Source organism: Gastrolobium bilobum, unplaced genomic scaffold (assembly GCF_033153095.1).
Source record: "Gastrolobium bilobum isolate Gb01-03AN ecotype WA unplaced genomic scaffold, APGP_CSIRO_Gbil_v1 utg2926, whole genome shotgun sequence".
Classification (NCBI taxonomy): domain Eukaryota; kingdom Viridiplantae; phylum Streptophyta; class Magnoliopsida; order Fabales; family Fabaceae; genus Gastrolobium; species Gastrolobium bilobum.
In genome coordinates this window covers 1-72,089 of record NW_026898807.1, presented here as the reverse complement: position 1 = coordinate 72,089, position 72,089 = coordinate 1, and the positions used below count along the sequence as shown (strand labels likewise).

Here is a 72,089-nt window from a genome sequence, read left to right as displayed (position 1 = left end):
GCAGAGTATAGAAGTCTTGCACTTGCTACTGCTGAGATACTTTGGTTAAAATCCATACTTACAGAACTGCATATTCAATTTGGTTCTCCTCTCATCTACTGTGACAATCTCAGCACCGTGGCTCTCTCTCACAATCCGGTCTTGCATGCTCATACAAAGCATATGGAACTCGATATCTTCTTTGTCAGGGACAAGGTAATTGCTAAAGAACTCCAAGTTCTTCATGTGCCAGACGTGGATCAAATTGCTGATACGCTCACTAAGCCTCTTGGAGCTCCACGCTTTATCTCTCTTCGTGACAAACTCAGAGTTGTTGATTATTCGTCTTTCACTCACAGCCTCTGAGTTTGAGGGGGTGTATTAGCATTGTTGTTGTATCCCAGCTTATGAGTTGTTTGTAATTAGTTTTTAGTCTTCCTTTACAGCTGTGAAATGGTTAGCCAGCTGTCAAGTGGTTAGTTTTTCTGTTAGACTTTTAGTTACAGGTGTCACTCATATGGTTGCTGAGTTGCTGAGTCACTCACTTCCTAGTCTGTATATAAAAGCACAACTCATTGTATCACTTGATCATTATCGATTCATAACATGCAAATTCAATCTCTCTCTGCTTTCTTCTCCTTCCTCCCTCACTCTCTTTCTCTCTTTCTTTGAAAATGCAACGTATCATAACCTTTGAACTTTTTTTTTGAGTTTTTGCAACAAGTATTAGAGTGTCGGGAAGTGTCGAACACGACACGTCAGAATTTTTGAAGTGTCGGTGCTTATGGCGGACAAGAACTTATACTACTACAAAACCACTTTTCAGCTTTGGGAATTTGGTCTAAAAAGTTCCAAACTTTCTTTCATGCCCACATCTCAAATCCATCGGCGTATCCATACTAGGGCAACTCTCTGCAAAGTGCAGACATAAACTTTTTGAGGAATTTTTTTTTTTACAGGTGCGCTGAAATGAAAACAACGTCGTCAGGTAATCAAATTTTTTAAGATGATGCAGGCACCACATCAATTCATCAAAATGGGAGTGGCAGACACCACATACAACTCTTATTTTTATTATTTATTTATTTTATTTTACCTTTTTTGAAATATAAGTAATATAATTATTTATTTATTGCCAACATGCTTTTTAAAAATTTATTTAGGTCTGATAGGATTTTTTATAAATAACAGATATCTTTCATGGGAGGCAATTATGTTTGAAGGTGAGATCTCTCTCTCCCCGACTCTCTCCCTCTTTCTCTTTATTTAGTTTTAATTAGAGTTTTAATTTATAAAATTAGGGCTTTCGAACTTCTTCTTCCTCTTTTAAGAACTAGAAGGATTGGATGATTGGTGGCAGACTGCAGAGGCGGATTCGAATTTGTTAAGGATAAGTTACGCAATCAGATAAGTGATTATTTGTTTAATGCATGCATGCTAACTTATGTTGAACGTGATATATTTGATAAGATTGATGATGAAGATATAATGAAATATTTTCAAGGAAAGGAGAATCCAATAATGCTTTTGTAATCGTTTTATTGTAATAGCTTAATTGACCTTGATTACTTTTTTTTATGTTAAGTTGAAGTTTTCTTTTCTTTTCTTTTTATATTATTTTATTTTTAATGCATTTAAAACTTTCTTTAAAAAACAATTTTCGAGGACGTTGCCCCCGAATTTTCGCCACTAATTGTGCAAATATAAATAAAAATTTCTTGGGTATGCCACTACTCAGATCCAATATTCAATCACAAAGTTAAGCTCTTTTAATAGATTCCTCTCACACCCATTTGAGTTCTCCGCAAAACCCAGACACCAAATCGTTAGAGAGGCATCTGATGCCAATCCCGAGAGAGAAAGTGTAGCTCCCAGTAAATTTCAAAACAAAAAATCGTATCATTACAAAAAGCATACCAAACAATGCTAAAAGCATAGAACAATGCCTAAAATGAGCATCATCATTGCGCATACAAACCATTACATACAAGTAGAGAGATAAGAAAGTGTGACAAAAATGAGGAAATGAAATACAGAGATATGAGTTCTAGGTTTTGGGTTTTGGATTGATAGAATAATAAAGCGACCTTTCATATAGTGAGAGAGAGGGGGAGGAGGTGAGTCACGTACAGGGAAGGGCTATAGTGGGAAAAATAAAAAAATAATTTTGATTATACTATCATATGTTATTGAAGACAGTGGGTGATATTATATCACTAAGAGGTTTGAACCCATGTATAGAACAGAAGAGATAATATCAGAAATATCATACACAGTGTGATTATGAAAATTAGAACAGACTTACTTGTTGACAGTATAAAGGAACAGATAGATAATGTATACAATATGAAGAATTAAATCTGAGCCCACAGAACATGTCTCCTTAAGACAATTTGCCCCATCACTGATGCCAAAGGTTGATGGACAAGAGTCTCCCAGGATAGAGCAGATTTTGTCTGAAGAGTGGTGGTACTACCAGTTAACAGCCCAAACAAGCACAACAATTGCCAGAGAAAGTACACCGGAGGATGAACAGAAATATGCAAATCGGAAGGAAGAAAAATTCCGGCAGAGTTTTAGTGCAGAAAATTGGATAAAATTTTTGAGGGGTCATTGTCTATTTATAGATATTGACCGGTCACGATGAACCGTCGTGACTGACGGCCGCGAATGGGCACGATTGGTGACCAGTTCGGTGAACAGATGCAACCGATGACCGGTTCGCGAAAGGTAAGAATCGGTTCGGTTCAAAACGCTCAAAAAACCGGTGGGTAGAGACGTTTAGTTTTGAAAAAATTGGAGGGAAGCAACAGATAGTCATAGGACATTTTGGACAAAAAATTAAAAAAATATTTATATTTAACACACACGTCCGATCCGATCCGGGACGGACGGACGGCGGCGGCCTAAGCCCACCTAGCTCCTCTCCCTCCACAAATTGTGTAGTAACCCAAAGGCCAATTTAGGAATGTGAGGTGGGAGCTTATAAACTCTCTCACCTCCTACTAGTTGTTCATTGTGAGACTTCTTAAACCCACACACCCCTTCAATTTCCCTTTTCTCTTTTCTTCCTTAACCCACTTCTTATTCATAACCAATAGATTGTCTACACAATTATACATAAATTCCAACATCTTATCCCTCTCTTAACTCAAGCTCCCCTTCGAAATAGATATTAGGTTGTGAGTAGGATAAGAGAAACTAATAGGATAAGTCTATCATATCGTATTGTTTAACCAAATAATGGATAAGGGCATGATAAGATAGTCTATTATATTCTCTCCCTCTTATCAAATGCACCATCTTCAAAAATTTCAATTTTACCTGAACCTTACTTCAACCTCTTCACCACATTATCACCATTGTCATCACATATTCTTTTTAGTAATTATATATATAAAAGTGCTTATTAATTTAATTATCCAAATATTTTTTTTATTTAAAAGTATTTTTTATGTATTTCTTCCAAACATAAAATAGTTTCAACTTTTAAAAAAAGTCATTCTAAAAAAAGTAAGGCAGAAAAAGTCGTTTTTTTTTAAAGTTTATCCAAACGAGCCTTATATTATATTATCCAATACTTATATTATATGATGTTATTCATTTTTTTACAAATTAAACCAACCCTTGCTTGTGGTATACATCGAACTAAGAATCCAACTCTAAGTTAGTGGAAAAATGACAATTAGTATTTTAGAAACCTTGTAGTGTACTCCTTCATTTGTTTACCCAATAAGTGGTCGTGTCAAATACTGGTTTGTATTAATCTACTGAGAATTTGTGCCTAACGTACGATGACCGTTGCCATTGTTGGTTCTTTCATTGCTGATGTAACTCTCAAACGTTTCTAGGAAGAAAAGAACAATGAAAGTCGTATTTAGAAGAATTTATGTGCCTTCCACTTTGTAATTTATGATAAATTTGTCTTAGAAATATGGCATAAATAGTGGACTACATCATCCTTAACTGTCACCAAACTTGTAGCAGTTTTTTTCAATTTCTTTTGTCGGTTTCGAAGCTACTAGTTCAGAAACAGGCCATATTCCATTAAGATTGCACCATGCTTTCAGCAATGATTTGATGTCAATGGGATTTTCTTTCCTCGTTTTTTTTTTCCTTTTTTTGGTTACATTCTTTCCTCGTTTTTTCTTTTCTTTTTTTGGTTACATTCTTTCCTCGTTTTTTCTGCTATCTTTCTGGCCCCCATGTGTAATATGGTAATTATAATGATAATTTAACAATTAGTCAATTATTATGTTTTTATTCCTTAATTGGGTATCTAATGAGTAATCATATGTAGAAAGGAAAGGAATGAGATGTAATGAAATATAATAAAATTATCATGTTATGACTTGAGTATTTTATAATAGAACTGAATTGTATGGACTAAGGAGTTTATAGATATATCTTATAAGGGTGAAGTATGTTTATGTAGGGGTGCTTTCATAGTGGTAATGATAGAGACCAAAGACCTAGTAAAGCAGGTATACTGCAAAGTGGGAGTGTGTGAGAGTAACTAAGATGACTTCACATTTACATTGAGTAACAGCTTCTGAAGAGAGTAGATGAGAATATGCGCCTTCAATGTGTGTGGGAAATATTTAGATAGAGTGATCCCTCTGTGAAGCGTGTGAAAGAAGATGTGGAGAGCTGTCACCTAACCAGCCTAGCCTATGACCCATTGCTATGTAAAGGGGCAGCAGTGCAAGGGAAAAAAAAGGGATCCTATGCTGATGAGGATAAGAGAGAGGACAATTACAAGTAGTATAAAATATATAAAATAAAAATAAAAATTAATATACTAGACTAGCCTGAGAGGCTCTAAGGCTGAGCTTGGAGACTGAGGCATTTTTATTAAATGAGCTTTTATACAAATTCAAACATGATTCCAACAACTAATTTTAGACATGTAAGCTTATGCCTTCACGAGCCGAGTCAAAGGCCCCCGGTTCGTTTATCACCTCTACTGTCCATAATCTCTTCATATGGCAAATGGATAAGCTCGACCTCACTAGTTATGATTCTAAATATTGAATCGAAGAAACAACTAAAAAAGAGAGAAGCAAGCACTACAAATTGGATCTGAATCCTCTTATGTTAAAAAAAAAAGGATGATATGATCGTATGAGAAATCATAACCATACAAAGAGTGAAAAAATATTGAAATAGGTAGTTACAAAATCATAACTGTTGATTCAACTTTGTATAGTTGTGATCTTCTCACATGACCATGTCATTTTTTTCACATAAGAGGATCAATTTTCCTACAAATTAATTAAGCACAATATTGGAACAGATCGAATAGGAATAAAAAAAATTCATTAAACAAATTAAAAGAAAAATAAATAAAGGGGCAGGATCTTCTTACATCATTGTAAGAATAATAAATTTTATACTCAATCTTAACCATTGATTTTTGTAAATTTGACGGATGTAATTTATTGAATTAATTAATAAAAATAATTCATCAATTACAGTCGTTTGATTGACAGAAATTTACAACTAAAATTAAGTGTGAGACTTATTATTCTTATACCAATATAAGTTGATCCTCTCCCATAAATAAATTATCCAAATATTTTGTTCAACACACACATGCTAATAAAGTATTCGGTTCTAGATTACCAAAAAAAAAAAAAGTATTCGGTTCTATGTGTACTTTTTATGGTAATATTTGCAGATTATTCTATCTTCACGAGACAAGTCTTGACTTACGATATTTTCTTGAATGTTGGTCTTACCAACATTCTAAACACACAAATAAAATATTCAAATACAAAACGATTATTACGGTCGTACATGACATATCATCGTATATTTTCTTCTAATTTTTAGAAGAACGTTCAAATTCTGTATTTCGGAAACTTTCTTATGAAAATTCAAATTCTGTATGACAGTTTCCCTTACTTTTCACTATGAATCATTTTTAATCAATAAGGAGATGTATACATATATGATTGGATAGGGAAAAAAAAGTGGTTTTATATGGGAGAGGTTATAAAAAGTTAATTTTTGAAACATAAAAGTATAAAAAGTTTGTTTGCTTTCAGCAATTTCCATATTGCAGAGACTAAACACATATATTTTTAAAAAATGTATTTTCGTATGAAACATGTTATATTTACAACTTCTTTTTTCTTATAACTTTTTACAATTATTTTTATGGTTATTGGATAAAAATCAAATCAACAGTTCATATTTAATATTATTTTATAATCCTTGATTTGATTTTGTTCCAATAATCATATGATTGTAAGAGAAAAAAATTGTAAATATAACTCCTCTTTTTCCATATATATTTTTGGTTGAGATCCGTGGAAGTGAGAATTTTAATTTAGCAAAAAATACAAAAAGTAAATAAAAAATTAAGGGAATAAAGTAATTAACTATTATGATAGCAATTTGTTTTTAAAAAAATAATCATGTGACTATAGCAGTCCAAGTCAATAACAGGCCTAAGAGAGAGAGAAAGAGACCCAAATATCTTCAGGAGGACGGGAACTAAAAGCCCAGTGGACAATGCCAGGACTCAGGAGCAAACCAGTTGGGCTAGGATACACTGACCTTTGTACCACTGTTAGAAGATAAATTTACTTAAATGTCACGTCAAAAAACAATTTTATCAAACTGTCACGAAGGCAAGTTCGCCCAGAGCAGTAACAAATTTGGTATGCTGATGTGTCAGCTTCCTGTGGTGTCCGAGTTCGCTTCTGACACAGGCGACCTTGGTTGAAATTAATGCTTCACTTGTCAGGCCACGTGGCTTGCATCCAGTAGAGGTCGCCTGTGTCAGAAGCGAACTCTGACACCACCAGGAAGCTGACACATCTGCATACCAAGTTCGCACTGCTCTGGGCGAACTTGCCCTCGTGAAAGTTTGGTAAAAAAAAATTTTGACGTGGCATTAGGTAAATTTGTCTTGGAACAGTGGCACAACGGTCACTGTTCCATAGTTTAAAGGGTTCAGGATAATAGATTACGATATTTTAAATAACAGAACTAGCTTACTTTGATTTAAGTTATATTGATCGTAATATTATCTAGTCAGTAGTTGTTAGGATTCTATTATCTCATCTTGTTGTCACCAACTAGTATTAGGATTGTTATGATTCTTTATTTATTCAGAAGAAAACTGATCGAATAAACAAGTTTGTTTGATCTCCAGATTCTCATATATATCATTCTTCTTTCTGCTGCTCACTGTTTTTCTTCTCTAAATTTTTCCCATAATCATCTCCCTTCAGTGATCTTTAACTAACTTTTATTTTTTTGATCATAACTTAACGATAAGAAAAAAAAAAACTATTAACATGCATGTTACTTGCAAATTTCTCCCATTGTCATCTCCCTTCAGTGACTCTTAACTAACTTTTATTCTTTGATCACACAACTTAACGATAAGAAGAAAAAAAACTATTAACATGTGTCTCTTTAAAAAGAAGATAATGTAGCAAATGCATGTTACTTGCAAATTTAAAAAGTATTACATTGAATGAGTAGTAGCAGCATTCCGATAGGCATTTCCAATAATAATTAGACCGTTAAAAAGAGCAGTTATAGAAATCTTGTTAATTGAGTTAATTTTAATTTTAATTTTTTTTCCTACTTCCAATAAAAACCTTTATTGGATGAATATGGAAATGAACACCTATGCTGTTGCTATAGAAATGTTAAGCATGAAATAAAGATAAAGCTTTGACTTGTGTATAAAGTATATATAGCACATGTATCAAGCGTAAAATTCGAATATAAAGTTAATTTAGATTATTTTTTTAAATTGTGATAAGACTGCTACCATATAGTGTTATGAATTATGAAATATACAAACGTTATTTTGATATGATTTATCTTTTTTTTAGTATTTTACTAAAGCATTGTACTCAACTACTCATACAAAAAAAATAATTTTTAAAGTAATTTATCTAATTTGCATTAATTACTAATATTTAACAATAACTACGTAAATTTTAAAATATTTTAAAGAGAAAAGTATTTTTTCATTAATCGAAGATAAAGTCATCTCCAATAAACTTAAAACGACGTCGTTTTAAAGTTATAAGATTAAAAAATATAATGATAAAGACTAATATAACCTTGTAATATATTAAAATTACAAAAATACCTTGATTTCTGCTTCAAAACGACATCGTTTTGAGCTCTAACTTATTTCAATTGATCGGAAAAATCATTTATCTTATTTTAAAATACACATCTTACAATTGGTTATGGAAGACGGATATGTATTTCTTTATTGAAGTTATTTGATATTTCGCTCAATTGATTACATCCTCTGAAGAATTAAGTTCATAAATTCAAAACCAAAACAAAATTAAATTCACCGCCTGATCAGGGCCAATAAGGGGAGGAAGAAAAAAACAAAAGCAAGCACCCTTTGATTTTATATATTAAAATCCTCCGCTCACACTTGCTAGTCGGGGGATCGAGTGGTTAAATATATTAAAATCCTCCAAATATAAACACTGAAAACCATCTAAAAAAAGAGAAAATAACAAACAGTAAACATTAAAATAAGATGTGAAAAATTGTCTAAACACACGGTTACTACTAACTAGCAAATTAACCTAGCTAAAATTCAAATTTCAGGGTCTGCAGACTGTTTCTCATCAGTGGAAGCCACGAATTTCTTCCAGTAAGGGTGATTCTCCCACACAACTGTCATCTCTTCAATTGGAACACCCTTTGTCTCTGGTAGAAACTTGTATATGAAAGCGGTCATCATAGCAACAAAAAAAGCAAAGAAGATGAACAACCCGAATTTCATGTGGCAGAGCATGGAGGTGAAAATTTGAGCAATGACAAAGGTGAAGATCATGTTGGTAGAGACAGTGACACTCTGAGCAGCAGATCGCACTTCGAGTGGGAAAATCTCACTGGGTATCAGCCACCCTAGAGGACCCCAAGACCATGCAAATGCTGCCACGTACACGCAGATACATATCACAACAAGTATAGCATACCACTTGGGCAACTCACCTGGATTTCCATCCACTCCAAATTTAGATGCAATTGCCACAGCTGTCACAATCTGTGCAAAACAAATATACATTAGTAAAAACATTTAAATTTAAAGTATAATTTTCTTTTTCATATAAAAAAAGTTAATTAATTAATGTACCTGACATATAAACATTTGAATACCGCCTTCTAAGAAAAGAGTACGTCTACCGAACTTATCAACAGTAGCAATAGAAACAAAGGTGGCGAGTGCGTTAGTTGCTCCGGTAATCATGGCAGACATAAGGGAAGCAGTGGCACCAAAACCAATAGTTTTAAACAAAACGGGAGCATAAAATGTTATGACATTATTGCCAGTGAGTTGTTGGAAGAAGGGAATGGCTAAGGCCATCGTGAGCTGAGGCCTATAGCGCCTCTTCAACAATGTGGCCCAAGGATTTTTCACAGCTCTTGAGGCTTCACTAGCTGCAACCAAATCTTCAAACTCCTCATCAACGTCACGAGTGCCACGAATCTTAATCAATTCTTCCTTGGCCTGTTCATCAAGACCACGCTCAATCAATGAACTTGGCGTGTCAGGAAGGAAGATTGCACCTATAATGATCATTATCGCAGGGACTGCGGCAAAACCCAAGCTGTAGCGCCAGCCTTGCCCATTCCTCATTTGTGAAAAAAGAAAGTTGAGAACATTGGCCACAAAGATGCCTATAGTTATTGCCAACTGGAACATCATGTTAAGAGCTCCTCTGTACTTGTAGGGAGCAACCTCGGACACATAGATTGGCACAGACTGTAAACATAAATAATGACATGCACAAAAAATGTTTTATATAACATAAATTGAGACCTAAATCTTAAAAAAAAAAAAAATATAATAATAATTATATATTATATATTATTACCTGATTGGCACATCCAATTCCGAAACCAAGTAACATGCGGCCAACGATAAGCATCGAAACGTTTTGAGCGAAGCCATTCAAGGCAGCACCAGCAAGAAAAAGAACACCACCAGAAATCATGGTAAGACGCCTTCCAAATACTCGAGTTATGGTGGATGCACCAATTGATGCCACAAGAGCAGCCAGATAGAGAGAGGAAGTAAACAATGTTAATATTTGGCTATTGAATGTGCAGTACTGGTTATCAGAGGGCTTTAAGTTATGCTCTTTTGCATACACCTCTGGGAAGAATTCCATCAGAAAAGGATCCATAGATGTAACTCCACCTGCACATATATAATCATGCCATTAGTAAACAAAATATCATATTTTTCTTAGAATTCATCAGATCATATCTGAGAGTACCACTTTCAAGTACTGAAAAACAAGATATTAAAAATGTTACCTGATATACCGAGATCGTACCCGAATATGAGGCCTCCAAAGGCCGCAATCACACATGTGACTAGAACTCTGAAAGTTAATTTACCGGGATAAGCTTTACCCTTTGAAGAGCCATTCCCAATGAAACCCCCTGCCATTGTGCTGATACAGATGAGTCACAAAAAGAAAGAAAAAAATGACGATGAGTTTGAAGACTTGCTGGGATATTAATAGATAAAGTGAAGATCCGGATAGAAAGGATATTTAGTGTTATCTTTCATCCCAATGCTATTCGTTAGTTATTATGATGTGCCTATCTTTCTGTTGCACCGGATTTGAAGGATTATTTGGATAAGAATTTTTACACAGGATTTGAAGGATTATTTGGATAAGAATTTTTACACCGGATTTCAAAGGAGAGCCACGTTATGCTTAGGTAGCGACTCAATATCGATTGCATGGAGTTGTTTATAGTAAGTTGTTTATAATCGGTTTTGACAAAAACTAAATCGAATCGGTTTTAAGCGATTTGGAACTCAATCAATTTTTTTTCTTAAACAAACTTTTATTTATCCAAATCAGTTTGAAACTAATTCCAAAACCGGTTTATAGTTCAAAATCGGTTTTTATTTAAAATCAATCAAAATTGATTTTGAACCGGTTTTAATTTAAAACCGATTTTAAATCAAAATCGATTATGAACCATAAATCGGTTATCAAGTTCAAAACCAGTTTTATAACTTCTTCAAAACCGGTTTTTGATGAGTTGAGTTATTATTATTTTTGAAAAAAAAAAGATACCTTTATTATTTGATTTTTCCTATATTTATTAAGATAGTCAAACTTTTAAAACAAGGTATCTTGTTATCAAAAAAAAAAAAAAAAAAACAAGGTATCAAACGAAAAATATATGATAATGTAAAACAAATTTTATATTAATAATATTTCAAAATTCAATTTCATTTACACTTACAAATGATTTCATTTTGATGCATAATGTAAAACACATTTTACACTTATATGCAATAATATAGTATAACATCACGAGTATGTCACATGTTAAAATAATAAAAACAAATATTTAATATTAATTGTAATTACTTAAGAAAAAAGGGATAAACAATTTTTTAGGTTATTAAAAAATTATATACTTATAATTTTTGGAGAAGATTATAGTTATTACCTCTTTTTTTTACTACTTGTTACTACTAAATTGTAACTGTTGATTTCCGTCAATCTAACAGTTATAATCTATTGAAAATTAATAATTAATTAATAAGGATGACCCAATAAATTATAACTGTTAGATTGATAGAAATCAACGGTTATGATTTAGTAGTAAGAAGAAGAGATAGTAACTATAAACTCTCCCATATTTTTTATTTAAAAGCTCAAAAAAACAAAACAAAACAAACTATAAAGTCGGAGTAGTGGCCGGCGGCACCAAGGATGCACTCGACGAAGGAAGTTAAGGAGGAGTTGGAGAACACGTCCAACACTTCGGCAAGCATCACAGGGATATGAATATGAGTATGAGTACGAGAGGAGTTTTCTCCTCCAACTCCTCCATAGCAACGCTCGATTATAGCGTATGTCCTTGTCGAATTGTTTGTCGGAACGGGTCCTTCTCTTCTCCTTCGCCAACGCTGCTGCTTTCACCTTCTTCTATTTTCTAAAATAGCGGTGGTCGCAGAAGATGAGGAATCGTGACTGGAAGGTGGGTGGCGAAATCAAACAAGAGATTTGAAAATTTGGGAGTTAGGTTCATGTGATCAGAAATGAGAGATTCAGAATATTGAAGAAGGGTTAAAAAGTAAAAATAAAAAATGACTAAAAAAGTTGATATGGTTTGGTTATTTTGGATATCTAAACTGTAGTGAAAATGGATAACTGAACCAAAATCAAAATTAAAAAATTGGATTAATTTTTTAAATCATTTTATTAAAATCGGTTTTTGAAACTGGTTTGGTTCAGTTTTATGGATTGGTTTGGATCATTTGATTTTTTTTAACACTCCTGGGCCTGAGACCCAGTTATATTTCAACAAATTTTATTTATTATATATAATTTTATAAGTAATTATAATTGGGCCCTAGCTCAAATTATAAGTTGGCCTTAGCTAAATTTATAACAATGGTAAAAGACGAAGATTTTGAGCTGCTTTGGGTGTGCATGACAACCATTCTATTCTCTAACACTGTTTCTGAAAAGAAACAATTCTTTTCTATTTCTGTGTCTTGGAACAGTTTCTGAGAAAAAAAAAAGTGTTTGATAACACATTCTATTTTTATTCCAAGAATGAGAATTGTGTTTGATAACACAACAAATAATATAATAAAAAATAATTCCTATTAAATATAAAAAAAAATTGGATCATCACTTTCTTTTCCATATGGTGTGGTTGTGATGGTGGCAGCGGCGGCGGTACGGTAGTGGTGGTGGTTGTGACGACAGTGGATGCGACGATGACTGTGGTAATTGTGGCGGCGACAGTGGTAGTGGTGGGGATAGTGGTGGTGGAGGTGACGACAGTGGTTGCGACAATGATAATGGGTAAGGTGGTTGGTGGCGGCAACAATGGTAGCAGTGGCATGGTGGTAGTGGTTGTGAAGGCATCATGGTTGTGGTGGTGGCAGTGGCTGCGACGGTGGTTGTAGGTGACAGTGGAGGTGGCGGTGGTGGCAGTGGCGTGGTGATAGTAGTGACAGGGGTGGTGTAATGGTGGTGATGGTGGTGGTGGTGACGGTAGTAATAGTGGTTGGTGGCGGCGGCGGCGACAACGATGGTGGTGACGGTAGTGGTTGCGGCAATAGTAGTGGTGGTTGGTGACGCGGTGGTGATGGTAGTGGTGGCCTTGTTGTGGTGGTAGTGATGGCGATGGTGGTGGTGGTTGCGATGGTGGTAGTGATGGTGGTGGTGGTGGCGGCGGCGGAAGTTGTGGTGGTGGTGAGGGGTGGTGACGACGACACTAGTGGTACGATGGTGATGGTGATGATAGTAGAGGTGGAGAGTGGTTGAGAGGGATAAGTATTTCTCATTTTGTGCTCGAGAATAAAAAAGCAAAAAAAATTTGATTCTTTTTTCTGTTCCCCAGCACAAAAATTAAACCGGTTCATCCCGGGAACAAAAAAATAAACTGATTTTACCAAACGAGTTCCCTATCCATTTCTGTTTCCGGGAACAGAAATTAAAAAAGAATTGATTCCGGGAAGGTTGTCATGCACACCCTTTATGTGTGTGACCAGATAACATATTGCTTTCTTCTTAATTTCTTATTCTTCTTTCATCCTTTTCTAATTAGGGTTTTCTTCTAACTTTTTTTTTCTTATTCGCACACACCACCCGGAACCCAGCCATTCTACGACAATGTACGATGTTTCGTTCCTTTCTCAAGATTTTTCGGATACATGTTCTTAGAATATGCATTGTTAATTATATTATCTGCTAGGGAAAAATTGATTAACATTTTTTAATATTGTAAAAGAGAAATTTTTTGTCTTTGCTGACCATAATTGTTTATTGGGTGTTTCAAACATGAGTGAAATTCATGTCCTTTTTTTTATTTACAACTTTTTGTGTGGTTGATTTATTGATTTTATTTCTTTTGAAAAATGGAGTGTTGTTTTACGTTTACCTTTTAAAATAAAAATAGTTTAATATAGAGCTACAGTTGCTATTGGTAATGAAATTGAATTGTTTCTTGGTGTTATTTGTATTTGATTTCACAACAGGAATAAAAGATTTGGCGATTAATCAGTGAAAACTCTTAAAGAGAAAATTCAATGAAGATATATGTATATATATGTAGTATGAAAATTTCTTGGACATACCCATTAATAAATTCTTTGTTTATTTTTTGTATTTTTAAATTTTTTTAAATATTAAAACATTGATTAAATGATTTATGTGGATCCAATGTCATTTAAATGATTTTAGACATTTGTTGTTATTGTTCCATGTTTCTTTTTAATCGTGAAGTTTGCTTTGTCCCTCTACGATGATGTTCTTCACAAGTTACAACTAGGGGTGTAAATAGGGCAGGTTAGGCCTGCAGGCTTGATTTAGAGCCTATACTGACCTATTAGCCTATTAAAGGCTTGATTTATTGGTTTGGCCTGACTTATTATAAAAAACTAAAAAACCTAATGCGTCTTGTAAGGCCTAACAAGTTGCAAACTAAGGCGGTGTACTCGATTAGGATTTCAGAGGATTTTAATGGATTATTTTTTGACAAAAAAATCCATTGGTATTCAATTAGGGTATTAAAAGATTGAAAAAAAGTCATGTGGTATTCTATTAGGATTTTAAAATATTAATTTACACTCTGTCCAAATCCGTTGGTATTCAATCAGGATTTTAAACAAACGAAAAACAATATTGTGGTATTCAAAAATCTGACGATTTAAATGGATTTTTCATTGGTGCAGATTTGGTGAGACTTTTTAGTGAGAAATATAAATAAGATGTCTTTCTCACAATTTCACCCTAACCCCTAGGATTTCTTGAGATTTCTCTATTGCAGTGTCTCACAATCTACTCTAGCATTTTTTCAAAGCCAAGTTATGTTCTTTTTTTACCATATATTTTCTCATGTTTGGTATTCCTCCTTCATGATTAATGATTGTGTTTGTCGTATGTATTTACCAGGTTTTGGTATTCCTCCTTCATGATTAATGATGTGCTTCATTATTATTTTTTACCAGAGTTGTATAGAGTTGACGATAAACATGTATCTAATCTCTAAAATTGAACTAACAAGTTTACCACATATATTCTTTGTTGACCTTCTTCTTTTGTATATTGTTTGGATTATAATGAGCATAAAATCCTAATATTCTTTGTGTTGGGCAATGATACATATTAAAAATCTTAATAATCTGGTGGCAAGCTCAATTAAAAATCCTAATAATACTAATATTCTTCGTGTTCAATCTTCGTCATGCATCATTGAGAAATGTAATTGAGAGGATATTTGACATATTTAAATCGCGGTTCACAATTTTTTAGTCAGCACCTCCATTTTCATTTAAAACACAAGCAGAGCTTATGCTAGCATGTGTAGCACTACATAACTTTCTTCGCAAAGAATGTTGTTCAGATAAATTTTCAATTCAATCAGTAGATGCATATTCATCTTCAGTATTACCAATTAATGAAGAAGATAATTTTTAACTTATTGGTCAAACCCAAGAGCAGGAATAAGAAAATGTTGATGCTTGAAGGACTAGTATAACTTTAGATACGTGGAGAGCTTATGCTTAGTAATTTTGAATGTTTGTTAAAAATTATATTAAGTTTTACTTATTGAGAAAATTATATTATGTTTTAATTTTTTATTAATATCATTGCATTTCTTTATTATTATTTTATTACAAGATGTTTGTTAAAAATTCATATGACTTTTTAAAATTTTATAAATCCATATTGTTCTTTTAAATCTTATAAATTCTATTAAAATCCTTTAAAATTCAATATTATGAAATCTTGATTGTAAAAAGAGTCTTTTAGTTTTTTTTTTTAAATTCCTCCAATTATAAATAGTCTTTTGAAATTATAAGATTTTTTATCTCAAAAAAGTCTTTTAAAAAATTTAATACACCCCCTAAATTTTATAGGCCCAAATCAAATTGAAATGTAAAAGATAAAAAAAATTATTCACAAAAATCACATGAAATTAATTTTCATTAACATCACATGAAATAATGTTCATAAAAATCACACAAAAATGTTCATAAAAATAACATGAAAATTTTATATATGTATATATACATATAATTTGAACTTTCTTTACTAATTGAATTTTATATTATATTTTAAATTTAAAATAAATATTTATTATTTGTTAAAATAACATTAATCCTATTACTTTGAAAATTAATGTTACAAATTATGATCTCAGAATATATTTTTAAATGAATAATATATATCATAAATATATTATATTGTTAAAAAAATAAAGTGTATATGTAACTATGACAAATATTTTGACATGTCAAATTTTTTGGCCCCAACTAAAATTAAAATATGGCTCCGCCATTGTTTGAAGGATTACTTGGATAAGAAGTTCTAAATTCAAAATTTAGGTATTTCTTAAAAATTTGGATATTCTATTCATTTCTTAAATTTTATCTTTCATTCCCCCATTCCAAAATTAAATGATATTTTTTTTATTTTTTATTTTTTTGGTACATTGCCAGGAGGTATCCTCATTCAACCTTCTCCGGGCACCATACCCTCGGGGTACGGCCCGTTTGGACTAGCCCCTCATTGTAACAGTGGGTGTACTAAGCTTCGCAACCAGAGAAAAGACGAGATTAATCCCCAACCGAAGATTTTTGACTTATCCTCTGGCCCCCAAAGATTTTCCAAGAAACTGCTTGAGGCAGGGTTTGATCCCTGCACCAAGCAATCCCTTGGAGCTCAGCTGCCAACTGAGCTACCCTTGGGGTTAATGATATTTTTTTTTCAATTATGATGCTAGTGTTATGCTGGATTAGATCATATTTAAGTAAGAAATTTTAAATTATATATGGATGCATTTGTTTGAGTGAAACGACGTGTTGTATCCTAGACTAATTATGCCAACTAATAATGCAAATTGAAATGAAGGAATTTTCTTTAATGATCATACAGTTATTAATTTTGGCTTTATCAAGACAATATGATCTAATAAACAAAATTTGTACTGATAGCTCAAGCCTGATAGCTCAAGCCTAATGTGAGTGACAAGTGACAACCAAGTGAAGAAGATATTCATATATAATCCTCAAGAGGATTACATGCACAAATGTGACTCGGGGAGTAGACTTTTTCGTGAGTTGCTAAATTAGATATATATATATATATATATATATATATATATATATATATATATATATATATATATATATATATATATATATATATATATATATATATATATATATATATATATATATATATATATATATATATATATATATATATATATATATATATATATATATATATATATATATATATATATATATATATATATATATATATATATATATATATATATATATATATATATATATATATATATATATATATATATATATATATATATATATATATATATATATATATATATATATATATATATATATATATATATATATATATATATATATATATATATATATATATATATATATATATATATATATATATATATATATATATATATATATATATATATATATATATATATATATATATATATATATATATATATATATATATATATATATATATATATATATATATATATATATATATATATATATATATATATATATATATATATATATATATATATATATATATATATATATATATATATATATATATATATATATATATATATATATATATATATATATATATATATATATATATATATATATATATATATATATATATATATATATATATATATATATATATATATATATATATATATATATATATATATATATATATATATATATATATATATATATATATATATATATATATATATATATATATATATATATATATATATATATATATAGTTATGTTTATCTCATTTTATATGAGATAAACAACTTTCCTACACACAAAAAAAAGGTTGGGTCCCACCACTCTTTTTTTTCTCTCCTCTTACCTGTGGGTCCCATTTATAATTTTATTTCTACAACATGAAATAATTTTTTTTCCTACAACATAAGAAAAGTATTTTCTTATATATATATATATATAGGGAAATACTTTTCTTATGTTGTAGGAAAATAGTTACCTCATGTTGAAGAAATAAAATTACAAGTGGGATCCATAGATAAGAGGAGAGAAAAAAAATGTGGTGGGACCCATCCCTCTTTTGTGTGTGTAGAAAAATTATTTCTCTCATGTAAACTGAGATAAATATAACTTATATATATAATATAGGCTTATCGTTTCTCAAACTGCTTGAGATAATTTTATCTCTGACTACTAAATCATAACAGTACAAAGATAGATCAATGGTGATAAAGGAAGAGAGAAAAAAAGGGAATCATAATCATTCAAAGGTCAATTAATATAAGAAAATAAATAAACAAAACGATATAGTTTTGGGGTGGCCGGAGATAAACTTATCTCAAGTTGTCAGAAAAATGTTTTTTCCTATATATATATATATATATATATATATATATATATATATGAAAAGATGTTCCTCCTATCACACGGGATAAAACTATCTCCAACAACCTCAAAATTGTGTCTTCTGGAGATTGGGAGGATTATTGAAATATATTTTAAGAATTTTATTTATTTATTATAAAAAATTTACCTAACACCCTTCATTAATTTTCCAACTCTCAAAACGACGTAATTTTGAGTTGCGGGAAACGATAAACCTATATATATTAAATTCATAACTAAAATAAAAAATTATATGATTTAATAAAATACTCAAAATTTCATAACCATCACACAACATAAATCACAATACAATATAACATAATATAAATAAAAATGGGATAAGTTATTCTGTTTACTCTTATATTGCCTACCTTTGCCTACCGCTTTCAACACTGTTAGATTACAATCTTATCCAACGATGAATATTTGTGGAATAAAATAAATTCCTTTTTTCCCTTTTTTTTCTCATCACTACCTCACACACCCTTTCTCTCTCCTCCCCTTTCTTTCTTCCTCGGCTGCAGCAATCATCAGAATATTAGGAAAAGCCAAAGCATGATTACGTGATATCATAAGTTGCTAAAAAAAAGCAGCGACATCAGTAAGAATTTCTCTGTTCAACAAATATAAATCTTTCAATAGTCTAAAGAGTAAACATTCAAGTTGTCAGTATCACTTAATTTTAACTTTGTATGTTTACATGTAATGGGGGAGATATTTCATTGTCTACAGCTCAAATGTTTTACATGATTTTTCTAAAGGTTAATGAATCTCGGCCTAATCCATGATTTGTCAGTTTAGGGTCTATTTATTTTTAGAATTTTTTTTAGGAATTGATTGTAAAAAAATTAATTTGCGGAATTTGAAAATAATTGATAAATTACATTTGCTGTGATGATAAAGGCCATAAATTCTTTTCCTGGAGTTTCACCTTGTCTCGCCGAGTAAAAGAGAGAGAGGAGGAGAGAGAAAGGGTGTGGGAGGTAGTGAAGAATAAGACAAGGAAAAAAAGATTTATTTTATTTCGCAAATATCGACTGTTGGATGATATTGTAATCTAACGGTGTTGAAAGAGTAGGCAAAGATAGACAATATAAGGGTAAGCAGACTAACTTATCTCATAAACTAATTCAAATAATATTATCTTTTAATAAAACTTAAAGAAAACATAACTGTCAGACAAGTTCAGAGGGAAGCCCGTGGGTAACCACTGATGGGCTAAGCTAGACCATTCATATCAAGTGGATCCGACATCATATTTCAATCCAAAACTTTAAAGTATTAGGTTCATGGTTTCATCCACTTATATTCATTTCATCACTTAGCTCATTATCAATTAATGTGGGTTTCATTATACTTGAATATCCCAACAATCTCCCCTTAAGTATGAAAGCCAACATTAGTAAGCTCCCCTCAACCGAGTATCTAGACCCAAAATAATCAATGTTGGGTTAAGTGTATCAAATATACACAATAACAAACAACCAGTATAATGGATGATGTCAAGCTGCTCAATCACTATATAAGTAGTAATAGTAGTTACATTATAAAAGTAAAGGGGTCGAACGCCGGCTTTTTGACCACTATAGCCTTTTTTTAATAATTAATTACCAAATTGACCCTGTTTATAAACTATTTCAAAAATTTAACCTCTTCAGAAAACATAACACCAATCTGCCCATGTTTGACCGTTGACCATGAAGCCTACCCGGGGACACCCCTCCCTACCCGGGTATATTCTGAAGTTTTTTACATACCCGGGTACACCCCTCCCTACCCGGGTATATTTCTTGAATCTAGAAAAAGTTTGAATTATTTACCCGGATAGGGAGTGGTGTACCCGGGTAAATAATTCATACTTGCTTGTAATCTTGAAAAGTGTGGATTCTTAATTTGAATTAGGGGATATGGAAGAATAAGAACCACTTGCAATCAGTGCCAATTTGGCATAATAATTTGGGCTTGCATTCCTTGCTATTGAGATCTGTGCAAACTGAGTTGTGGTCGAGATCTGAAAACTGAGAAGTGAATTTTTGATGGAATACACAATTGCTATATGCCTATATCAACTCTGAGGTGAGGAGAGAGAGCTTTGCGAGGTCTGTGTAAGAGATCAGAGACCAAGCTTTTTGTGAAAGTATGATGATATTTGTGGGTGGCAGAATGGAGACTGAGGTACCTACCATGCCCTCTTTCTTGTCTCCTACTTAAGCCCTCTGTTTTTCTATCCCTCATTTACATAAACCATTAAAGGAAAGGCTTCAAACTCAAAAGAACAAGCTAGAAAATCCAGAGCATATAGGACCACTCATTATCTATATGCATGACAAGCATATAGAGTAGAGAACAGTTAAAATTTTGTCAGTAATGTAGGACCTTTGATCTTCCCTGTTGGAGATGGCAACAACACGAGACTTGGCTATGAAGAATCCCAAAGGAATGGCCAGTTACAACACTTTGAATTATTTACCCGGGTACACCACTCCCTACCCGGGTAAATAATTCAAACTTTTTCTAGATTCAAGAAATATACCCGGGTAGGGAGGGGTGTACCCGGGTATGTAAAAAACTTCAGAATATACCCGGGTAGGGAGGGGTGTACCTGGGCAGGCTTCATGGTCAACGGTCAAACAGGGGCAGATTGGTGTTATGTTTTCTGAAGAGGTTAAATTTTTGAAATAATTTATAAACAGGGTCAATTTGATAATTAATTATTAAAAAAATGCTATAGTGGTCAAAAAGCCGTCGAACGCCCCCTGTTCCCTTGATCCACTATTAAATGTGAGTGCGATGCATTTGATTAATTGGATTTTTTTTATACATGATTAATTGGAATTAGTAGTTTTAAAAATGTAACTCTAAAATAAATAATTTCATTCATAGCTAGCACCAATGTTGCAGCCACACGGTTCACGTCACCTTAATTGGATACCCATAGGTATGCACCCAAAGTGGGTCATTGCGAAAAGCCGAAAACCAACTTTGGAAAGAGCATCCAATATTATGTTTTATATTGCAAAATGCTTTTTTTATTTATATAGCTTGTTTTTTTGGTTTTTTGATCTTTTTATCTTTCATTAATTAATTAATAATTATTTTATTCTTTATTCAAAATTATCTACCAATGTATCTCTCTTTAATTGATTAAATAAAAGTTGAATGGTCAATCCAGACAAAAATAACTGTTGGAAGATTTAATCGATTAAATCTCTCGAGAGAAAAAAATGCTGAAGTTTCATAAAAATCGCGCCTTTCCTCCTCCGATTCTATTTTGAACCGCCTCGCCTCCCTTATTCAAGAACTAAGATCATAAGCAAATGGACCAAAAGCTCTCTTACATTAAGCTCAGCGTCGTCCCCGCCATCGTCACTGGACTTCCAAGTATAGAATTTTGTGAATTGAACATTATAATATTTTATGGAGATGGTTTTAGTGACCCAATATTTTGACACATCGAAGGAGATTGGTGCATCCTCAAAATCCACTTCTGTTTTCATTCCTCACGTTCCGGGTGCTACAAAATCCACTTTTGTGATAAGCTTTATCTGATAATCTGATATGTTATTAGTTGATTGATTGACTATTGTTGTGATGTGCTGGCAAGTCGTAAATGAGAATATTCAACCATGACAATATTGTTGTATTAAGCTTTAATCGTTTAAGTATACGTTTTTAATCGATTAAGATGAATATTTAATCGATTAAAAAAGATATTTAATCGATTAAATCTGAATTTGTCTGTTTTGATCATTTAATCGATTAAATCTTTAAGTTAATCGATTAAAGAAGAGCGTATTGATGGATAGCTCTGAGTAAGGAACAAAATAATTATTAATTAATTAACGAGAAATAAAATAGTAAAAAAAAAACCCTTGTTTTTTGGGATTGGACTTTTCGTATAAGTTTAAGCTGTCAAAAGAGAAGTTTTTGAAATGCAAATATTTAATTATAAACCCTCAAATTGTATAGAAACTTATTGATCAATTTAACTTTTTTTTTGGTAATATAACCTTATTTTTTTCTCATTGGGCGTAGAAATTTAAATATGATTCAATTATTTTTCCGGACTGTCCAGCCCATAATTATGATTAGATGATAGAGCAAGATCCCAAATTACATTGGGTGCTTAGTTATGTTGCCCCATAAGCATGTAGATCCCCATGCTGAGATTGACCTATCCTATATGGAGCTGGCTAACAGCTTTCTTAACTTGGCTACCCAAACCAATACTTACAACAAAATACTGGTTTTAAAAAAGAATTAATATTTATCGTATTGTAGGAAATAATTTTCTCTCTTATATACACATAAAAGTATGTGGACCCATATGAAGAGAAGAAAAAAAAAAAAATACGAGTTTCACACACTTTTATATATGTGTAGGAGATAAAATTATTTACTATAATATGAAAAATATCAATCCTTTTAAAAATCACATTTATTTCTGTGCAGGTGCAATCATGTCAAAAATTAAATTCTAATTAAATTCTAATCCTGACTTCTATAACTACAAACATAAAATAGTTCTGCTATATTTATTGCATGTGAAGTGGTTACTTTATCCATTTAACTATAAATTTAAGAGTTATATTTTCTAGAAGAAGATTATACTTACGACTTATTTTTATTTACAATCGTATCTTAACTGTTGATTTTCGTCAATCAACGATTATTATTTATTACAAATTAATAATTAATTAATGAGTTTGATTTATGAAAATAATAACCGTTGATTGACGAAAATCAATGGTTAAGATATAATTATAATAGATTATAAATGAAAATAGGTTATAAGTATAGCATTCCTCTATTTTCTATTTCATAACATAAACATAAAATTTTATTTAATTTATAAGTTTTTTCTTTAGGTTATAACATCAACATTTAAAGCCGATTTAAATTTTTACTATTATTAGTATCAATGTTATATTAAACTCTGTTCAAATTGGCTAGGTTAAACGATAACTGGTGATTTGATAATACAATTGATTCGAGTGAGTCAAAAGATCAGACATGTAACAGACTTGGTTAGAATCGATTTTCGACTCGGCCGATTTTCAGTAAAAATCGATGACCCGATTGGTTTTCTTTAAACGGGTGGATCGTGCAATTTTTTTTAAAAAAAATGTGAAGTGTTGTGTTTTTACACCACTACCACCAACCCAAATCCTTGAAATGCAACACACACACATATATATATATATAGACTTATCGTTTCTCAAATTTCTTAAGATAACTTTATCTCCACCTATTAAATCATAATCATATTAAATATAGATCAATTAATATAAGGAAATAAATAAACAAAACGATGTAGTTTTAAGCTGACCGGAGATAAATATATCTCAAATAACTTGAAAAATATCTCTATATGTGTGTGTGTGTGTGGGATAGGATCAACTTACACCAGTGTAAGCATAATAAGTCTTATACCAAATCTTAACCGTTAATTTCTATGCATCTAACAGTTGAGATTTATTGGGAATTAATAATTAATTAGTGAGTAAGACCCAATGAATTTCAACCGTTAGATGCACGAAAATCAACTATTAAGATTTGGTGTAAGACTTATCATCTTACACCAGTGTAAGATAAACTTGCCCACATATATATATATAATATATATATATATATAGGGCTTATCATTTCTCAAGTTGCCGGAGATAATTTTATCTCCGACTACTAAATCATAACGGTATAAAGATAGATCAATGGTGATAAAGGAAGAGACAGAAAAAAAGGAATCATAACCATTCAAAGGTGAATCAATTAATATAAAGAAATAAATAAACAAAACAACGTAGTTTTAGGGTGACCGGAGATAAATATATCTCAAGCAGCTTGAGAAATATTTTTCTCATATATATATATGTATACACACACACACACACACATATACATATATATAGAGCTTATCATTTCTCAAGTTGTTTGAGATAACTTTATCTCCGGCTTCTAAATCATAACCGTACAAAAATAGATCAATGGTGATAAAGGAAGAGAGAAAAAAAGGAATCATGATCATTCAAAGTTGAAACAATTAATATAAGGAAATAAATAAATAAACAACATAGTTTTTGGGTTGACGAGATAAATATATCTCAAGCTGCTCGAGAAATATTTTTCTCATATATATATGGGATAGGTTATTCTACCTACCATTTTTCTATCTACCTTTGTCTACCACTCTTTAATATCATTAGATCAGAATCTAAAGAGGAGAGAGAAAGATAAATGTTAATTAAGTTTCTAATCTAATGGTCTTTTAGAGTGGTAGACAAAGGTAGGCAGAAAAAAATGGTAGGTAGAATAACTTATCCCTATATATATATATTTGAATATCGGAGGCGGTTATACTTATTATCATTTAAGGAGATATTCCAATCGGTTCATCGCTTCGTGACTAGTCCGATTTAGGGCGAGTCCCGAGATTAAGACTTTAAATCCCTCCCAAAGATGATACTGGAAAAGATCGAACACATGATCTTACCCCCACATGTTCAGTTCCCTGACGTCAACTGAGCTATTATTATTTGGTTACTTATCACCATTTTAGGCTTATCACTCTCACTACTTGTTTGATTATCATTGGATCAACTTGAAATTAACGATTGAAAAGGGGGAAAATTCACTGCCGTTGATTTCAACTTGATCCAACAGTAATCAAATAACTATTAAGAGTGGTAAGCCTAAAATGATGATAAGTATAATATTTTCCTTGAAAAGTTTTGTGAAATTTTGAGTATAGAATATAATTTGCACATACTATTTGGGATAACTAACTTAACCAATGACTCGCTAATTGAACCAATTAATGACCTCTACCTGTCTGAGTCGAGGTTAATAACATTGACTATTATAATATGATAAGAATTTCGAGTAGGAAATGTATTTTTTAAATGAAGTTTTCTTACCATGACCTTAACCCATGTGTATTTTCTATAATATGCGGTCAAACGTTCTTATCAAAAAAAATTATACATAACGTTATGACTTTCCTTAACACAATACAACAGTTGAGTAGCAGTGTATTAAAGAATCACATTCAATTGTAAATGAAACAAGCGACAATTGGATCTAGAGCACCAAAGGAGTAATGTTAGAATAGTCAGTTACACGTGTGAGAATAGAAAGTAGACAAGAGTTCTGGTGGCTTGTACGCCGTAATAGTGGGAAGGACAAAAGCCACCTCATTGGCCAAATATTTGCCAAAAGAAATTCGATAAAGCCAGTTGTACAGAGAAAGCTTAGAAAAAGGTTTGACCGCATAGAATCACTTTTAAAGAATTTAAAACATGTTTTCTTTTTTTTCACTTTTTCTTGGAGCTGCTTCCCTTCTAATATTAAGAAACCAAACACAAAAGTGTCCTTATTGGGATTATGGGGCAATATAAAAACACGAGAAGTAACATCATAAAGCAGTAACTTTCTCTTTACAGGAACTTGCGCAACCAAAAATATAAGAATGGGGAACTCGACTGAGCTACTACCTAAACTTTTGTCAGTTGGAATATCAACATCTCCTAACTTTAGGTAAAATATCAATCAACAGAAAGGAGATGAGGATTTGCTCGTAGTTCTAGCGTGAAACATTGTGCAGTGAGACTCCTATCAGATAATAAGCCTCTAGAGAAGAATTTCTAGGTGAGCATGTGGTCTATCGCTTTATTTTTTTAGTATTCAAATTAGTATTTATTATTATGTTTGAAAGTACTGTTTATTATAAACTCATAATTATACATATGTTAAATAATAGACTATTATTAACATAAAAATTACTCTTATTACAGTTCCGCTGTTTATAAGTGCTCAAGCTCAACTTAATTTGCAAAAGCACAACATGACCACGTTCAATTTTAATCAGCAATAGCAGTCACTAGACAGAATATGGCTACCGATTTTGTTGCTGATTTATAAATAAAAAAAATTGGTAGAAATAAAATATGCTTTATATATAAACACGTGTGTTTATAACATGAAACTATTATTAAGAAGAAGAAAGATAATAAAGATTGGGGTCATTATGAAATTAAAAGTAGCTATACTTTTGCTGTGGGACTGCGGCTATATATACCCCATGTTTTATGCGTGTCATCTTCAACTACAAGAATTGCATTATTTAAACCATATATATTAACTAGTTACGAATTATATATCTTTCTTTATTATTAATCATATCCCATTTGTTAAGTCTAGTGTCCAAAACATCAGATAAGGAAAGACAACTAGGCGTCACCATTTTTAATTAAGTACTAACAATTAACAAAGTCCCTACTCAGTTACCCCGCGAAATCCCCACGTTCTCACTTTTTATTTTTTTCTTGCATGCCACACATGCATATATATGATATATGTAATCAATGCATATATCTTTACTTACTATCTTGATGCCGACCATTATTGGCCCCTCCTCTCTTTACTGTATTTCTCAGCAACAAGAAGAAAAACAATGTTGTTCACCTTAATTATTAAATCCTCCATTATCATTACACCTTAACAGGCTCATTAATTATCCTCTATAGTACTATAAATGCGAATGACGCTATTACACTAGCTTGCATAAAAATCCTCCAAGTAAACTAAAAATCAGACAAAAAGTTGCAGCAAGAAGTCTCATTCCATTGACAAGTCCACAACCTTGTACTAAACAGTTTCTCATGGCGTCATCATCTTCCAAGAGGCACCCACTGTATCATGGAATCCGGTGTCGGGGAGGAAAATGGGTGTCCGAAATACGGGAGCCACGTAAGGCTTCACGAATATGGCTTGGCACTTTCCCAACACCTGAGATGGCGGCTGCAGCCTATGACGTGGCGGCGTTGGCCTTGAAAGGTGACAATGCTGTTCTCAACATCCCTGACTCAATCCACAAGTATCAAATGGCTCTATCCAATTCTCCTGCTGACATACGCAGTGCTGCAACTGCTGCAGCCGCACTGATCAAAGCTGAAGCCACCAACAATAGTGCATCAATTAATGTAGCTCAGCCTGATAACGCTAACAATGGCACTAATAATAGTGTTCATAATAGCACTTCATGGTTTGAAAGTGATTTCATAGACGAGGAAGCCATATTCGCAATGCCAAGTTTGCTGGTTGACATGGCTGGGGGAATGCTACTGTCACCGCCCAGAATGAGCCCACCACCGTCGGACAACTCGCCTGAGAAGCCAGGAGGAGAAAGTTTGTGGAATTTCTTTTGAACGATAATTCTTTCCCACAGCATCTGATCATTCCCCATCTGAAAAAGAAGCCAAAGGAAATTAATTAATTTGATTGCAAAAGGAAAACAGGGATTACAATCTCTACTTAGTTTATGTAAACTAGGATAACGTTGCATTTTTCTGAGTTCTGAAATCATCTATATATCCTGTTGTTCTACTAAATATGTTCAAGTAATTCGATGCTTCAGAGAGTTCTTCCTGGTTGAGGGTTGCAAAATGTAAAACAAACATGCTAGAAACTAGGAGCTTTTATTAATTTGGATCAATTCGACGAATTTGATGAATTGTTTTGATTAGTTTGGATTAAGTATGTGATGGATTAATAAGTAAGTCAAAGATAATCATAGGATAATTAATATGGCTTAATCTCATATCGTCTAGCAATACAACGGTACAGTAAGTATGTACATGCAAAACTATATGAACTCATCCTGAGTGTTGGCATTGAACAATAATCACACATAGCTAGAATTGCAAAACAAAAGAAAAAGGTGGGAAAGAAAAAACGAAGACACATATTTACACTTGTTCATCCAACATAGTTACGTCCGGCCATGTTTACTTATATTTTTCTCATCATACTTGTTATAAGGCAGTACTCAATTTACGAGACCAATATAAATAGACTTAAAAATTTCAAATTTAAATTATTAAAAAAATAAAATAAATAAATAAACTCGAGACCCATAAAAATTATCATATGAATGCGCAGTATGAATGACACTAAACATAGTACATGACTACACCTTTAAATTGACTTGGCCTATCTCAAACAACAGATTGTGCATGCATTTTTTATGTTGACGTCAAATTATAGCTATTGGTTCATAAAAAAGAGAATATAGTACTCATTAAAGGCTTTAATGATTTTACAGTGGATGTAGATAAGTTATCTACATTCGTTCCAAAAATAACGTCGTTTTGAATTGAAAAATTAAAAAGTATTATAACTCTGAAATAAATTATAATTATAAAAATACATTGATTTCCGTCTTAAAATAATGTCATTTCTAATACAAGTTATCTACATTAACTGTAGAAAATCGAACCCATAATTACATATGATAAACGAAAGCACCTGGCATTTATCTTGAGTGCTCCTTTATAACATGCATGTAGGTGACTAGGTTAAGTGTATTTTGATTTTTGAGTATCGCTCATCAGTCAGCAGTCATCAAATATTGGAGGGCCAAAGCATGAAGTCAAAAAAGGGCACGAGAGATCTTCAATATGGCAATATTGTTTGTTGTTAAGTGATCAGAAGGAAATGCGAAATGAATCCTTCTAACTTTGAGAGAAACCAAAAGAAATGGCCGACATCTAATCGCTTTCTTTCTTGCCACCTGCATCGAGTATCATTGTTGATGAGCTCTCTCTTTCACACTTCATATCTTTTCTACAAGATTTTGTTTTTAGCTTGTGTTTCTTTATCATCTGTATATACTCCGCCTAAACTACCATGAAAAATATTTTCTGATGTGGCATGAAAATTCAATTTTTATGTTGTGATCTTTTTATTTGCGTGCAAATTTTTTTTCCTTTTTTATTTTTTAATAAATGTGGGATCCATCATTAGTTGAGTCACAACATGGAATATGAGAAAATTAAACCCCTTACTTATAAGGAACAAAACGTGGAAACTCTACGTTCGTCCAAAATAATCATTTATGTGATAAAGAAAATGTAGAAAAGTTGTTGTTGAAACACGTTCCATATGCTGTAGCCGACTCGATCCCCTGATACGATAGATGTCTTCACTCATAGATCGTCCTGAATCTCAGCGTCCCTACAGCGTACCACCTTCTATATCTTCTTCTCGGCTGTTTATGAATGAAGTTGAAAATGTTAAAGGCACAAAAAAGAAAATTTGCTCAAGCACCTCTCATTCTTGCATTTTAATTATAATATTTATATTTATATTTTCAAAATTGTAATACTTTATTTTCTATTTAAAATATTTAAATACTAAATTTATGTGAAAACTATGGATGAATTAATTTTCTCTTTCATTTTAATTTCAATATGTGACTATGACGGTGAATTAGTATTTAGTAGTACAAAAAAGAATTTGTTAATTAGTTACCAGTACATTATATGAATTTTTAAGACAGATTATTTAAATTATTAACTTCAAGAAAAATTTATAATTAAAATATTTAAAAGAGAATATTTATTTAAATAGATAATACACAAATAAAGATTAAATATATTCATGAGAACCATCACAAATAACTATATGATATGTTGATGTTTTCAATCACAAGAACTATAAAATTTGCAATACATTCACATAGATTTCAAAGGTTCAATAATATCATTGTTTAAAGTTTGATGTTTTGTAATGCACCATATTATGTAATACTAATGTTTTTAAGGTAGTCCTCTCCTTAAAGTTTATACTGATCAGAAATTATATAGACTACTGAATAGATACAACTTTAAACAAAAATAGAAGGGACTTTGAAATGTTTAGCTATGTAAAGTGTTGATAGTAATAAACTCTACAGTTTGACGATCACAAATGATCGATGATTAAGTGTTGATAATAGTTGAACCCTTCAACTTAGTCCAAATTTTCTTTCTTAATCCTAGGCAAAAGCTTGGGAGTTGAGAAATGAGAAGATAGCAAGTTATCCAAGTTAGGTTCTTTATCAAAGGATAAAAGATTATATGTTTTATCCAATGATAGTAGCTCGGTTGGCGCATGGGAGCTGAGTAAATGAGGATAAAAGCATGTGTTCGATCCTCCCTAGTACCATATTTGGGAGGGGTACTTAAAGCCTTAATCATGGACTAGTTCCGAACAGGATTGCCTCTAATGGAAGATATATGTGATTTATCCCAAAAATATATATATATCTTTTTAAAGGGTTAGTGCTAGGAGTGTTCATCAACCGATCCAAACCGATTCAAACCGTGATGACCGAACCGAAAAACCGATAACCGAATAAATCGAAAAACTGAAAATTGAAAAAAACCGCAAATTTTAATTTGATTAATCGGTTTTTAGATGGGTTGATGAAAACCAATCCAATATATTAATTCCCCTCTACCTATTTGGGTCTTTCCCCAATCATAGCCCAAAAATTTCTAAACTTAAGACCTATTGGGTATGAACTAAACTTATAATAACTCTCACTAGTAGATGTGGATTTAATATGGAAGAATAATTAGAAGTAAAAGAAATAAAGTCATATTTGGTGAAAAAGGAGTTAAAATGTCAGTTAAGTGGTAAAAATGCGGGTAAATAAAGTTATCCAAAAAGTGAAAGTAAAATTAGAAATATTACTAGAAAAATATTCTAGTCTATTGGGTGAAGTTTGGTAATGAATGGAGATATGTAGATAGATGAGCTTATACCGGCTGATATAATGAAATGATATAAGTGACACAAACGAGTCACTATTCACAATCTCTTCTTCGCGCATTCGGGCATTGACAGAAACGAAAAGGAAAGAAAAGAGAATTTTGGTTTTAAATCTTCCAAAATTCATAACTCGAGCTAGAGATCTCCAAATCACTTCGTTCCAAAGCCAAACTTGTGAGAAATTTCGAGAGAAATCCATTGGTACCAGTATTTCTGGGTGGGTTTCACTGTAGAGAGAGATCTTCTTCCCCCCAAAGATTTCGAATTTCATGGAAAAAATGAATTTTGATGGAGCTTGAGACCATGGGAGCTTAGAAACTCATCTCTCCTTTGTTCTAGAGTGCATTGTGGTAAGAAATTCCCTTCTTTTTCATGTTTTTATGAAGATTGAATTTAAGTTTTCATTTTGAAAATTTGGTTTGAATGAGCATGTTAGAGCTTGATTCAGGTTTAGCTCAGGTTGAGAAAAGTGTTTAGATGAGAATTTTATCGGTGAAAATATATTTAGAAAATTAAAGATACCGTATTTTTGAATAGTGTCGTATACGTGAATAGTGACGTTGATAACACATATTTTGTTACACTTATTTATAACTCTTGGTTGGTATTTTTAGGTTTTATTTGAATTAAATAAAGGTCTTTTGGGTCAAATCAGAATTATAGATTTTAATTGGGTTTAATTGATTTTCGTCATAATTTTCTAGATTTACACTACTTTCGTATTTTGACCATATCTCACTCTACATATGTCCAATTGACTCTGTTCTTGTTGCGTTTTGCAGCTAACAGATAGGGCTACAATCTCTATTTCAGCTATTGAAGCCCAATTCGGACAGGAAGATGGTCGAAACCTGAGCCCAAGATGGACGTGTTTTGCTGGAAATTTATTTTGACGTTTGGACTTAAGTTATAATTTTGAACTCAATGTACATAAAGCCGAGAGCTATTAATTCTGTTTTGTTTCCTTTTATTTTGGGTTGAATTTGTAGAGCCCGAAGCCCAGCTTGATTAGGGGTTAAAAGGGCGAGAGTAGGGACCTTGTGGAACATCTTTCATTTGAGTTTGAATTTTACAGTTTTGAAATTAATATAATTTTCGTCTTTTTTTCTCTCATCTTTTCTTTAATCAACCCAAGGGTTGAGGATTCCATGGTTGAATCCTGAGGACCTGCGCCTCATTTTGAACCAAATTCGTTTCTCTTTCCCACTCGGTTTGGCATCGCGCGATTGTGGGTGTTCAATCTGAGATACGCGATTGCGTTCTTAGGAAAGAGATTAACCATTAGATTAATTGGTTAGGTTGATTAAGCCAATGAACTCAAGTCGAACGGGTTGATACTCCGCGATTGCGCGAGTAGACGCGCCGTATTCGACCAAACGCTAAGTGATCGCTTAGAGAAGGTTATCAATTAGAAATAAGGATTCTGATTCAATTGAGATCAATCGCGATTTGGTAATTATTTGTCCAATGATGGATATCCTTGGAATCCTAATTCTTGGGTTGATTGCTTTTAATTTGATTACTTTTTATTTTATTTTATTTTATTTCCGTTTAAATTTACAATCATATTAAACCCCCCCCCCCATTTTAGTTTCCGTTTTTCTTTAGTTTCCGTTTCTCCTTGTTTTCTCTTTTCATTTAGTTTCTATTTTTATTTGGTTTCCATTTTATTTTTATTTTTATTTTTATAACTGAGCGATTAAGATCCTTGCAAACTCCTTGAGAGACGACTTAGGTTGACGCTTTACTACAAATTTTTAATAAACCTAATTTAATTAATTTGCGCGAGTTCGACAGCTCGTGTCAGACGTATACATGAATAGTACTGTAGAGATGAACAGTACCGTATATATGAATTAATGAATCTTGGATTAGAGGTGTGTGATAAGCTTGAATTTGATGGACTAAAGCATTGGAATCATGAAGTTGGCATGATTTCCTTTATGTGCCTCTTAGCCATTTTCAAAGGAAGTATGTGCTATGAGTTACTGTTTTACAAAGCGAGCATATTTTTATACTTGAAATAATATTCTAAGGGGTATGGACCTTCGCTTTGGTGAAATAAAAAAAATAAATAAATAAGGTAGCTCCTTTGTATGGCCTTAAAATGAGTTTTGGCCATTTTCAAAGGAGGTATATGTTCGGAGATATTGTCTGGCAAAGTGAGAACACTTATATGCGTAAAATAATTTATACAGGTGGCTAAGCTTGGGTTTAGGCACTAGACAAAGAGAAATCTTATAGCTCCTTTGTAATGGGCATCCTGCTTTAAATTGGGAAAAACAGGCTTTTAGGTGCTAAGAGGAGTAATGAGTGTTCTAAGGGCCTTTTGGGACTATGCTAAGACTAAGTGAATATGTGGAATTTTGTGGGGAGTTGTTGAACAAAGAACCACTCACTCATGACTTAATATGATTAAGTAAAAAGAAAATAAACAATAAAGTGTGTGTCTTGTATATTTACATGGCATTATATCATTTTATTGAGTTTGTGTTGAATTCCTTCTCTAGGTGTTCCTAGGGACTGTGAACGTTTGGATTCTCTTGGAGTAAGATAAGTAGCGTGTCCTTCAAGTAAGCAAATTGTAAAGCTCTAAGAGGTAAGCTCTATGTTTATGAGGTTCACTCCTACTTTGTGTTCCGCCATAGTGTATGGACTGTGGTCAGGTTGTATGATAAGTATGAAATATATGATATAGATGCATTCATATAGAGCTATATGATAATATGATATGTTTTGATCTGATGTGTTTACTTTGATATGTGATAATATGATATGTTTTGTTCTGATGTGTTTACTTTGATATGTGTTAATATGATATGTTTTGTTAAGTTCCGCTTGGGGTCCACCCTTGGGAACACGTACACTGATTCCCACTTGGGGTCCTACCCTGGGATTGACTGTGAACACATTTATTATATGACTTGTTCTGATATGATTTCTGTATTGATCTTTGGCCATGGATTTTATGGTACACTGATGTCTTCTTGGGTTCCCCTGAGATTTACGGTGTACGTCTCTGATATGTTCTGGTTCCGCTTGGGGTCCTCCCTTGGGAACACGTGCGTTGATTTCCGCTTGGGGTCCTCCCTTGGGAACGACTGCGTACGGCTCTGATATGTTCTGGTTCCGCTTGGGGTCCTCCCTTGGGAACACGTGCGTTGATTTTCGCTTGGGGTCCTCCCTTGAGAATGACTGCATACGCCTCTGATATGTTCTGGTTCCGCTTGGGGTCCTCCCTTGGGAACACGTGCGTTGATTTCCGCTTGGGGTCCTCCCTTGGGAATGACTGCGTATGTAACATCCCGAGTGCTGACAATTGTATGGTTAGTGGAAGAGCTAATGTACAATTGAATGTATGGTTAGTGAAAGAGCTAGCGTACTATCAGCGGGAGGGGTACATGAATGAATCGAATAACACCGGAAAGAGAGGGATTCCAGAGATTGTGTTGGTATAGGACAGCACAGCTGAGGATAGCTTATAAGAATTAATTGGTACTACCTATACTAACAAGATGCATCTACTTTTCGGTAGCCCGAATCGGAAGAACTCCACAGTCAAGCGTGCTTGACTTGGAGCAATTCAGGGATGGGTGACCTCTTGGGAAGTTTTTCCGGGAAGTGTGCGAGTGAGGACAAAGCACGCTGAAAAGTCTCGTGTTAGTGTGTGGGGATAGTCGTTGATCCTTGCAAGTTGTCAGGCCTTACAAGTGGTATCAGAGCAGGGCCTCTCATCCAGTACGATGTGGTTCGAGGACGAACCAAGCGGAAGTTGGTGGGCATGTAACATCCCGAGTGCTGACAATTGAATGGTTAGTGGAAGAGCTAATGTACAATTGAATGTATGGTTAGTGGAAGAGCTAGCGTACTATCAGCGGGAGGGGTACATGAATGAATCGAATAACACCGGAAAGAGAGGGATTCCAGAGATTGTGCTGGTATAGGACAGCACAGCTGAGGATAGCTTATAAGAATTAATTGGTACTACCTATACTAACAAGATGCATCTACTTTTCGGTAGCCCGAATCGAAAGAACTCCACAGTTAAGCGTGCTTGACTTGGAGCAATTCAGGGATGGGTGACCTCTTGGGAAATTTTTCCGGGAAGTGTGCGAGTGAGGACAATGCACGCTGAAAAGTCTCATGTTAGTGTGTGGGGATAGTCGTTGATGCTTGCAAGTGGCCGGGCATTACAGCGTACGCCTCTGATAAGATCTGTATATATGTTTTACTCAGTGAAGATATGTTTTGGTTGGGGTCATCCCTAGAGATTGACTGTGTACATATCTGATATGTTTTGTTTCCGCTTGGGGTACTCCCTTAGGAACACGTACGTTGATTTCCACTTGAGGTCATCCCTTGGGAATAACTGCGTACGTTTCTGATAAGATATGTGTATATGTTTTGTTTAGTTATGATATTTGATTATATGACATGTTTGATGGGATATGTATGATGATTTTGTAAATGATATTTGTTACGTACGTTGATTTCTGCTTGAGGTCATCCCTTGGGAACGATTGCGTACGTCTCTGATATAACACGTTTTGTTCTGATGTGAGTATTGTAATGATTTTTGTAAATGATATTTGTTACGTGCGTTGATTTCCGCTTGGGGTCATCCCTTGGGAATGACTGCGTATGTTTTTGATAAGATATGTATATATGCTTTGTTCAGTTATGATAATTGCTTATATGATGTTTTGTATATTATGTATCTGACTGTCATGCAGGAAGTAAGCCCAGGGTATGAAGAGTTTTCCATAAACCTGGAGTTTACTAGAGATTCGTCTCTAACCCCGTTTGGGGATATGATTTCAGGAACACAGTTTATTGAAGAGCCTCATGGGACAAGGACACTAACCGTGGCTAGAGGTACTAGTATGAGGATGTGGAGTTCTGGGTGACCGGAGGCTACTATTTGTTCTAAACGTATTTTTGGAAAAGATGTATTGTTGCATAGTGTTCATATTCGATACATGTACATTTATGTATTCAGGCATGATGATATGACTATGTAGTATTCAGTTATGTTATGTATTGGATTGCATGCTATTAGATTAGTGGCACGGAGCCAGGTTCTGCATGCTCCCGTAGATGGGTATCTGAGCATATTTGCATAACTGGTACTTCTGGAGATATATATTGTTTAAACTGTCTATCAGGAACTCTTGGGAGTGGGATTGGAAAAATCTCCAGTTGTCCGATTTACAGAGGTTACTCTGTCCGATTTTCGTCTTCGTCGAATAAGAATTAAACTAGGAGAAGTGTGCAATGTGATATGTCATGTGAAAAAGGAATAAGAAAAAGAAAAAGTTAGCTTGTACTTTCGTAAGTTTAAGCGTTCCGCTGTTTCTGTTTGTATCATATGCATGTTAATTGAACCGGCTCGAGACGGTGATGTTACAAAACTCAAGAAAAAATCTAGTCATATCTCATCAACAAATTTTTTTCTTTGTAGAGCTTTATATCTCATTGTCCAAAAAAAAACTATATTATAGTTTACTAATGCTTTTGTATTTAAAATAATAAGAATTTACAAAGTCAATATATACAAAAGATGTTATTTGCATAATAATCATGAAATAAATTTTAGGATTTTTAAAAAATCAAAAACCGATTCAATCCAAACCGAAAAAAATTGGATTGGATCGGATCGGATTTGAAAAAAAATCCAAACCGAATGGATGATTATATGATCAAACTGAAGGGATTGGATCAGATGATTTTTGCTTCCAAAATCGATCCAATTCATACCGCGAACACCCTAGTTAGTGCTATTTGAGGAACTGGTAATCTGGTATCATTTTTATTATCATGGACCTATAAATGGTAAAAATTGTTTGATAAAAAAAAAATCGTTTGATAAAATAAAACTAATGCTATAACTGTAATCAGTGAAATGAACGAGAGGTTGGAAATTTTATCAAGAAGTTAAATAACTTTACTACATGCATTCAAACACTTTATATGAACCTCGATGGCCGACCCATTAGACTTTGTTAGTGCGGACGGTTCAATAAAGTCAATTTTATTTCTAGAACCGATTGGATTAGATCAATTTTAAGGATCCAATTCCACCCGTTTTCTTATTTTATCATCTGATTCTCTATTTCTAAATTCAAATTCAATCCAATTTAATCTAAAGCATATCGAATTAAACCAATTTTCCAGGCTTTTTTCTTTTAAATTTGAGGAGGCTTGGCAAATATAAAATAGGGGGAAAATATTTCTAAAGTTATTTCCTACAATTCAAAATGACGTTGTTTTATGGGTTTAGAAAAAAAATCAGAGTATTTCAATAATTTTACTAAAATATATTTTTCTTCTTCTTTTCCAAACCCCAAAAACAATGTTATATTTTGGTTATAAGAGATAATTTTATCTCAAATTGTAAGAATAACATTAATCTCATAAAATATACATCTATAAAGAATGAAAAAATATTTCTCTTACCACTGCCAAGTTAAAAAGTTGACGACATCTAAATATAGGACGTTATGCGAATTTTAATTCGGCTTTTTCATCTTTTTGCCCCTCATTAATTATTTAATAACCATTTTATTCCTTATTGCAAACTATCTATCAATTTGTCCCTCTTTAATCGATTAAATCAAAAATTTAATCGATTAAATGGTCAAATGAAGATTTAATCGATTAAATCTTCAACTTAATCGATTAAATCTTCAACTTAATCGATTAAATCTTCAACTTAATCGATTAAATCTTCCTCTTTATCAGAAGAACAACCTTATGTATAGGAGATTTAGTCGATTAAATAGGGAGATTTAATCGACTAAATCTTCAAGTCAACGATTTTTGCCTATTTTGATCATTTAATCGATTAAATTTTTGATTTAATCGATTAAAGAGAGGCAGATTGGTAGATAGTTCTGAATAAAGGGCAAAATGGTTATTAAATAATTAATGAGTGGCAAAAGAGTGAAAAAAACCATTTTAATTCTCACTTATAATATTAAATTTTCAAAAGGCTTTCATCTTTCTTAACCTAAATGGACCAAATCCCATACTGTTATCTCTAGTATGTGAAAAGGAAAAAGTGTTTCTCTAACAGGTAAAAGTATCTTTTATAATCTCAAAATAATGTAATTTTAGAATTTATAATAAAAAAAGGATTTATTATTTTTCTATTATAAAAAATAAAATTATCTCATATAATTTAAAATTACATCATTTTGAGAGTTAGAAAAACTAAGGAGACCTTTCGTTAGTTTCTTTTACTCTCAAAACGGCTTAATTTTATCACATTAAAATCTTTAAAAAATAAAATAAAAAATCTGTCTCTTATGATATGGCGAGTGAACAACTGTCAAAATAATAAGCTTTCGAAAGTGCGGCACAGGATGACACGATGGTCAAAATCCAACGGTTCATGAAGAGGGAACAAGCCCAACGGATCACTGAAGATAAGTGTAAGATTATTTTGTTATATAGAAGAAGTCATCAAACAATGGACTGGGTCAGACAAATAAGCCCAAGTCTTCTGCTCGCCTACACCCAAAATAGTAAATAAATAAACAGTCTCAATATCACAGTCACACCTCACCCGTAAGTTATTCATCGAAGAGTTGTGCTTACATGCACTACATATATTGTTGTTAAAATTTTGATTTATCATTATAATTTTATATTTTTACGATTTTTTTTATCAAAATAATTTTACTAATATTCCAAACGCTTTAATGTTTTTATGATTTTTTTACATTACGATTTTAAGTTTTACGATTTTTTAATCCTCTTCCAATTTTACTTAAGATCTAAATTTTAACCATATTACAACATATAATTAGAATTAAGACTAATCTATTGCTTTTAGTTTTGTAAATATGCTTGACATCAATTTATGTTATTTTAATATCATTTTGAAGTAATGAATTTAATTTCATAAATCTTTAAAAATTTATTTTAATCTTAAGTGTATTTTTGAAAATTTTAAAATGATAGTTTAGTCGTTATTAGAACTAATAAATATTCTATATATTGCATGAGTTACTTTTTCATTTAGATAGAATATTCATATTAAAAGATAAAAATATTTAAAATAAAAAAATTGCACATACTTAAATCCAAAATAAATTTTTAATTTAAAGTTCACAAAAATTATCAATAATAATATATGAACGAAAAATTTGAAGTGATTTTTAAACAAAATACTATAATTTATTAATCAATGAGAATGAATAGGTAAAATAAAGGCTTTAATACAGATCACTTGCTACAGCTCATTCAACGCGAACAAATAAATGAAGAAAATGCAATAATAGTTAATGGATTTCCTAAATACATAAAATGCATAAAGACAAAAACAAGAAGACAAACACCTATATATTATTCTAAAATGCATACAATGAATTACTAATCACGTGGATCATTCCAACTTAATTAGTATTTTTTAGTTAAAATCCTAAATATACAATTATATTAAAATTTGATAGAGAAAATTTTATCACCCTTGTAGTGTACCGGTTCAAATCCGGATGAATTACCGTCCATTGAAGATCAGATACCAGGCAAAAGATTACTTTGCTCACCATACTTGATGATTTCTTGCTAATTTTCCTTTGAATCAGAGAGAGATAACCATATTAAAATTCTTGACTATATAGTTGCAGTTAACGGACGAACATGATTTATTTTTCCGAACATTTTCTTCCTTCTTTTTTGGATAAACCAGAGGTATTTTTTATAAGAAGCAATTCGGGACGAATTCAGAATTAAGATTTTAAATTTTTCTCAAAAAATAGTTTTCTTTTTTGTTCCTTGGGCTTGACCCTTTTCCTTAAAAAAAAATCCTAGATGTTTTGCTGTAAAAGATTAAAAGTAATATAATAATTCAAACACATTCATTATGTGTAACATATTAAATTTTGGTAACTAATGTCTTCTCGCTTTACAATAATTTCTTAAGATAATATTTTGTTTATAGAAAAAAATATGAAAAGGTTAACTAATTACGGAAGACAAAAGTGATAAAAGACGTAAAGAATAATTTTATATCCTCGTAATTATCTTTTTAATAACTATTTCAAATATTTAATGATATTTTTCGAAGTTCTCAACTATTAAAGAATTTTATTTTTGTGTTGATATTTATTATTTTAACTAATCTAAAAATGCAAAAGGATTCATTAAGAGAACATAATATAAATGAGTTTAGTGTTTGTATTTTAAAGAACTTAGAATTATGTGATTTTAAATAAGAGAAAGATATAAGTAATGAAAATTACGGAAGAGAGAGTGAATGATTGGTTTTTAAAATTTTAATTTAAAATAAAAAAATACTAAATTTTGTCTTTCTATCACTTAAAGTGACATAATTATATATTCTTTAATGTGTTCATTTTTTCTACCGTCAATATAAATAACTTATATACAGTGAGCCTAAAACGACATCGTTTTGGGGCGGAAAGCAAGGTATTTTTGTAATTATAATTTAATTCAGGTTTATAATAGTCTTTTTTATTATAATTTTTTAATTTTTCAACTTAGAACGACGTCATTTTGAGAGCGAATATAGATAACTTATCTACATTTACTTTAAAAACATTAAAGTCTTCTTTAATATGACAAAAAAAATTCCAAATATAATTTTTGATAATAAATATCCCGAAGATACTAATTAAAAAACATTTAATATTTCTATTAAATGCTTTTATCTATCATAATTTATTAAAGTAAAAAGGTTGAGAATGACAAAGTAAAAAGCATGTTTATAGAGGCTAAATAAATCCAATCAGGAATGGTAGTAAAATATTAGAGTTGAGCTGTGTGGCAAACAAACCCGGATAAGCAAAAATAAGGAGAAAAACACGTTTTAAACCTTTTGGAATCCGGAGGAAAAGCTGGATTCTGGAGCGGTAGTGGGAGACACCCACGTCAAAGTATGAAAAACTGCTCATTGCAACTTTAAGAATAAGGATCCAAATCAACATTGGTTATCATCAACTATCAAATAAAAGTTCACAGTTGTACTTTTGGAGTAGGAAAAGCCGTGGGCTTCCAGTTACACTGGCCCACTTAGGAGAAAAGCCTAGCCAAATGTTCCCGTGTCCGTGTCCACATCGTAGCCACATACGTGGGACAACCTCTCCTTAAAAAAAAAAACTATATAAACTCCACAAACACACACACTCACTTCGACTACTAATCATTAATCAATCAACACTCAACACTCACAAAAGCGAAGCGAACGTACGTACTTCTGGGATGAACTATGGATATGGGTACACCCAAAGTCACAAGTCAGAAGCATCTTCTTCGTCGGAAACAAGTTGCTCCAACGTTCGAAGCAGTGCTCACTCTGACGATGAAGTCATATTAGCGTCAGCGAGGCCAAAGAAACGAGCGGGGCGAAGAGTGTTCAAGGAAACGAGGCACCCGGTTTACCGAGGAGTGCGACGAAGGAACAAAAACAAGTGGGTTTGCGAGATGCGAGTGCCTAACGACAAGTCTAGGATTTGGTTGGGAACATACCCAACGCCTGAAATGGCTGCACGTGCACACGATGTTGCCGCGCTTGCACTTCGTGGAAAGTCAGCTTGTCTCAATTTCGCAGACTCCGTGTGGCGGTTGACGGTGCCAGCTTCAACTGATGCGGAGGAGATAAGAAGAGCGGCGGTGGAGGCTGCTGAATCATTTGCGGATGAGGGCAACAACAAGCTGGAGCAGCAGCAGCATAGTGTGAAGGATAGTATAGATGATTATGAAGTTTGCATGGTAATGGAAGATGCTAATAATAAGGCTATGCAACAAGAGGGGATGACTATGGATGAAGTTCCGCCGCCAGTGTCAGAATTTGAAGACTTGCATGATTTGCTTTTGCGTATTGCGGATGAGCCTTTGCTGTCTCCTCCTCCTCCTGCAAGAGATGGTGGGGACTGGAATGACGTGGACATACTTGATGCTGAGGTGTCACTATGGAACTTTTCTTTTTGATACGCGTCAGCTTTCCACTTATATTAATTGGCTTGTTAAAAGCGTGTTTGGTGGGGGTTTATTTTTTTGGGTAAGCTTTTGATCAAAAGCTTATTTTTATGTAAGATAAGTCAATTTAATCACACACAAAATTAGTAGTTACTGTGTGTGATTTTCTTACCCTTTTTTCCGCCCATTTTTGGCTTGCAGACAATTAGAACGAAGGAATTTATGTACAAAAATATTATGTTGAGTGGAGTGAAATTAACATAATAGTTGTATGATACTTGCTTCAAAAAAAAAAAAAATTTGTATGATACAGTTGTTTGCTTCTAATTTTCAAGGAAAGTACGAGAGCTATTTGGCAAAAAAATAATATTAGTGATAAGGGGGAGCCCACGCAATCATGCAGCTATAAACAAAATATGGATGTGATTGGAAAGCTACGTTAACTACGTACGGAGTACGTAACCCATAAATAAAATCCGACTGAAGCACTCTGATGTACTGTTTGGTCGGGGAGAAATTTTATAATACTAGAGAAATGTAAATATTAGGGATCTAGAGGAAAAGTGAGTAAAAGTGAGTTAGATAGAAAAGTTTTAAAAAAGTTGTTTGATTGGACAAAATTTTACCAGAAATTGAATTAAATTTCTGAATGTGTGTTTAGTTGAAGATAAAATATTAATAAAAAAATTTAATGAAATTACGAAACTATCCTCGTAAAACAACCTTGGTTTTATTGATTGTCCCAATCATTAAGAGTTCATCACTGCCATATGGACCATTGAACTATAAGATGGCAGGAACTTTTTTTCCCAATTGAGGAAGACAACATTCCCTATTAGAATATAGAGAAAAGACGCCTCTGTTTCACAAAAAACATACATGAATTAGAGGTGTTTGTGATAAGAATCGCAGGGGTAAACTTGTTTGTGATTAAAAACTTTTTCATTTATCCAGTTTTGAATAGCAATTCCACATCTTCAAAGGGGTTTCTCAGCAGTGAACTTCTCTAATTTTTGGTCTCTTCCTCCTTTGCTAGCCATCTGGTTTAGATGGGAAAATCAAGTGAAAACCTTCAACCAAACGTGGTAATGACAGATACCCACATGCAGTTACCCATCAAAATTTTCACTTCTCCCCAACCAAACACCACCTAAGAGCTTGTTTGGATGGACTTTTTTTTTTCAGAAGTTGCTTTTTTTTTTGAAAAAAAGTATTTTTTATTTTTAGTTTGTTTGGATATCTGTTTTAAAAAAAGTAGAAGTCACAAAAAAGTCAAAAACCTATTTTTTTCTGAAGTTAAAAATTTTAACTTCTAAAAAAAGCAGAAGTCAAAAGTCAAATATTTTTTTCAAAATCTAAATATTTTTATAAAGATATAAATAGCTTTAACTTTTGTAAAAAATACTTCTAAAATAAGGAAGAGATAAAAGTTACTTTTTTCAAAAGTGCAAACAAACGAGCTCTAAGTTACGAGATGCAGCTGACTTTAATCATAATTAAAAGGATGTATAAAATAGCTTATGATGATAGCTTAATCGGTGCAACGAAGTTGAGTGAGTGAAAAAGGATCTCGGTTCGATCTCTAATCTCAAAAAATCAAACATGTGGAATTATTGAATTGAAAATAAAAAAGAATATGGATTAAATAAGTACAATCAAATAGATTTTTTTTTTCATTTTTAATAACTAATGTATCAAGTCTTCAATATTGCATGATCACTGGTATTGTACAAATAGGCTAGGCATTGGCTTAAATATGTCAGATCTGTATAAGAAAATTTTTAGTTTGACCTGGCCTGTTAGCCTGTGTAGGCCAAAATTATAAGTCTGTCCTGACCTATATTTAAAACTATAAAAACCTTGGCCTTGGCCTGTTATCTTGTTTAAGCCTATTAAACATTCAATAATTAAAAAAATAACTAAAATAATATTATTTTATTATTCAAAATTATTAAAATAATAATTTTATTTATTTTATTTAAAATAAATAATATAATATAGGTTGGCCTGTAGACTTATAGATCTGACATGTACCAAAAAATTTATAACCTGCTTTATAAATAGATTTTTTTTAAAGTCTAAACTTACTTTATTTGACTATTTGTAATAGGTCAAATTTGACCTAATATAGACTAGACCACAGGCCCTATAAGCCGGCCTAATCTATTTACACTTATTTTTCTCCATAACAACCAATTGCAGAATTATATTGTTTTGTCACCTAATTCGAGTTTTGCAACGGAACAATATCTTGACACCTGCTTTCTCCTTTTCAACATTAAAATTAGAGTAAATATCTTCTTTTGGTACTCAGCAAATTCCAGATGTCCGCTTTAGTCTCTAGCAAATAAAAAGGCGATTCGTGATTCCTAAAAAATTCAAAATGGACCAATTTAGTTGAAATCGTGGTCACTCACAAATTCAAAAAGACTAACATTAATCCCTCAAAGAACTAAAATAGATCCACTTTGAATTTCTTAGGAGCCACAAATAGTCTTTTTATTTATTAGGAACTAAAGCGGGTATCGTAAAATTTGCTGAGGACCGAAAATGATATTTACTCAAAATTATAATAAGAAAATACCTCCATTATCATCAACTGCCTTGAGGCCCACTTAAAATTGGCGGATTAAATTTGTCCGCTCCAATTAATATTAACATTTTAGTAAAAACAACATAATTAAGAAATTTATTATCATTGAGAAGTAATATCAACAAATTAGTTTTAAAAAATCATAATTAAGAAAAAAGTCATTGTCATTAAGAGAAAAATATATATTTTACCGAGTTTATAATATTTAATTGAGTGACAAGATTGAAAACAAGAAAAGACAATACACTATTAGAAAAATCTCAATTTTCGACGGATTGGGTTTAATTGGATTCCGTCGAAAATTTTAAAAAAATACATGTTAAAAGAAATTATATTTATTACGTTGAAAATTTTTGACGAAAAAATAATTCCATCAAAAATCTTATAAAAAAAAAATATAATAAAAAAGTATTTTTATAAGTGGTATCAGAGTAGGGTCTCTATCCCATTACAGTGTGGTTCGAGGACGAACCAGGCGAAAGCTGGTAGGCATGTAACATCTTGGGCGCTGATGAAGGCAAATAGTAATCGCCAGTGCAAAAGGGCATGGTGCGAAAGGAAAGATTGTTGTTAATGGACGCGTTTTATTTTTCCGATAGTTTTACTTCTTCTTTTTTAGGATAAAAATTGTTTATGGGAGGTAATTCTGTTCGAGACAGATTTATGATTAAGATTTTAAACTCTTTCCAAAAATAAATTTTCTTTTTGTTTCCTCGACTTGACCCTTTTCCTTATAAAAAAAATCCTAAAAGTTTTGTTGTAAGAGATTAAAAGTAATATAATAATTTTAATACGTTAATAATAAAATTGTTCGTTTAATAATTCAAAACACATTCAATAGGTGTAACATATTAAATTTTGGTAACTAATGTCTTCTCGCTTTACAATAATTTCTTAAGCTAATATTTTGTTTATAGAAAAATATATGAAAAGGTTAACTATTTAAGGAAGACAAAAGTGCTAAAAGACGTAAAAACTAATTTTATATACTCGTAATTATCTTTTTAATAACTATTTCAAATATTTAATGATATTTTTTTAAGTTCTTAACTATTAAAGAATTTTACTTTTTTGTTGATATATATTAGAGTAAAGTTCCTTTTGGGTCCCTAACAAAAAATATGATTCTCACTTTCGTTCCTTATAGAAAAATACACATATTAGTCTTTTTTTATGGATTAAATTGGGTCTTTATTAGGGGTGTTCATCAACCGATCCAAACCGATTCAAACCGCGAAAACTGAACCGAAAAACCGATAACCGAATAAACCGAAAACCGAAAAATCGAAAACCGAAAAAAACCCGCAAATTTTAATTGGATTGGATCGGTTTTCGGATGGGTTGATGAAAACCGATCCAATATATTAATTATCCTATACCTACTTGTCCTTTCTCCAATCATAGCCCAAAAATTTTTAAACTCAAGACCCATTAACTCATCAACTAAACCCAAGAAAAAACTTAGTCACGTCTCATCAACTATAGTATTGTTTACTGATATTTTTGTATTTTAATTTTTTTTTTTTACAAAGCCAATATATACAAAAAATGTTATTTGCACAATAATCATGAAACTAATTTTAGGATATTCAAAAAACCGAAAACCGATCCAATCCAAACCGAAAATAATTGGATTGGATCGGATTTGAAAAAAAATCTAAACCGAATGGATGATTACATGATCAAACCGAATAGATTGGATCGGATGAGTTTTGATTCCAAAACCGATCCAATCCAGACCGCGAACACCCCTAGTCTTTATTAAATTTCTGAGGGAACACAGTTTCAAAGAACTGAAATCATAGAGATCACAGAGGGATCAAAATTTGACCTTTTTTTTGTAAGGGAGAAAAGTGGGGACTATGCTTTTTGTAAGGAACTCAAAATGGGCTTTACTATATTTATTATTTTAACTAATTTAAAAATGCAAAAGGATTCATTAAGAGAACATAATATAAATAGGTTTAGTGTTTGTCTTTTTAAAGGACATAGAGTTATGTCATTTTAAGTGAGAGAAAGACACAATCAATGAAAATCATGGGAGAGAAAGTAAATAATTTTTTTTAACTTAAATTTTAAATAAAAAATACTAAGTTGTATTTTTCTCTCACTTAAAATGATATAATCATATATCTTTTAAAAAAACAAATATTTTTTCCAATATAGATTTTGATAATAAATATCCCGAAGATACTAATTGAAAAACATTTAATATTTCTATTAAATGCTTTTATATATCATAATTTATTAAAGTAAAAAGGTTGAGAATGACAAAACAAAGCATGTTTATAGAGGCTAAAAAAATTCAATCAGGAATGGTAGTAAAATATTAGAGTTGAGCTGTGTGCCAAACCGGGATAAGCAAAAAGAAGGACAAAAAAACGTTTTAAACCTTTTGGAATCTGGAGGCATAGCTGTATTCTGTAGCGGTAGTGGGAGACACCAGATCAAAGTATGAAAAACTGCTTATTGCAACTTTAAGAATAAGGATCCAAATCAACATTGGTTATCATCAACTATCAAAGAAAAGTTCACACTTGTACTTTTGGAGTAGGAAAAGCAGTGGGCTTGCAGTTACACTAGTCCACTTAGAACTTGTTCGAGGATTAGTTTTAGAAGGGAAGGAAAAGAAATAGAAGGATTTTATTAATCCATTTCGATATTTGTAAGTTTAAAAAAGTGAGGGATAGAATTTAGAAATTTTTATAAAATTCTCCAAAATCTTTCTTATTCTTAAAATTAAAATTCTCTAATTTGGAAAGTTTTAATTCTCAAATAAGGGAAGATAATACCATTCTTTTCCTTTCCCTTCCTTCCCCTCCCACTCCCTTAAATTTCTATCCTTCTCCTTCCCTCCAAACTCTCAGGCTTTGTTTGGAGAGTTAGTTTTAAGAGAGAAAGGAAAGGAATGAGAGGATTTTATTAATTCCTCTGCTTATTTATAAGTTTAAAAAAATGGGAGAAGGGAATTGGAGATTTTTGCAAAATCCTCCAAAACCCTTCTCACCCTTAAAACTAAGGGGGTGTATTTGATTAGGATTTTGAAAGACTTTTTTGAGATAAAAAATCTTATAGGTTTTAAATGACTCTTTAGAATTGGACGGACTTTAAAGACTTTTTTTACAACCAAGATTTCATAAAATTGGATTTTAAATGATTTTAATAGAATTTATAAGATTTGAAAGGACAATATGGATTTATAAGAATTTAAAAAATCATATGAATTTTTAACAAATATTCAAAATTACAAGAGTCAATAAAAAAATAACAAAGAAATGCAATGATATTAATAAAAAAAAGTAAAACCTATTATAATTTTCTCAATCAATAAAACGTAATATAATTTTTAACAAACATTCAAAATTATTTAGTAACAACTCTCCACATATCTAAAATTATACTAGTCCTACATGCATTAACATTTTCTCGTTCGTGCTATTGGGTTTGACCAATGAGTTAAAAATTATCTTCTTCATTTGGTATCAGAGCTATGCATATATGATTATAAGACCTAATTTTTATTTATTTATTAAAATAATTCTAAATTTACATATAGAACATAAAGTTCATGATAAATTTCGTTTGAAATTTTTTGCAATTGATCTTTGAAATCTTGAGACCCACTGATTGACCCAGTGATCCAATACTTCGATAGGGTCAATGACTGAACCAGTTTTAATAACACTACCTTAATCCATCCTGTAAATAATTCTTTCCATAATCTCAACTCTCAATAAAATATCAGAACGTAGGAGGCAAAGATTAGAGAGATAAAGAAGCAGATAGAGAAAGAGAAAAGAGAAGTTGTTTAACTTTTTCACATGCCTTTTTCATTTCCTAACCATTCCCATTTAAATATCTAATTCACAATACGAAAATTGAAATTGTTTTTTTTTTTTTTTTGGATATATGAGAAAAGACTAAAACACACATCATTTAATACAACTATCCACACCCCTCGCCAAGCCCAATAGCTTTGAAATTGTTTTCTTTACAACTCACACTAAGGGTCTGTTTGGATGAACTTATTTTCTTCAAAAGTTGTTTTTTTTCAAGAAAAAAAGCACTTCTTGTTTTTTATTCGTTTGGATCTCGGCTTTTAAAAAAAACAGAAGTCATAAAAAAAGTTAAAAACTTACTTTTTTCATAAGCTAAAAATTTTAACTTCTAAGAAAAGTAAAAGTCAAAAGCCAATTTTTTTAAAAAAAATTAAATATTTTTATAAATGTATACATAATTTTAGCTTTTATAAAAAACACTTCTAAAATAAAGAAGAGATAAAAGTTATTTTTTTGAGAAGTTCAAACAAACAGGCTCTAACTACTACTTTTGGTTTTGAGTACCTCCACAATCACTAAAACCAATGACCCACTGGACACACACATGGGCTGCCTTAGTTAAACCTATTGGTCTAAATATGCCGGACGTTTCAGTTTCCGCTTGGGCTTGGACATGGGTCGCTTCGCCAGTATGTAAAAGGTATATAAACTTAGATATAAATCAATAATACAATCGAGTAAATATAAAAAAGTTCTTTCACTAAAAAAACAATAGAGTTCTTTCCTACTGGAGTTTACATACGAAACTACTGATCTGTTTGCATCTAAGAAGGAAAAACAATTAATGAGTTGCAGACTTGCAGTTGCACGTCAACCAGGGGAGATCGAGAAGGACATGTGCCAAAAGCATGGTAGAGTAAGTGTAGATATCATATCATTTTGATTCCAAAAGGTCAACTACTGGTCTCGTCGGTCGTCACAGCCTAAACTAAACTATCAATTTTTTATTTTTTATTTTGGCTGTAAACCCCATCAATTTTAGGTCCACGGCAACAGTCATTCTTGATTATTACCTGATGTAATTTATGGTATACACTGTACACAGAAACGTTCCGTTATATGAATTAATTATAATAAAATTAATATAAGATTGTAATAATTTATTTTAATTTTTTATTATAAAAAGAGTACATGATAAAAGAAGATTATTTCCGTTTTAATATCATGAGACAAATTATTCTTACAAGAAAAATATTAATCTAAATTTTGAATTTCTGGCTCCTGTCACAAAATTTTATGGCTACGGCCTTGCTTACTCACCACTGTATATTTTATCTCGTACAGTCTTATATTATTGAGATTTGAGATATTCAGCGCGGAACCTTGTTTAATCCGTCGTTACATTTCCTGCTGTCAGTTCCCTCTGTATCCTTCTCTGTATACAGTAATTTGTCTCTTTCTGTTTCCCTTCTCTTCTCTGCATGTTTAAATAAGTAACACACTCTCAATTCTCTGGCGTGTCCGCGACTGAGTGCATATTTATTCATGCACGTGTGTGGATTTATTTGCGCTCGATTCCAGAGGCAACACTGTTGTTATGTACTGAAATGAAGCTAGCTCGCAACTGGCTTACTTTATTCAGAAATTTAAAAAAGAAAAAGAAAAAAAAAGGCCTCTGCATCTGATGATCTATCAGAAGCCGAATTTATGGTTTCTTTTGTTTCATCCTTTTAACCCACACATTTTGCATATTGCAGTCATTGTTAATTGCTTTTTCTCTGTGTCTTTCTGATATTATTCAAACCAATAACTCCAGAGTTGAGGTCTTTTCTTCCCCCCTCATATTTGACTAATTCTCAATCCTACTGATACTCTCTGAGTCTCTCTACTATTCAAACCTATAAACTTATCCTGAAGCGAAAATGGCTTCTGGTTCTGGTAAACCTCTGGGTTATCAAATGATGGCGGCGAATCATCCACAGAGTCCCACACTGTTAATGCTTAAGGATTATCTAAGGGACGACCTGAGTTCGTGTTCATCAAGCGGTTTCAAATCACTCCCACGCCGACAATGCTGCCTGCAACCTCGCTCTTCTTCTTCTTCTTGTTCCACAAAATGGACTCTGCAGAGAGCTACAGAAGCATTGCTCAACGCCATGAAATCACTAACGTTTCTAGCCCCGTTGTCCAAAACCCAAATGTGTAAATCCAAGAAAGGTGGTGTTATTTCTAGAAGCATTTCAAGGAGGCTGCTGAACAGTAACAGAAGCTTCTGGAGAAGAGCACCCAAGTTCCCAACAACAACAGCCTCCTCCGCTAACAGTAACAGCTGTACAGAATCCCATTTCACGGAGATGGAGGGATCACTAACAACAACCAACACCTCCTCCATAACAAGGGTAAGTACATGTCAAAATTGAATCATCATATTCTTTCTTTCTTTTTCTTTGATATAAAAATTTGGGAATCTCTGTCAAATTTAAATGAGTAAGATCCGAGAGAGAAAATGGAAAAACTAAAAAAACAAACAAACATAAACAAAAATAGGTTAGCTAATTAGGAGGATGAGTTATTGGTTGGTGATTCTAGAATTGTCACGAGTGGAGCGTGCACATGTCGGGACCATAGACCTGCCTACATTTCAATTTTTTTCCCCCCATAGTATGAAGCAAAATTTTCAACGTTCTATTTTTGAGTTTGACTATCCCATTATTGTTTTAATTGATTATGTCTAGAAAATTAAACATAAAGGGTATTTCGCTTCCCGTAAGAATATAATTTATGGGTTGTAAGTATACTCTCATGGAACAACAGGCTTGGCCAAATGAGGAGAAGGAACAGTTTAGTCCTGTATCGGTATTAGATTACCCAGTATTTGATGATGATGAAGACATTACATCTCCTATCAATTCTACATCAAGTTCCCGCCAGCTGGGAGGTAATTTACCTCTTCTTTACTTCATCTGTAGTTCATACAAATATTTTACTTAATCTGACAAATGCAAGTATATGATCAAATTATAGGAGCCAAACACAAGCATATGCTGAAGAGGCGACATTTTAATCGGGTGGCTTCACTAAAGCCGGTTGTCTTAGAGAGAAAAATCACATGGTCAGAAATGCAGGAAAATGAACCAATATATAACCATCCTGCGAAACCTTGTCCAGTATTAGTATCAGTTACGAGGACCCAAAACGGGAATAGTAACCTGTTTGGGGACAACTTAGGAGAGAAAGCGCGCGACCTTCTCAACCATGTTAAGAAGTCAATTCCAACTGCCTGTTTGAGAATTGAGGAAGAGAACTTGTTGTTCGATTTCTTCAGGCGGAGTATTGGGGACAATAATGATATTGAAAATTCAATGAAGAGCCACCTTTGCAAGGTAGCAGAGGATTGGGTACTCGGGCAACCCCAGGAACAGTATTCGAGTTTGAAAGTATACATTAAGGAGATAGACAAGTGTGGGAGTTGGAGAAATTTTCATGAAGAAATACAACGCCTTGCCATGGAGCTCGAAGTTGACTTCTCCACTAGTTTGGTCAACGAGCTCGTGCTTGACCTCACCACTGGCTAGGACACCGAGAAGCTGCAACTGCAAGTTTCTTCTTCCTTATTTTCTTATCTGTTTTTATGGTCTCTTCTCTGCATACATCTAGGGGATTCTGGGGCAGCAAAATTTTGGAATTCTTGGAAGGAAAATTTGATTTTACTGATATCATGGTTATCAAGGTTTTCATCCTTGCATCTGCATGTATGGAGTTACTCGGGACTTGCGAGAAACCAATTGAAGTTTGTCCAATAGGTCGATGTTGTGTACATCTTGTTGAATAATATGACTCAATTGGAATTAATGGTTATTTGGCGATTAATCCTTAGGAGATGTTTAGCCAAATTTCTAGAATCGTCTACTCTAGACTATTCCACGAGAGTTCTAGAGATTTGTTGTAACTACCATAATCAATATCTAGGTTAGGAGACGGTAGATAATTCTAGAAAATAATTTATAGCCCTTAGATGAAATCATGTTAGCACAATCCAAACCATTGGTTAAGGAGATGCCACTAATATAAATAGAAAAGTTCTCCACCATTTTGTATCAAGTCAGAAAGACAATGAATATTGAGCATAAATAAAGTGTTCTCTTCTTCAAAATCATTTTAAAATTTTCTTTTTCTCAAATATCGATCTCCCAACACTATCTATGGTGCTAATGGTGTGGACAAGTGGAGGGTGAAGCAACCCTTCTTAACTATCTATAGGGATATATATCTTTTTCACCTTATCTCGTATTCTATTTATTTGAAATTTTGTGAAGTGAGAAGTTGGGCAAGGTTAAAAGAAAACTAGGAATGACTAAATGTACAAAGTTAAAATAAAATCCTCTCAATATAGTAAGTCTTTAACGTTTGATTTCCTTATATATCTTCCGCCATATGTCTTCCACACGCACACATATATGTGAGCTACAACTAGTGGAGGAACAGAGTCATCCTTTTCTGTTTATAAAAACAACAACAATAAAAACAACATAAACTATAACCTACTTGGGAATGTCAGACGAAGTAATCTGCCTGTAAATATTCTCCATTTTGCACATTATCCTGTGTACCAACAGGGTCTTCATTCAAATTCACCGGCACCAATGCTGAAGACCCTTGGATGGATGGTGCCTCTGTATGAACTAACTTATGAAAATGTATAACTTATTCACATATATAAATACAGATAATGCACCCATGAAAAAAGCATTACTACAAGGCACAGAATAGTTTTGGCAAAAGCACTATAGTACTCACATTTAACAAAAAAATTGTCGTGTTCAAAGCATATTTGAAAAGAATAATCATAGTAGAGCAGTCAAACACGTCGGATTCACATTTAACAAAAAAATTGTCCTGTTCAAAGCATGTTTGAGAAGAATAATCATAGTAGAATAGTCAAACGTGTCGGTCAACCTAACGTGAGTAATCCCGTCAACACATGACGAAACTCATATCCACCTAAGCATCTTGGTCCGATTTTAGCCAATCCTATCAAGTTATGTGATGAGATCCAATTAAAAGGACCATTACAACCCCTGTGACGGCACCCCTCTACCCATTACAAAAAAAAATGCCACCAACGATGATCTGCTAGATTCATTACAACATTCACAGTTACTAATCATCAATTTTGTTTTTTGCTCCTTCTTTTCTCCTGATAGAACAACGTACCAGATATTATGGAATTCATAATATATTGTAATTTTTTTTTTTATAAACATAATATATTGTAATTAATTAGTAATGTAATTAACCAAAAAAATTATAATTACTATAAAAAAAATGATAATTACTATAAAAAAAAGTACCAAGAGAAATTATAATTTTTTGCAGATTAAATTAAACAGTCGGCTATATTTGCGGATGACACTTGTGTATGGTGACAGAATATCATTTTCCTATGCATTGCTCCCAGAACCATTTCTATATTATTCACCCAACAAAGGAAAAAAAAAATCTATATTTGATCATAACTTAGTCAAGTTTTATATTTTGTTTGGTATAATTTCAGTTTCTTTATGGTTTACAGTATGGATTTATTTGAGTAATTTTTTTAATAATCTTCACATTATTAAAATAAATTTATCTTTTAAAATAGTTATTAATATAAACAAAATTATTTTAATTAATATAAGTTAAAACTATACTGGATAACATGAAATTTGTTAGACAACCCGTTCCAAATGAGGTGAAAATATAAAATATCTATTCTTTTGTTTCAAAATTTAAAAATAAATAAATAGTTATACAATGTTTTCTTATTGTACTTTTTGAAACAAAAGAATGTGAATTATAATGTTTTCTTATTATCTGTATTTATATATGTGAATTAGTTCTGTTTTTGCGTAAGTTAGTTCATACGGAGGAACTATCCATCCAAGGTTTCGGGTCTTCAGCATTGGGGCGGTAGAAGATGCTGTTGGTACACAGGACAATGTGCAAAATAGAGGATATGCTCACGCAACATATTACTGATTAGAAATTCAAAAAATATATTATTTCTTATCTTAACAATAGATTAATCATATGTAAAGTGGTAAAATGATAAAAGGAAAAAGTGTTATCAGATACCAAAAATGAAGCCCATACTAAGAAAATTTCATTGGTTCAACAAATGCACCGTAAATTCGGTGCATTGTTTTATTTTTGTCAAATTAATAATAAATAATTTATTTTAAATTAGGAAAAATTAAGAGAGAGAATAATTTGATATAAAGTAAGACACGTGTTATAAAATAAGTAGAAGATGCACCGAGTTTTCAGTATATTTGTAGTACCAAAGATATTCTCCCATACTTTTTTTTGGATTACATCCGGGTATCCTCACAGCCGATAGCTATGAGACTAATCCCTCGTCTCGGGTCAGCGCACAAAACGGTAAAGAGCTGGCCACGAAATGCTTTCCATTCACAATAGTTGGGATTCAAACCCTCAACCACTTGCTTAAGGGAGGAGATGCTGTACTATCACACCCACCCACGTGGTTGATATTCTCCCATACTAAAGCTCATGTAGAATTTTCCACGTCAATTGAGTGAGCGTCCGTTCTGTTATTTTAATTTTTTTTGTCTCTCATTAATTACAAGATAATAATAGAGACAACATATAGATTAATGCACACAATACGTAAAGGCCCAATCACTTATCCAAAAACCAACATTTGTCTCACCAACAAGTTTGTTCCTTAACCCGTTTTCTTGTCTCTCTGAAATTTAGTACACGGTTTTTTTTTTTTTTGCCTAAACGTAATGTGTTCTAATAATTTTATTTTTTTATAGGATTTGATGTTGGTCCTTTTTTTTTGTATAGATGTTTGTCATTTTAAAAAATATAAGTTATGTCATTTTAGAGAATAGATAGACACAAAAAATAAAAATCATGAAGGAGAAAGTGAGTATTTTTTAATTTAAATTTTAAATAAAAAAATTTATTTTGTGTCTACCTTTCTCGATATAACTTTATGTCATTTAAAATGACAAATAATTTTCTCGTTTTTTATATATAATTTATGAGAAAAGTGTTTGTCATTTCAAATGACATAAAGTTATTCATTTTAAAAGAGAGATAGACATAAAATATTATTATTTTATTTAAAATTTAAATTAAAAAAATACCACCTACTTTCTCTCCTATGATTTTTATTCCTTGTGTCTATCTCTTTCCTAAAATGACATAACTTATATCATTTAAAATGACAAACATGAAATCTATAATTTCGTTTTTAAAGTCGGAGTAAAGAAACAGATGAATTTTGATTATGGGGTTGGTCGTAATGGGCTGGACTTCCTTTCAAAACTCGGTGACATGCTTGACGATTAGTTACCCACTGGGCCTAAACAAGACCACAGAAGTGGGCCTCATCAAAGTCGACATAAATCAGAAGAGCACGTGCTCCATGTGAGGTTTCATGTGGGAGAGTAAACCCTAAACGGTGACCATCGAACGGTCGCAATTGAAAGTGAGTCCCCCACCCGATCCAACGGACCCAATTGACGCATTTAATTTTGAGAAAACATTTCGAATCTTTGTATTTTAATAATTTTTGGAAAGTGCCCTTTTAAGAAAATGAGGCTTTCCACCCAATTCCACTTCACTGTCTCCTTCAGATTTTTGATTACCTGCTTCGGCGTCTGCGTAGCGTAACTGGTAATTACCACAAACCATATTTCCCAAAAACCGATGATGAAAGGTTCGAAGCGTTTAGCTGTGTCGGAACCCGACCAGACCGATACCAACGAAACGGCCGTAAGTGTGACTGTAAAACACAATTGCCTTTTTAGTTCTGGAGCTTCAGATCAATTCCAATTTGATTCAATTTTATTTATGTACTTTAGCTTCAACTTCTACCCCAATTTTTCATAGGATAGAATTTTCCTTCTAGTTTTCCACTGTGAGAAGTTCATTTTTTATTTATTTTTTGTCATTTTTCTTTTTTACTCTTATAAACTTATCAATCATTGAATGTCCACAGAATGGGTTCTGAAGATGCTTGTAATTATCATTCCTAAAGTTTGTCCTTATTTGTAATTCAGTAAATTGAAGAGCAATTGCTCTTGGAAATTTAGAATAGTAGATAGCCAGTAAGAAAACTGGGTTTTTAGAATGTGCTTAGGATTATTAATTATCTTTGATAATCAGACTCTCAAGTCATTACTTTCAGTATTAGGGGAGAGTGTTGGTGATTAAAACTGGATCATTTCATGTTTAATATTTTGCACTTATCTTGTTGGTTTTATTTAAGTTTTATGCTTATCTTACTTCCAATGTTGAAAAACCTTTTGGTATGTAAGTGTTTATGACTTTTGCTGAGCGATACGGTAAAACTGCCCCCCCACCTCCGCCCCCAAATTCCCAGAATGGAATTTGTAAAGATTGAGTTTAGAGGGCAAGCAGGAATTTGAATAGTTAGACGATGAGATTTGACATTCCTTCTGTATTATAGATATTTAAAGTTTTTGAGTTGATTTGGATGAGAAAGAATAATCGTCCTTATTAGCAATAAATGAACTCACCTGAAGCATCTCTTAATGGGTAATATCAATAAGTCATTAATTCTGTGTATGTAAATTGTCCTTTATGCTTTGTAACTATTATCTTTATGTGGAAGCTTATTATACCTCCATTTTCACTATGATGCAGTTCCGGAATAAAAGAATAATGGAAGGACCTTTCTTTGATGCACATAGGGCTGAACCATCCCAACAAACAATGGTGGCAACGCCACCATTGGATATGAAACAGGCAGAGTCATCCCAGCGGCATGTGAGAGATTTAAATACCCAGTTTGCAAGGTTCATCTTTTATTTTATTTCAACAAATTTGCTTTTACTTCATTGTCGAATTTCAATTTTTCTGTCAATGAGAAAAAGGTTTGGTCATGATAATTGGATTTGATCTCTTGTTCTATATTTTGAGTTTAGCGTTCATCTTTTATTTTATTTCAACAAATTTTCTTTTACTTCATTGTCGAATTTCAATTTTTCTGTCAATGACAAAAAGGTTTGGTCATGATAATTGGATTTGATCTCTTGTTCTATATTTTGAGTTTAGCTTATTTGGTTAGTGGTTGTTATAAATCATTATGTCTTCATATATTATAGTCTAGGTTGAATGATTTTGCTTTTCTATGGTTATGAATGCTGTGTTAGTTCTTGCATTACCTTTCTCATTGTGATGCTGCATGTCTTCCTCACAGTTGGGTTCAAACACAACTGAAGAATCATCCTGATGAGCTTTGGGAAGATGGTGTCAGAGATTACTTAGATCATGCTTCAAGCATTATGGTAATTCTTCATATGGTTTAATGCACTAAAGTCATGTATTACTTGTATTTCTAATTTACTCAGTTTTTTACTATATGTACCCAAGTAATGTGTTATATTGAAGATACCATTTTACAGGAAGCTGATCTGGTTTGTTGTAGTGTTATTGTTGGTTCTGTGGCTTTGCTTGCTTCAATGAAATAAATAGATGTATGCACACTAATAGACATGCTTACATATGTGATAATGCTGACATTCTACTTGAGAGGTAGCTATTCATGGTTATAATAATACTATTTCTGTTTGTTCTACCTAGAGTTGGAGTCTGTTTATTGTCTATAAGCACAAATATAAATGCTTTCTTGTTTTGGGCATCCTATCTTGCTAGTATTAGCATGCATGTTCATTTTTTTTTTCTTAAGAATCACATTGTTGCTTACGCATACTATATAATGGTGCTAGTCATGCATCTTCAGAGTTGAAAAAATTGACAATGTATAGTTGTATTGTTTCAGAAAAAATTCAGTGATGTTGTTAACTGGCTGAAAGCAAATGCCACCAAGGTAGAAAATTTGGCTGCTGATACTGGTGTTTCTTTTGCTGGGAATAAAGTCTTGCCTGCAGTAACATTAACATCAACATTAACATCCACAAGAACATTACCATCAACATCAACAGGAACATCAACGTCAACATCAACAGGAACATCAACGTCAACATCAACAGGAGCATCAACATCAACGTCATCGTTGCCTGTAGTAACAAACAAAGAAAATAAAACTTTTGGAGAAAAATTTGTGTCTACTTCTGTTAATACTGCCACAATTTTTGCAAGTTCGTGGAGCCCAAACAGTCAAAACGCTTTTGTATTTGGTAGGTTTCTCACATTTTTTTCAAATATATCCAAATGGTTTCTTCTCACATTTTAAAGCTTATAGATTAGACTGGTTGAATTTAGTGCTTGAATGCATGCCTCTCTCAAGTGGAAATGTAAGTCTGTGAATATTACTCTAATAAAATAAAAAGCAGAAAAGTTTATCATGTGCTTGATTATTTTTTATTTTATTATTTTGTGAAGTCTAAATGACAGATATCCATGCTAGATAGTCATAGTAGAGATTTCATAGAATTTATGTCGAACTGGCTTAGGAATCTCATAATAAATTGGAGCTTTGTAAAGAATATGCTATTATTGAGATGTGTCATGTGTCCTCCGTTTGTGAAGCAAAGCTAGTTCTCAATCCCCTGTACAGATGCTCATTTCATGACTGGAACTTCATATTGCATTTGCATATGAATTTGTAAAATTAAAGACCTTTGATAAATAGCAGTGAAGGTTAGCAAAGTTAAAATTACATGCTTAATAATCTTTGCTGCCATTTAATTTAGACCGCTCAATGATATACCTTGAACTTAAGCAGAAGATTATGTCACTTTTGTGATTGGCTGCTAAACTTCCGTCTTTCATTTTTAGGAAATCAAGGTTCTGCTCCCTCTAACCATGACGCTTCAGATGATGTAGATGGTGGTGAGCACTCGATGCTTGCGCTTCCCATTTTTTTGTCATTATAAGCTTTTAGCAATTACTTCATTGCATATAGAGATTATCCAATTGGTTTTTGTTCTTTGTATTTGATTTTGCTGATTGTAAGATTTTTATGATGCAGAGGTTTCTTAGGACAATTGCATTTATCACTTAGTGTCAAAAGTTGTTCTTGTTTAAATGATTATAATTGAAGTTAGCTTGGCGGTGGTAGTTGTTGTTAATTTGTGTATGACTGGCTATAGATACCATACTGCCATATGGATGTATATTTACTTTTTTCCCCTCTATGTGCAATGCTTTTGATGAAAGAAACCCTATGCCGGAAAGAACACATTTTAATCTGCAGCTTTCGTCAGATAAAAATGGAATCTTTTGTTTTTTTCCCCCCTTAAAATATTGAAAGAAACTTTTATTTATATGGGAAAAAAGAGATACAATAGTTGAGCATAAACTGGATAATGAAACGAAAGTGTAAAATTATTATCCTATCAACTGTGCACTTCAGATGCTGGTCTTTTCATCTTTACCTGTTAACTTGTTCTTGAAGCACTTTCAAACCTGAATACATCTTCTTTCTTTACTTTATTTTTTAATTTTTTTTTCTCGGTAACCTTTTTGCAAAAATACACGGGTAAGACTGTATATAATCGATCCATCCCTACCCTCATAAAGTTGGGGAGCCTTTGTGTACCGGATTTTCCCTTTTTGTCTTTTTTAGGTTACTGTTGGAATAGGTTTGTTATTAAGCAAAAGGTACATGTTCTTCTCCCTGTACTAGTTTATTTTTTACTTTACTAAGGGTAAAATGGAGAATTATGTCCAAACATTATTTATTAGAGAAAATGATGTTGACTATATTGGGGTGGTGGGGGTTGCTCCCCGCTTTTGGCAATAAGATGAATAAATCATGTGTCTTTGAATTTTTAATTCCCTTACAACTTTGAGTGGCTAATTTTTTTTTTTTATTGCTCATACCAGGCTGATTGCTGAGTCTCAGATCTAATTCATTACTTAATTTAAATTGTGAACTTATACTATGGCTCAACATCATGCAAGCCATCAATAATCTTACTTGTCATGTTTATAAAATTGCTAAATTTTTGTGCATTATGGCACCAGTGGAGTGACATTTAATAATATTCATGGCATTTATAAATTATAACTTTCTCTCAGAAAGAAGTTAGGGATGGTGAATATAACCTTCTTGCTTTGGTCTCAGAAAATGACTTGGAGCGACCTAGCAGCCCGTCAGTCGAGAAGTCAGAAGAGAAAGGTGTAGTTGTTGTGCATGAAGTGAAGTGCAAGCTTTATGTGAAGGTATTTTTTTATATATATCATACAATGTTCCAGTGTAAATTTTATACTCATATATGCCACTATAGTTTTGGGGCAGCGTTTTTATTTTTCTGTTCTTGTTTCAATTCACTTGATCTTCTTATGTCCATCCCAATGATTTTATTCTCTTACCCTTGGTATGTCCAGTCTAGCGATCCAGCAGATAATGATGTATGGAAAGATAAAGGAATGGGCCAGCTGTCTATTAAATGCAAGGAGGGTGTCAGCAAGGCTACCAAAGAGTCCAAACCTACAATTATTGTTCGAAATGAGGTTTGTTCATTTTATATTTTTCTAGTGCGTATATACTAGTATTTTTTTTTAGGGAATTGCCTAAATGTAACCTATTGTTGTTTTGTTGAGAAGTCACTTATTGTTTCAGTTTCTGTTACCTGCACTGATGACAGGTAGGAAAAATTCTTCTTAATGCCTTGTTGTATCCTGGAATCAAGACAAATCTGCAGAAGAACTCTCTTGTTGCAATATTCCATACTTCGGTAAGGCGTTGAAAAATTGCACATTTAGCTAAATGCCTTCAGATAACTCGCATGCCGATACTGAAACGAAGTTTAATATAGCTAAACAGAGAGAGAGAGAAAACACTGTAAAAAAACAATGCTTGAATGTTTTGAGAGTAGAGAGGAAACTTGAAATGTTTAGACTAGCTTACAGTGCATGAAGTTCTACAATAACTGATGGAGATGATCACTAACCAAAGTAGGATCTTCTAAGTTCTAGCCCATCAGCAAACCTGTTCCTAGGTTCAGTATCTGTCTTCTGTCAATGATGTGGTCCTATCAACCCTAGTGGCTGTTCAGTCTGTCTCTTTCAAGTTGTTTCTACCATGATGGAGCAATTAGCTTTTTTCTTGGTGCTTCTACAGCTTCTTCTTTGCAATTATTGATTGTGAATTTTCTGGGGAAGAAAACGAGAGTATGTTTTTGTTGTTAAAAAATCTCTTCTTGAAATGTTAAATAGTTCAGGTTCTGTTTTTTTTTTTAAATAAAATAAAATAAAAACGAAATAAGCCCTTTTTTATTTTAGCTTGTCCAAATGTTTTTTTTAAGATAAAGATAACAGAATGAAGTTTTTAAAATAATGGACCTGAATGTCGGTATCCTTCATTGGTCTTTGTCAGAAAAAGCTATACCTGGTTGCCCCGGATGATTGTTATTTGAATTGCTTCCCTTCATTTGGAATCTTCGATCTTCACCTTCTTTCTTATACCGCATTTGGAATCTTCGATCTTCACCTTCTTTCTTATACCGCACTTTCTATGTTTGAATAGCCAACAGAAATTGTTTGTTAAACTTGATAATTTCGTAGGGTAATGCTGACGGAAGTGGTGGAGATAATGCTGTTGTTGCTCGTACTTTCTTGATCCGGATGAAAACAGAAGATGATCGAAATAAACTGGCTTCAACTATCCAAGAATATGCTCCAGTATCTTGAGAGTACAGGAGTGATGATTATTGTATCATCATGAGCCATCAAATGTAATATTGCTGGATGCATCTTCCATTTTTCCTTTCACAATTTTTTAAAAAAATATCTAAGGTGTCACTTGTTACATTCTGTGTTGACAAACCTTGTGTTCAGAGGCTGTTGCTTATGTGCCATACGAGAAGAACGTAGTTTGACTTTGGTCGGCTAAAATACCTTGGATCAATGCTATTGTCATTTAAGGGTGATGCATGCATTGCCTTACATGAATTACTATTTTTTCACACCAGCCGAAAGGCAAATGTTGTATGCCTGGTTTGGGAATAATTCTCTCATGTTGTTAAAATTTTAGGCTTAATTTTGTGAAATTTGTGTTTATTTCTCTCTATGGTTTATAGATTTCAATTGAATCTCAAATATTTGTGAAGAGGGAAATAGATGTAAAATTTGACATTGAGAGAATACATTTTTTTCAAGTTGGTGATTATGTAACTGGTCAAAGTGAGGGGAACACCTTTGAACCATTATACCTTATATAAATAGTCAAGATTAAAATATAAAGTTAAATGAACTTTTTAAGTGATTATGTAACTTTTAAGTAATTTTTAATCTTCATCATCTATTAATGATTGTATAAATAATATTTTTTTTCCTTACCCATTTAATATATAGGGAAATCATTATCTCGTTTTACATGAGATAACTATCTCATGTTGTTCTCACATCAAAAATTGTGCCACCATTTTTTTTTTAATAAGTGGTGGGTTCCACCACATCATGTATCTATAGTAGGAGATAACTATCTCCAACAACATGAGAAAATAGAATCCCATATATATATATATGTCTGCTATTGGTGAGTAAAAATATCTCAATAACCATTATGGCATTATACCTTATATAAATAGTCAAGATTAAAATATAAAGTTAAATGAACTTTTTAAGTGATTATGTAACTTTTAAGTAATTTCTAATCTTCATCATCTATTAATGATTGTACGATTAATATTTTTTTTCTTACCCATTTAATAAATCACTCATTTTTTACTATCTCTCTCTCTATATATATATAGGTAGGATCCTTTGACACCAGTATCAAATTTGAAGTTTGACACCTCATATGAGAGTCATTAGATCATAAAAGATCAATGGTGTCACATGCTTACGAATCAGAGCCATTGATCTTTTTTGATCTAATGATTATTAGATGAGGTGTCAAATTTCAAAGTTTGACACCGGTGTCAAAGGATCCTGCCCCATATATATAATTATATATATATGGGGCAGGATCCTTTGACACCGGTGTCAAACTTTGAAATTTGACACCAAATCCTGACCGTTGATTTTCGCCAATCAACGATTATCATTTATTGGGAATTACACTTATTAATTAATCATTAATTGCCAATAAATGATAATCGTTGATTGGCGGAAATCAACGGTTAAGGTTTGGTGTCAAATTTCAAAATTTGACACCGGTGTCAATGGATCTTATCCCTATATATATATATATGGGGTTTACATTTCTGCAGCTGTTGTAAGTGCAGCAATCAAATACTTGCCATATATATAGGTAAAAGCATTAAATGCGGGGAATCATAAGTATACAAAAGATGAAAGTATAAAATGTGGAAAATCATAACTATACAACTGTCGTCGTTGTACGTAAAGCGGCTGCAGAAATGATTTTATCATATATATATATATATATATATATTCATTTTATGAATATTTTATCACATGTCGAGTTCCTTAATATGAATTCTTGTTGTTATGGACCAAGGGCTCTTATTCAAGAAGGTCCATTGAAAGATAACACAAAGAGGAAAGTAATATAAATAAAAGAAAGCATTAATCAAGGATTTTAATCGTAATATATCAACGAACCTAGACATGGAACCTCAGAAGAGTTACCAAGATCCATAATTCTACTACCCTCAAGTCAAGCCTATAAATAAAAAGTAAAATCTATAGGCATGAACTCTTATCTCTATTTATTGTTATGCTATCACTGTACATACACATCATTCCCATAGCTAATATCAATATTATTAATGAATAGTGATATGTTAAACTCAAAAGTATATAATCCATATATATTTAAGAGAGCCTCTAGTTCTAAGATCAACTCACTATCTCTTGATTAGACATCTGTTCTTAGGACAGAACACTTGTAAACAAAATTTTATTTTTGTTCGGCTGGTTAATTTCTGTAAATGTATTAATATTTAAGGCACTTCCTTAAGATCCTTTGAGGAAGAACAAAATCTCAATTGACTGAAAGTCGGCCCAAGAGAATATCTCATCGTATAAAGCCCAAAATAAAAAACTAAGAAAAGAAAAAAATACTTGTTACCATAAACTATCATTCATGGATAAAAAACCAAAATATTAATTAATTAATTTGTTTTTTTATATCAACTTTAATTATTTCTTTGAGATGAGTAAATTTTTTTGAATATTCTCATAAACTTTTTTGAATCACCTATTGAACTAATCTCGAGTGCAGAAAGGATTATTTAATTTTTCTTTTTATATACAAAGAGTTGTTTTATACGTGCATAAAATGTTGTTTCACGTGAGATCATTGAGAATGTCAATCTTTTTTTCTTTTTCTTTTTTTAGAAATTGAATGTCAATCTTTTCCAGAACACTGCCACGTACCACTCCGTCTCTTAGTTGAATTACTATGTCTTTAATGATATACCTCGAGTTCAAGTCTGAATTAAAAAGTGGAAACTACTCTCTTATCTAAATGTAAAAGTGAAAAAGGTTAGAATTCAGCAGCACGTGAATCAAGTCCGATTCAATCTATAGTTGTGACTATTCAAAGAAAAAAGAAAATGAACAATATTTGTTTTACAAGTGGAAGCTTTATAACGATGGAAAACACTTGCTTCTAGAAAACAATATTCTTTTCCTGCTTAATTCCTCCTAGCTTTCCTCTGAAACAGTAACAAAAATGGTATAGAAAAGAATCAGCAATACTTTTTTTTTTTCCGAATATAACAATACTTTTTTTTTTTAGTTTAGAAGAAAATTGAACCTATATAATATTTACCGTGCCCTTCGTTCCAATTGAACCCAACATTTGCCATTCATTGATTTCAGTAGTTCAATTCTAACACGTAGTCTCAAGCTTCTCTCCGTTGCTTCATAATGCATGCACAAACTGGAGTCCTTATTCATATGCATCACTATGAGGCAGATTACAAAATCTTATTCATTGATGATATTTGTGTTTAATGGCTTTAAGTTATTAGTCACGTCAACTGCTAGATGAAAATATATCAATAATTGAAATTAAGAATATAACTTTTACTCATATAACTTATGTGAATGGTCTGTGGAATAAAAGTAAATGGTTAATTTTAAGAGGGCGTTTGATACAGGTGAAATTTTTTTTATCAGGGAAATGTAATTACCAGGGATCTACAGAAAAAGTGAGTTAGATAGGAAAAGTTAAAAAAAAATTATTTGGTTGGGTAAAATATTACCAAACAAATTGATTAAAGTTTTTGAAGTCTATATTTGATTAATGATAGAATATTGATGAGTAAATGATCTAAAATTACAAAAATAATCCCTTATTAATTTTTAAATATCAATACAAATTTTTTGGAAAATCAATGAACTGCACTATGGTATAACTGAATTTTTATACAAAAGCCAGAGACTAACTTTTGATTTTGCAGAGTTAGAAATTTAGAATTTCTAACACCTGTAATTGAAGTTGCATAAAGTTTTCAAAAAGCACACTCATAATATAAGATTAGTTAAGTCAAATCCTTCCTTCTATGTATCTTATTTGCCTAGTTATCATACAATTTCACTTTCAAAGTGGCATTGTTGCCTGTTGGTATGTGTTTATTGTTATTTTTTGCAAAGAATTGTGTAAGTATAGCCAAATCAGTTGGCTGGAGAATGTTTTAAAAACATTGAACCAAATGTTGTATTTAAAAAATGTCAATATGTAATGCTTAGGCTTTTCATAAGAAAACTTAAACCAAACGCCCCTAAAAGATTCTTATAACGTGAGACAATGAATATTAAGTTAGGTGGTGGGTCAAATACTCGTTTGTACACACATGTACTTATATAAAATAGGATCAAACTACTTATTTTCATTTTTAATTATTGATACATTAGTTTTTAATCATCTATGTTATTAATAAATTAAAGTCGTTTGGTACCAAAAAAATAATATTAAAGTCGTTAATTATAAATGAAATCAAAGGTCAAGATATAAAATATAACTTACACTCCTATAAATTAATATTATAGATATCCAACCAGTCTGCCAGTCAAATTTGACAAAGTTTCCAAGCTAATTATGTTCCTAGGTTTTTCCCTTTTGGTCCCTTCTTGTTTTCCATGTATGAAAAATGAAATTGACATATTTCAAAAAAAGTAAAATTAAATAGATATCAACGGTGTCTGAAATCTTAATCGGTTTCATTAATTTTTATTTTTTTTTTCAAAAGATTCTAGCGTATTTGCAAATCCGAGATGTAAGATTTCTTTACATTCTTTATTCATAAAAAAAGTTTAGCTTTATACGACTTTCCAAAAGGTGTGGCCGCCGATTGTGTTGCAGTGTAGAATATCTCTAATATTGAATTTTAACATCTCAGGAAAAAATAAAAATAAAAATAAAAAAGTTGTCATGAGAGTAAATGGGGGAGAACCGAGTGGGTCCATTTTCTGTGCATCACTTAAATGTATATTTCTATTTTGGTGTGAGTCTGTGTCAGAAAAAGAGTATGAGAGAACAAAGAATCATTGAAAAGTAAAAGTGCAAATGTTCTCCAACCGAATATAATTATACTGATGGGCAAATGGCAAAATAGGAGCATATGCTCAAGACAAGAGCTTTACGACAAAAATTTCAGTGCTCTAATTTGATGTGCTCAAGGTAGTGTTCAGTAGAGGAGAAAAAAAATATTATTCGAAAATTTTGATTTTTAAAAATATAATTTTACATTCAGTTTACGATAATATTCGAAAATATAAAATTTAAAAAAATTTAGTTTCCCAAAATAACCCCTAAAAGATAGGAAGTCTGTGACCATTACATTCAGTTGAGAAATATTGTTTACTCAACTCAGTAAAGTTACATTCATCTGAGTAAAATTAAGTCAGTGACTGTGAGTAACATTGTTTACATTTACACAGTTACCTTAACAATTTTTATACTTAAATTAGTTTTAAAGTATATTTGAGTAAATTCGGGTCCACCTAACTTGTTCCGTGTAATTTACAAGATAAGAGTCTATTCGGAGAAGATTAATTCTGAGAAAATAGTTATTTTTTAATTTTTTAAAACTTGTTAAAATTCAACTTAATTTTAAAGAAATAACTTTTTAATCTTTATAAAAAAAATTCTAATATATATATATATATATATATATATATATATATATATATATATATATAAGTAAATGGGTTGGTAATGGTATAACAGTATCTTTTTTTCTTAATTTCTGTCTAATTTATCAACTATTCATTTTGTAAATAACAAATGGGCAATGATTTTCTCATGCTACATGAGATAGTATTATCTCATATAGAGACATAATTGGGTGGGTCTCACGGTTAAAAGAAAAAAAAAAGAAAAAAAAATATTAGCTCGGATTGCGGTGTGTCTATGACATGAGATAAAAAAATTTATGTAACTTGAGAAAAACATTTCTCATAACAAATTTGTGCCTAACTTGCTCAAGTTCAATTTAAAGTTTGGTAGAGACTTTTTTGTTTAACGATGAAAGAAAGGTACTAAGGCATAAATAATTGCAAAATTTAGGGTTTGGAATAACCGAAACTTTAAGCCATATGTTTTCCTATATAAAACAGAGGAAGGCTAGGCAATCGTCTTTTTTAAATTATTAAAAATAGAGGGGGGAAACCTGGATTATATATACGCTGTGATGGATGAATATCAAAAGACTTCTTTATACTGATAGATCATAATTCAGGATGGATTTGGACATAAAAAAAAAATATAGAGAAAGTAAATTATTAAAAAAAAACAGTTTAGGTAAATTGATTTTATAGTAAATCACATGGGGGTGTATTTGAAGTATACTCTATGTTGAATCAGAGTATACTATCTCGAGAGTGATTTAATCTCTTAGTTTACTTTATCATAAAAAATTACATATATTATTCTGAATTTATTCATTTTAAAATTTCAAATTTAAAACAATTAGAATTAATTATACATACTTTTTATAATCTTAAATATTTTTGTATTTCAATGTACATTTTAATTAAATTTAAATAAATTATACATATCTCATTTGAAATTTTAAATATCTTTTTCTCTTAAATATCATTTCCATATAATTTTATTTTCGATTTTACGTAAATTTATAAATATTTGTGCAATATACGGATGTTTGATAATATACATTAAAGTATACTCTCTCTATTTATTTTTTGAAATATTTCATCGATTTATCACTTCACGATTAGTTTGATTCGGGACGGGTCTAGAATTAAAATTTTAAACCTCTCTCAAAAGTAATACCAGAGAGAATCGAATATATACTCTCACCCCACCTACTTAATTCTCATATGTCAACTGAGCTACTATTATTTAATTTTAGAGTATACTTTCTTTTAAAGAATGACACGTCATTTTTAACTTTATTTAAATTAGTAATACATATATTCTTTATAAATTTAAATATTTTAAATTATATTTAAGTTAACTATTTATATATTCCTTATAATTTTAATTATTATTTTTAAATTATATTTAAATCATAAAAAGCACATATAATGCAGAAAATACATGTTAATTTTTAATAAATAGAAGGTTTTAACTTTGACACTTGTTTTTGTTTTTTTTTTAATAATGTTGCTAATTGGGATAAAATATATAGGCCCATTGAAGGCCCAGAGACTTACGACGAAGCCCAATCTCATGAGGATCCGGAACTAAGCGCGATGACCATCATCACGCATAATGTGACGCGGTGTATCCATCGCGCACGAAGTCGCCCAAATAGCATAACTTCATAAGTAAGGAAGTTACCTCAAGAACTAATACGAACCCACCGCCGCCTTTGTACTAATAAGTAAAGGACAACACCAGCTCACCGCTACTCTAACAGGATAGCTTGGCAGTAAGAGATAAGCTATAGTCTGCAGTCCGAAAACGGCCAATCAGAGGCTATACCGCCTTCTCAGGGCGGCATCTCAATCACTATATAAATAAAGGGTACAAGCCTAGGTATGATAATCTAATTCATTAAGAATATTAACAGAAGTTGCTGTCATTCGCAGCTTGATGATATATCAAATTGGGTCTATTATATAGACCAAGATTTACAATTGGTTACATCAGGAAATCAGCTAAACTTAAGGAACAGAAAGCATAAATCAAGCTAATCTATTTACATCAGGAAATCAGCTAAACTTAAGGAACAGAAAGCATAAATCAAGCTAATCTATTTACTTCAGGAAATCAGCTAAAACTAAGGAACAGAAAGCATAATTCAAGCTAATCTATTTTAATATACAAGGTAACAAACCGTGATAGTTACAATCAGGATCCTAACAAATTAATGCTACTCTAATACTCCCCCTCAAGGTGGAGCATGGAGGGAGGAGATGCCCAACTTGGAAGTCAAAAAATCGAATTGTTTGGATCCAAGTGCTTTGGTCATAATATCTGCGGGTTGAGAACTAGTGGGGATATGTTGAGTAGAAATAGTCTTGCTGAGAAGATAGTCCCGAACAAAATGGCAATCTAACTCGATATGCTTGGTACGCTCATGGAACACTGGATTAGAAGCAATATGAATAGCAGACTGACTGTCACAAAACAGTTGCATAGGGGCTGCATGAGGAATATCAAGAGAGCTGAGAAAAGACTTTAACCAAATAAGCTCAGAAGTCGCAGCTGCCATGGCACGGTATTCAGCTTCAGCAGAGGAGCGGGATATTGTGTTTTGCTTCTTGGTTTTCCAAGAAATAGGAGAATGTCCAAGAGTAACAAAATAACCAGTGACTGATTTTCGAGTCAAGGGACAACTAGCCCAATCCGAATCACAATAGGCACGAAGAAGAAGATCACTGTCAGATCGAAGAAGGAGTCCTTGGCCAGGATTGGACTTAATGTACCGAAGAACACGAATAGCCGCATCGTAATGTATCTGCATAGGATGCTGCAAAAACTGAGAAAGTGTGTGAACTGCATAACTAAGTTCTGGTCGTGTAATCGTGAGATATACAAGACGGCCAACAATACGTCTATAACGTTTAGGATCATCAAACGGAGGTCCTTCAGCAAGAGCAAGCTTGTGATTGGGATCCATAGGATAAGCAACCGGTTTACAACTTTGAAGTCCACATTCCTTAAGAATATCCAAAGCAAATTTGCGTTGAGTAAGAAACAAACCGGTCTTGCTTCGAGCAAATTCAATGCCAAGAAAATACTTGAGGGGACCAAGATCTTTGATTTTAAACCAGGTTTGTAAATGAGCTTTGACACGGTCACAGAGAGAAGGATCACTACCTGCCAACAAAATATCATCTACATAGACAAGTATAGCAACATAATGGGAACCAGTCGAGTAAGTGAACAACGTATAATCAGCACGAGACTGAACAAAGCCGAAACTGAGGAGAGAACTACGAAGCTTAGCAAACCAATTTCGTGGGGATTGCTTGAGACCATAAAGTGAACGTTGAAGCTTACAGGCGTGACCAGACTTGGTTTGGGAGAAACCGGGAGGAAAACGCATAAAGACTTCTTCATCCAAATCGCCATGGAGAAAGGCATTTTGAACATCCAGCTGAAAAATGCTCCATTTTCGAGCTACAGCTACAGATAAAAATGTACGCACACTTGTCATTTTAGCCACCGGTGCAAAAGTCTCAGTGTAATCTTCTCCTTCGATCTGATTGTTCCCAGCAATAACCAGACGCGCTTTATAGCGTTCAATGGTTCCATCAGAATTGTACTTGATGCGGTACACCCACTTACATGGAATAGCTTTCTTACCAGAAGGGAGAGGTTGAATTTGCCAAGTATGATTGGCTTCCAATGCATCAATTTCGGCTTGCATGGCTTTCTGCCAATGAGGATATTGCATAGCCTCTTTAAATGATTTGGGTTCCAGGTTACTATCCACGGCGGCAAGAAAAATCTGATGGTGCGAAGAAAATAATGCATTAGAAACATAATGATCAATGGAATATTGAATACCTGAGTCGATTGGAGAAGTGGAGAGACGAGGAAAGGGTGTAGTCATTGTGTTGCATACATAATCCTTTAAATGAGATGGGGGACGTCTGGCACGCTGTTCACGAATATCTGCCACAGATGCAGTGTTGGGTTCTGTCAACGGAACCGGTGAACCAGGGACATCCGTGGATGAAGTAATAGAACCCGGAACTGGGGAGGACGAACTCCCCCTGTCATCAAGCTCCGCTGTGGGAGTATCAATAGCAGTAACAGGTGCCACATCATAATCGGTGAAGACAGCTTGTGGTGACGGTACATGGACAGAAGGTGCAGATGAAGTTGCAGCCAATGGAAAAATAGTTTCATGAAATAAAACATCACGAGAAACAAATATTTCATGAGTGGAGATATCCATGACCTTCCATCCTTTTTTGTTGAAAGGGTAGCCAACAAACACACACTTACGGGAGCGAGGAGCGAACTTGTCATGTGGTTTGGGTAAAACAGTAGTGTAACATAAACTCCCAAAGACCCGTAAGTGATCATACTTTGGTGGAGTGCCATGCAAAACTTCATAGGGACACTGACCACCAAGGAGTGGAGTCGGTGTCCTGTTGATGAGGTGAGCAGCGGTCAAGATGCATTCTCCCCAAAGAGATATAGGTAAGTGACCATCAAAACGCAAAGCACGAGCCACGTTGAGGATGTGACGATGACGACGTTCAACGCGTCCATTTTGCTGTGGGGTGTAAGTGCATGATAATTGATGATGAATACCGTAGGATGAGAGAGCCTCTTGGACTACAGATGACAAAAATTCAGTCCCATTATCACTCTGAATTCGCTTAACAGATGCATCATATTGGGTGCGAACCAAGTGGAGAAAC

At 32.4% G+C, this 72,089-nt stretch overlaps 5 protein-coding genes across 5 annotated transcripts; 4 read left to right on the top strand and 1 right to left on the bottom strand.

Annotated features, from left to right (window-relative positions):
• Positions 1-8,572: 8,572 nt before the first annotated feature.
• On the bottom strand, positions 8,573-10,438 carry LOC133284272 (sugar transport protein 1-like). The gene is made up of 4 exons (XM_061481268.1): positions 10,303-10,438; positions 9,858-10,183; positions 9,116-9,745; positions 8,573-9,025 (listed from the first exon to the last, which is right to left on the bottom strand). Exons 1-4 carry the CDS (start codon positions 10,436-10,438, stop codon positions 8,573-8,575), a joined length of 1,545 nt encoding a protein of 514 aa, XP_061337252.1.
• Positions 10,439-27,127: 16,689 nt separating this feature from the next.
• Positions 27,128-27,673, top strand: LOC133284325 (ethylene-responsive transcription factor ERF026-like). Its single transcript, XM_061481330.1, has one exon. The coding sequence runs from the start codon at positions 27,128-27,130 to the stop codon at positions 27,671-27,673; it is 546 nt and encodes a 181-aa protein (XP_061337314.1).
• Positions 27,674-41,288: 13,615 nt separating this feature from the next.
• Positions 41,289-42,017, top strand: LOC133284307 (dehydration-responsive element-binding protein 1E-like). The gene is made up of 2 exons (XM_061481308.1): positions 41,289-41,341; positions 41,372-42,017. Exons 1-2 carry the CDS (start codon positions 41,289-41,291, stop codon positions 42,015-42,017), a joined length of 699 nt encoding a protein of 232 aa, XP_061337292.1.
• Positions 42,018-49,834: 7,817 nt separating this feature from the next.
• Positions 49,835-52,749, top strand: LOC133284313 (uncharacterized). Its single transcript, XM_061481316.1, has 3 exons — positions 49,835-50,776; positions 51,192-51,315; positions 51,402-52,749. The coding sequence occupies exons 1-3, from the start codon at positions 50,300-50,302 to the stop codon at positions 51,950-51,952; spliced, it is 1,152 nt and encodes a 383-aa protein (XP_061337300.1). The 5' UTR covers positions 49,835-50,299; the 3' UTR covers positions 51,953-52,749.
• A 3,245-nt stretch (positions 52,750-55,994) lies between these two features.
• On the top strand, positions 55,995-62,293 carry LOC133284317 (uncharacterized). Its single transcript, XM_061481319.1, has 9 exons — positions 55,995-56,165; positions 57,060-57,211; positions 57,616-57,703; positions 58,198-58,555; positions 59,157-59,210; positions 60,448-60,545; positions 60,711-60,836; positions 60,971-61,060; positions 61,890-62,293. Exons 1-9 carry the CDS (start codon positions 56,100-56,102, stop codon positions 62,013-62,015), a joined length of 1,158 nt encoding a protein of 385 aa, XP_061337303.1. The 5' UTR covers positions 55,995-56,099; the 3' UTR covers positions 62,016-62,293.
• Positions 62,294-72,089: the final 9,796 nt, after the last annotated feature.

Bases quoted from the DNA above. Each gene is read 5' to 3' on its own strand.
- LOC133284272 (XM_061481268.1), bottom strand. From the start codon at position 10,438: ATGGCAGGGGGTTTCATTGGGAATGGCTCTTCAAAGGGTAAAGCTTAT. The intron at 10,184-10,302 runs GTAACATTTTTA...ATATATGTGCAG, and splicing joins GTACGATCTCGGTATATCAG to GTGGAGTTACATCTATGGAT. The intron at 9,746-9,857 runs GTAATAATATAT...TTATGTTTACAG, and splicing joins GAATTGGATGTGCCAATCAG to TCTGTGCCAATCTATGTGTC.
- LOC133284325 (XM_061481330.1), top strand. From the start codon at position 27,128: ATGGCGTCATCATCTTCCAAGAGGCACCCACTGTATCATGGAATCCGG.
- LOC133284307 (XM_061481308.1), top strand. From the start codon at position 41,289: ATGAACTATGGATATGGGTACACCCAAAGTCACAAGTCAGAAGCATCT. The intron at 41,342-41,371 runs GTCGGAAACAAG...CAACGTTCGAAG, and splicing joins AAGTCAGAAGCATCTTCTTC to CAGTGCTCACTCTGACGATG.
- LOC133284313 (XM_061481316.1), top strand. From the start codon at position 50,300: ATGGCTTCTGGTTCTGGTAAACCTCTGGGTTATCAAATGATGGCGGCG. The intron at 50,777-51,191 runs GTAAGTACATGT...ATGGAACAACAG, and splicing joins ACACCTCCTCCATAACAAGG to GCTTGGCCAAATGAGGAGAA. The intron at 51,316-51,401 runs GTAATTTACCTC...ATCAAATTATAG, and splicing joins AAGTTCCCGCCAGCTGGGAG to GAGCCAAACACAAGCATATG.
- LOC133284317 (XM_061481319.1), top strand. From the start codon at position 56,100: ATGATGAAAGGTTCGAAGCGTTTAGCTGTGTCGGAACCCGACCAGACC. The intron at 58,556-59,156 runs GTAGGTTTCTCA...TTTCATTTTTAG, and splicing joins TCAAAACGCTTTTGTATTTG to GAAATCAAGGTTCTGCTCCC. The intron at 61,061-61,889 runs GTAAGGCGTTGA...ATAATTTCGTAG, and splicing joins TTGCAATATTCCATACTTCG to GGTAATGCTGACGGAAGTGG.